Source organism: Pseudopipra pipra, chromosome 3, assembly GCF_036250125.1.
Source record: "Pseudopipra pipra isolate bDixPip1 chromosome 3, bDixPip1.hap1, whole genome shotgun sequence".
Lineage (NCBI taxonomy): Eukaryota > Metazoa > Chordata > Aves > Passeriformes > Pipridae > Pseudopipra > Pseudopipra pipra.
In genome coordinates this window covers 101,426,794-101,498,300 of record NC_087551.1, presented here as the reverse complement: position 1 = coordinate 101,498,300, position 71,507 = coordinate 101,426,794, and the positions used below count along the sequence as shown (strand labels likewise).

General features: G+C 45.9%; 2 protein-coding genes across 2 annotated transcripts; one reads left to right on the top strand and one right to left on the bottom strand.

Annotated features, from left to right (window-relative positions):
• Window positions 1-22,026: 22,026 nt before the first annotated feature.
• RRM2 (ribonucleotide reductase regulatory subunit M2) lies at window positions 22,027-28,092 on the bottom strand. Its single transcript, XM_064650512.1, has 10 exons — window positions 27,883-28,092; window positions 27,727-27,804; window positions 26,826-26,960; window positions 26,584-26,700; window positions 25,935-26,068; window positions 24,766-24,860; window positions 23,832-23,965; window positions 23,344-23,448; window positions 23,100-23,213; window positions 22,027-22,715 (listed from the first exon to the last, which is right to left on the bottom strand). Exons 1-10 carry the CDS (start codon window positions 28,009-28,011, stop codon window positions 22,563-22,565), a joined length of 1,194 nt encoding a protein of 397 aa, XP_064506582.1. The 5' UTR covers window positions 28,012-28,092; the 3' UTR covers window positions 22,027-22,562.
• A 22,084-nt stretch (window positions 28,093-50,176) lies between these two features.
• On the top strand, window positions 50,177-65,886 carry CYS1 (cystin 1). The gene is made up of 3 exons (XM_064650511.1): window positions 50,177-50,890; window positions 59,261-59,313; window positions 64,572-65,886. The coding sequence occupies exons 1-3, from the start codon at window positions 50,240-50,242 to the stop codon at window positions 64,675-64,677; spliced, it is 810 nt and encodes a 269-aa protein (XP_064506581.1). The 5' UTR covers window positions 50,177-50,239; the 3' UTR covers window positions 64,678-65,886.
• Window positions 65,887-71,507: the final 5,621 nt, after the last annotated feature.

Sequence of the window (71,507 nt, the reverse complement as noted above, 5' to 3'; positions counted from 1 at the left end):
AAAAAAAAAAAAGAAAAGGACAGAAAGAATACAATCAACAAACACAAAGTACTTCTCTGCAGGTCGATATATGGTAAAACAATCTGCAAAGAGTCCCTGACCTCAATTGAGTGACCTCTGAAATGATGCATGATCCTAAGATATGCTGTTTGACCAGGCACATTGTCGACAGCACAACCAACCCCCCCAAAAAAGCCATCACTAACAACCACAACCAGAATTGGATTTGAACTCAGAGACAAGGAACTAGACTTTATTGATCTTTTTATCTGGAATTCAATGGCACACTGGGGAGGCCAGGAACCTGAATTCATGGGCTGACTTTAAACTCTTCTCAGGTTATTTCCAGGCAGTGTCCCTTACAGAAAGCCAACCTACTACTTTTAATTTGGTCTCTGGCTCTGCAGCTTCCTTTAGAAAACTTCACATGAGTGATTAACTGGTAAATATAAAATTACATTTGAGTCATTACTGTTCCAATTATTGAAACAACCTGCGTTTTTTTAGAATTTTATTCTTTTACTCATGCTCATTAATGGGATTTAAATGTCAAGCAAAAACCATCTTTGTGCATGTGCATTCATCTTACTGTCCAAATTTATTCACCAAGCAAAGGTCAGGAATTTGCTGAATTACAAATGCAATTGTTTAGAGCAACTTAGTACAACTTAGTGAAAGCTGCACTCAATTTGTTCAGCCCAGCATCCTGGAAGTTCCCACGGAAAAATATTGTGCCAGATGTATTAAGTGCAAATTGCATTATAAATTCATTTATAATTAAAACTGCCTTTTCTGTGCCTCCTGCCAGACCCCACATTCTGCTGAACAGACACATCACTCTAGCCCTTGCTGTTTCTGTATCTGTTTTAATCGTTATAACAGTTAAGTCTCACCACACCCCTGGGAAATGCATGTGCTCAAGAAACTGAGGCAGGAGTTAAGCAGTGTTTCATAAAGCAGCCTGGGTTGGAAGGGACTTCAAAGATCACCCAGTTCCAACCCCCCTGCCATGAGCAGGTACACCTTTCCCTAGACCAGGTTGCTCAGAGCCCCATCCACCCCAGCCCTGAACACTTCCAGGGATGGGATATCCACTACTTCTTTGGGCAACCTGTTCCAGGGCCTCACCACCCTCACAGCAAAGGATTTCTTCCTTCCTAATATCTAAACTAACTCTGAAACAGTGGGAGCGGGAGCACAGGATCTGCCACCTCTCTGTCCACCGTGTCTCTCCCCCTCTCCAAGACTGAGCTAAGCATGCTGGCCTCAAAAGCAAGTGTGATCAACCTGGACTGTTGTACAAGAGACTCTGCTTATCTTGTTCCATTGATGATATAGGAGACACCAGGGATTTGGTCCCCTCCGCTAAATGCCTGGAGACACCGAAGAAGGAGCCACCAAAGACACCTAGCTCCTTGCACAGTCCTCATATCTTCATGTGCTTCTGCTGTCGTCCCCTCCTGCAGAAGACATCTGTACCTGCCTTAGTGACCTCCCCAGGACAGTCAGGCCCCAGTCACAGTTTCATCTCTGAACCCCCTCAGCATCTTGTCTGCCCTCCCTCACCTTGCTAGCAAGGGAACCACAGTCCCTCAGCAAACCCTGTACACTGCCCAGGCTGGACACCAGCACATAGGCCATGGAGCCCACAGCCCCTGCCCTTCTCTGCCCCCTCAGGGTTATGTAGCAAACAGCTTATTGTGGGCTGTGGTAACCCAAATCATGGCATCAGTGCACATCAAATACTCGATAAAACCTAAAGAGCATGTGCCAAGGGAGAGGAGCAGGGAAGTATGGTATGTGCTTTAAAGAACCGCACCACTGGGAAGACGTCTGATGCTAAGCTCACCTCCATAGTGATACAGGCAATTCCTACCACAGAAACTCAAGCACAGATCCAGGAGTCCACAAATCCAGTACTTCTCCCTGTGATGTGATACACAGCACCAGGTTGACTCCTCTATGCTGAGCAGCCCTCTGCTTATCTCCCCCTCTAGAGCAGTATTTATGGCACATGCTCCATGGGACAGTGCTGGTCCCAGCATCACTACCTCAGAGTAGCACTCTGGCTGCAACTCTGCCAGACCAGGATGCAAGTATAAGCTTTCCTTGTGGATTTCCAGTTTAAAGGAAGGTTATGGTACCCTTGGCTAAAACGGCAAGAGAAGTGCAACTTAATTGCCCAATATTACAACACAGCTCTTCTGAGAGGCTGCAGAAGGAAATTGGCACCATTCTGATGGAATATTCTAAGTGGTTAACAGCAATTTCATGCAGCCTCAGAGAAGACAGGCAGTTATCTAGATCTTTTGAAAGGTAAAAGTGACACACAAAGTGTTATTCTTTCCTTACATGAAGTATAACCATATATTTTCTGCCTATATAGTTTATATTTTTAGATGAGAAGAAAGTAAAACAAGAAAAAAAACTAACGTCAAGCTGAAAACAAATTGGATGCAATTCAAAAGGACAGTGGAAAAACACAGGATGAGAAGGAGATGGTAAAGCAGAAAGTTAACAGAAAAGGATCAGGGCATCACCATAGATCACAAGCCAACAGCGACTGCAAGCACTGTGCGCATCCATACCATGCAGAATGAACAAATATCCTACAACAGCTGGGATGCTTTGAGGTAAGTACCACCCAGGACTCAACAGCTCTAAGATCTCAACAGGAAACTGAAATGTAGCCTTGGACATGTGTTTCAGATGTGTACCCACTGAGGAGACACCCAGGAGACCAACAGGCATCACCAGTGACCATGAACATACAGCCTTAGAGGAAAGGTTGGACTAACTGGTGGTGAGACAGGTAAGGGAGCAGAAGTCGGGGAGAAACTTGATAATTCCCTTTAAAGACATAAAAAGTAGCTACCGAGCAGAGAAGATTAGTTGTGCTCTCTGGCAGGATAACCAAAACGTTTAAATCAGAAGGAGACTTAGGGTAGACAAGAGGAAGGATTTTTTAGCTGTAAGGATTGTGAAGATCTGGAGCAGGTTACAGGCGAGTAAGGTGTAAAGCCTTTGTTTGGTGCTTGTAAGTAAAGATGAGGTCATTCAGGTAGAGTCCACTCTGTCCTGGGACAAGAGATGGCCTCTGACTTCTGTAGGTAAACAAACCCATGCCTGTTTTGAACCACTCTCTGGAGTATCTAAAGACAGAGCAGCTCTCATCATGCTCCAAAACGTACTCAGGCTCACATGAGGATGAGATTTGCCCTGCTAACCGGAACTAAGAGGCACACAGTTGGGAAGAACATCCAAGGGACCTGGAAGAGATATTCCTTTTGCCTGTTGGGCTGCAGGTTGGTAAGGAGAGCCACTAGCTAACTGCTCACCAGCAGTGACCAAACCACCATGACCTCACTAGCACACTCACTTACTTATCAATTGGGAAGAAATTAAACCATCTGAAAAACAAACATGAGCAGAAAGAAGCCAATAGCACCAGAGGGGAAGCTCAGTTTGACTAAGTGCCTTCATGGCAGCACATGAAGCTTTTTGCTGCAGAGGTTCCCGAGGGTGAGCAGCAGGCAGTCTCCATGGGAGGCCACAGCTACTTGTGCTATGTTTGGTCCACAAACCCTTTTTCCTCACTGGACAAAAAAAAAAATTCTCAAATATATAACAGCTCCTGTCAATATTAATTCTCCCCCAAGTGGCTTGCTATTCACAGTAGGATAACTAAAGCAACACTCATTACTTTAATTAGTGAAGGAGACAAAAAAAAATACGACCAGAGCTTATGAAACAGTCACTGTTACTTTATTTGAAATGCCTACCACAGTCTATATCAAAAATACCTAACCTCTGCCCATAAAATTTGTAAGCACTCTTCTGTACATGGTGTCTACACAGCACAGTATTTTCTGTACTGAGGAGAGTTGCACCAAAGCAGAAAACACACTTCTAAAATTTGTCAGGACAGATATATCTAAAAAGACACTTTATAATTGGTACTATGAATCCCAATGCTACATTAAAGCAAGTGATACAGGTGCACTGCGTCCAAAGAGACCAAAATCCAGAAAGCCAACTAGTGTCTTCAGCACTTTACTGTAGTGGTAGTTTATGCCCAGACTACAATTCCAAATCAAGGCTTAGCACAGAGAAAATAGGGGTTTCTGGGCATTTTCTTTACAATCAGTCATTCCCTTGCCAGTAATGAAAATTGGCCACGTGTTTAACCTCTTTCCTGGATGAGTCTATCTCCAAAAAGGAAAGCAGGAGGCAGACGTGGTGGGTTGCACCCCTGGAGCATGTCTGCCTGCGCAAGGTTCTGCCACAGCAGTGAAAGATCCAATTACACTCGTCATTTTCTAATTAGGAAGTGACATGTGATTTATAAGCCTTAGACTTACAAGCTTTATTTGTAAGGAATGTAGGAGTGACATTTCCGAACAGCATTAGCGTAACTTTTTCTTCCCCTGTGCAGCCACCCGCTTTCTCAGTCATTTAAGCAAGTTGTTCAGACAAAGAGCAAAAGTCCTTTGTCTGTGTTTTAACCCAAACTAGTGGAGTCCTGTATGTGTTATTTTCATTCTTTCTTTCCTCTTTTTCTTTAATAAAGATATGGTTCCTTCCCTGCAGTCAGCAGTGACAACTGCGAGTGTACCTGTCTGAATTCCAGCATACCTAATCAGCCTCTGAGTTTCTCTTGAAAGAAAGTTCACAAAGTCTGGAAGAGGAGAATTCTGCACCCACCAGGCCAGCCATGTCAGAGACCTTGTCTGCATGAAGGGCTATGGCTGGCATGGACCCAGCATCCACCGTCAGCAGTGTGATCCTGCAGCCTACTCCTCAGACACATCCACCACTCACTGCAGGTCAGAGCCACATACAACATGTGAGGTCCCAGAGTGTTGAGGTGGTAAAGATGTACATTGTGGGAGCAAAAAACCTTCCAGAGAAGTTGTGTGGAAGGAGCTCACTCTCAGCACACAAAGCTTGATGGTTCTGAAAGGGAGGACTTTGCTCATGCCTCCTGCTCCTTCAGAAACCACATCACTTCAGTTACGCAGCTTACAGGCAAATATCTGACCACCTGGTATGTCCCCCAACCATACCTGCAACTAGAAAGGCACCTGCTCTCCTCAGATCTGGTAAAATGTTTAATTTAAGTCATCATCAACCATGGAAAGTCTAGGAAGGTCACAGCATCTTTAGAAATTCATGGTCCCGATACCCAACCAGGCTCTGTGGGATCCCAGCGCCATGGTCTCATCCCAGCTCAGAGGTCTGTGCGGTGCACTTTCAACACTGGTGGAGTGTACTCTGAAAGCAGCCCAGAGCATGCAGAACTAAAGTTATGGAATGATAACTGTCTGTTTGGGATATAGCTGTGGCCTGCCACTTCATATAGAGCTGTCACTGCAAAAGTAAATTTCCTTCACGCAGACAGGGCAGACGCTCCAGAAGAAGCATCTGCTCACTGGTACACACAAGCAAAAGAGTTTTAAGAAAGATAGTGAGAAAGAGTAATAGAAGCCACCAAAAACACAGGTGGAAACCTCACTACTGAGAACAGCATGGTCTCAAAAACAAGAAGACTGAAAGATTAATACTACCCTTGCCTGCCGGGTGGACTACAGGACAAAAGCCAGCATACAGTGTTTTAGACTTAGAGGCATGAGTCAAAGCATGACTTTTGATTGACAGTAGAAACATTTTTCCATCAGCAGTCACAAGTGGATACAGCCAGCCTAGGAATGAAAAGACATTCTAAAGAGACATTCTAGCTGCACCACACCATTATGTATAAAAACTCATTGTCTGAACAGACTAGCAAGAGCTTGGCCACCAGTTTCAGCTAGAAGGCAATCATTTCCTTTGTCACACTACCTCCATGTGAAGAGGTAAGAGTGATGTGTGAACACAAACTATGCTGTCCTTGATCATGTGTAAGCTGAGCAACCCCCCAGATCATCACAAAGTCTCAATGAATTTAACAAGCCCTGGAGCATTACACAGGGAAGTGAGCACCCAAAAGGAAAATACCCAACAATCTACCTACTGGAAGGAAAAGAAATCATTAAGAGGTAGCTGCTAAAATTGGAATTGCACTGCTAAAAACCATACTCCAACATAGCCATCTGTTGTGGTTTTACCCCAGCCACTAACTGCACACCTCACAGCTACTTGCTCACTCCCCCACCAGTGGGACAGGGAAGAGAACTGGAAGGGTAAAAGTAAGAAAACTCATGGGTTGAGATAAAGATAGTTTAATAGGTAAAGCAAAAGTTACACATGCAAGCAAAGCAAAACAAGGAATTCATTCACCACTTCCCATGGACAGGCAGGTGTACAGCCATCTCCAGGACAGCAGGGCTCCATCACACATTATGGTGACTTTGGAAGACAAATGCCTTCGCGCCAAACATCTCCCTCCTCTTTCTTAACCCACTTTATATGCTAAGCATGGGTGTAGAATATTCCTTTGGTCAGCCGGGGTCAGCTGTCCCGGCTGTGCCCCATCCCAGCTCTTTGTGCATCTCCAGCCTCCTCACTGGTGAGGCGGGGTGAGGAGCTGAAAAGGCCCTGATGTTGTGTAAGCACTGCAATTACAAGAACATTTCTATATTATCAATGTCATTTTCAGCACAAATCCAACACACTGCTCCATGTCAGCTACTGTGAAGAAAATGAACTCTATCCCAGCCAAAACCAGCACACTTAAAAAAAAGGCATTTGTTATTATTAAGGCTTTATCAGACCACTCACACTTGAAATAACTGCTATACCTTACACATTCAAAACCAGATTTTTTTTTCTGTCTACATCTTTCCATAATGACCAAAATATTAACATTTCCCCACCTTGGAATTTGACCTTATCTTGATGAAGATGACTCAAATAATCTGAATTAAATTACATCTGCAAGACAATTAAAAAATACTGCCCATGGACTGCAAGTGCTTAAATATCATTAAATAAAGATACAGCAGTAAATTACTCCATCCTTAGAACTTGCAGCTCCCAGGTTCCGATTCAGAATTCAGGTCTGCGTAATTTAAAAATTGCTGCTCTCTAAACTGAATAAAACATGACCTGTGTTTGTTTATATTCTGCATTTTTCATTCACTCTAGCTCTCTTCCATGCAAGTCCCCAGGAAAAACTCTAAAACATAGAGGAAGATCATGAGATATTTTTCTTCCAGGCTGATTTACCTTTCAATTCATCTCACTGTTAATCTCATTACTAAAGCATTCCAGAACAACTCAGTATTTTCAGTAATTATTCATTTTTGTTTAATTTTATCCATTACACCACCTAATACCAAGTGCTTCTGTTTATTTCAATAACCACAACAGATTTGACACAGCCCTCTAGTTTAGCTTTTCACAGAATCATCAAGGTTGAAGGAGACCTTGAAAGCCATCCTATCCAACCATCAACCCAACACCACTGTCATCGTCCCTAAACCATATCCACAAGTGCCACATCAAGATGCCTTTCAAACACTTCCAGAGATGGTGACTCCATCACCTCCCTGGGCAACTTATTCCAGTGCTTGACCACTCGTTCAGTGAAAAAATTTTTTCTAATATCTAATCTGAACATTCTCTGGTGCAACTTAAGTCCATTTCCTCTTGTACTGTCATTTGAGACAGGCAGAAGAGACCAATCCCCGCCTCATTACAGCCTCCTTTCAGGTAGTTGTGGAGAGCAACAAGGGAGCAACAAGCTCCCTGAGCTCCTTTTCTCCAGGCTAAACAGCCCCAGTTCCTTCAGCCACTCCTCATGAGACATGTTTGCTAGACCATTCACCAGCTTTGTTGCCCTTCTCTGAACACGCTCCAGCACCTCAATGTCCTTTCTGAAGTGAGGGGCCCAGAACTGGACACAGCACTCGAGGTGTGGCCTCACTAGGGCCAAGTACAGGGGGACAGGGGGACTTCCTTAGTCCTGCTGGCCATACTATTCTTAACACAGGCTTTTGTTTTCTCTCCCACTGTGGTATGCAGCAGACCAGCTCTGATACAGCAAGAGGGTCATCTGCTAGGGTGAGGATGGAGGAGGACAAGCAAAGAGACTCAGTGACAAGAGAACAAGGAAGAGTTCATGTAATGTGAAGTATGTTTCATGTCCTACCTGAGCATGTCTTTCCAAACGTAACACCACTAGTGGTATAATGAAGCACTAATTGAACACAGATGGAAAGTTCTAAATAAGACAGGGATTGGACAAAAAGACACATTCCTTAAATATTCCCCACATTTCCCAGCCAGAGGTGAGGAAAGAAGAGTCTCTTACACAGCATTAGCTGGAAGCTTTATTGGGAACATGGGAGAGTCTGGTCCAATTTCTTCAGCTGCCTAAGGGACTCAAGCTGGCACTTGATTTTGATTGTTTAAATTAATCCCAGGCTGCAGGGTCCTTAAGGGTTGGGCTCACTCTGTCATTTCCCAGGTGAGAATGGATGACCCCCATCAGGCTCTTAACTCACAGGGAGAACAGGCTTCCCTAACCCTGAAAGACTTCTTCTTCTAGGTAGCCAGCCCCAAAATTCATGTTGCATGCCTTAGGAAGCCAAAGAGCGGGGGATGAATGGAGGCACCAGCTCCTGAAGGCCACAGCACTCGCTGGAAGCAGCTGAGCAAAGCCAGGCTGCCTTTCAAGGATTCTGCAGCTTCAGTATCAGAAGCTCCTACTCTCCCCACACAAATCACTCACAAGCAGTAAGCTGGCCACCCTTGCCCTTAGGTATGCATGCACATTCAGAGGCTCTCCCCTGGCCCAGCAAACACCTGGTTACTGAACATAAGAAGGAAAAAGTTTGACAGGAAATTTCCTGGGGGATATCCCACAGTGAGAACTGGCAAGGGAACCAAGAGGGGGAAAACCTCACGTGGGGCCTAGCAGGGCCAGGTACAAGCTGCTCACTGCATTGCAATAGCACTGCAAGCCTAGAGGAAATCTAGCTGGTAAGAAGAATACCTTGGGATTTTAGGCTCAGGCTGAGGGACAGCTCCAGCTGCGGTTAGTCTCCGGCTGCTTTGTAGCAGGTGGATAAAACAGGGGTGGTGGAGAGTTATTTCTAGCCCCTTTTGCTGATTGCAAACAGCTTTTTCAGCAGAATGAACTAAATACAAGGGGTTTTGCCCTGTAACAGGGCATTCAAGAGTTGTCAAGCAGTTGTAGCAGAGCACAGCCAGGCCCAGATTGTTCCTTCAATCTGTGAGGGAAGCATGTTTATTTTGCAAGATGGGAGAGATGTGCTTGATTGGTTTTCTAACTCCCACCCTAAGGAAGGCTGTGCATCACCATTCTGTTTCTTCACAGGTGTAATCATCTGCTTCATCTCTTCATGTTGAAAAAAGTTGCTGCAAGGAGCAGCTTGGTAATAACTGCTGCATCTTACATTTTAGATCCTCAACACAGTCAGCAAACTGCTCCTCCCTCCACACATTAGGCTGCCCAGAACAGTGTTTCCCAAACAGCCCAGGTTTCACCTATAGTACTCCTTGGAAGATGCTGTCCCACAGCCCCAGGCAAGCCTGAGCATCTCTGCAAACACAGAGCTTGCTAATGAATGGCCCCCAGTTGTCTCGGGTCTAACTCTGGAGTGAGCTACAGCAGAAAGGAAGCCCAGTTTCGCAAGAGGATGCATCTCTGAGCAACAGATGGGATCAGATGGGCAGACTTTGTCCTCATCACTGGTCTTCCCATCATAAGGGAAAAAAACCTCCCAAGTTTCAGAGTTTTCCCTCCAAGGACCTCCGAAATTCATTAGCAGCCAAGGAATAGAGGGAATTCTCCATTTGAGGTCCTTTCAGAATGAGACAGTACAACATTGTTAATGCGGGAAATCACAGAAAACACATTTTTCTGTAAGCAGGAGGCCACTGTTTACTGCAGGAAGGTTTACATGAAAGTTCTATTCAAGGTCTTCACATAAAGGGTTAATAATCATCACATAAATGTTTACACGTGTTAGTAAACACATAAGCTAACATATAAATTGTTTATAATACCTACTTTTATGTGACTTTTATTACATGCTTCTCACATCCGCGACAAGCTTATGAAGAGCCATTCAACAATTTAATCTTTGATACAGATTAAGGATGACCTAAATTTTTTTCTGCATCTCATGTGCTCTCTCAGGACAAAGGTTTTATTCAGAGAGCTCTGGTTCCTATAGGTGGCCTCTGTGCCCAAAGGGGCTGCTGCACAGCTCGGGTATCCGCCTGCACGAATGCAGACACAGCTTGAGAATCTGCTCCATGTGAGCTCAGGACTGCCTGCACCCACCTGGGCAGAGATGCTCCAACATCCCTTTCTTTTCCTTTCAGCCACAGACAACAAATAAACAAAATCAAACCAACAAACAGAAAACCACAACAAAAATCAACACGAACACCACACTCTGTAACTCTTCATGTTTCAGGAAGATTCTGGCAAGGCATTTTGGGACTTGTAGTTTTCTGGGCTCTCACGCATGCTCAATGAAATACTATAATGTCATTGGTTGAAAGATCATGTGACACGATTTAAACACTATTTAAACTGGTGCCCTTTGTAATAAACTTAATTCTGCTCTCGCACTCCTCGGTGTGAGTAGTGGGGTTCGTGCAAAACAAGCACCTCAACACTCCTTTCTCTCTTCGTCTCAGCTGCCTTGATGCCTCAGCAAGCAGAACATCAGGGCAAAGTGGGAGGGAGCACGTGCAGAAAGAGACAGAGGGCAAAGAGATCACACAAAGAGGAAATAAAACACAAAACAGAAAGTGTAACAGACAAGATCAGCAGCAAAAGAGATCAGAGCAAACTCAGGAGACAGGCACTCATGAGCTTGACAGGTGAAGCGATGAGAGGAGCCAGTACTTGACTGTGAGTTTCCGTAGGTACTGTGATGCTCTCATTCCCATCCAAATGGCTGCCACACGAATGCCGTCTCTGTGCCTCTCTGTTTACATTTGCTGAGACAAGGATGCGGCAGCTCCCAGCCCAGGACAACAGGCAGCCTTTAAAAACCCAGCGATAACCTGGCGAGACCACGGAGGGCAGCTCTGACAGATGGGCAGGGCTGGATTTGGCTGCAGGGGCTCTCACTGTTCCTGCTGCCGCTCACAGCCCAGCACATTAGTGTAAGCTGCCCTCCGTGGGTTCACCACTTTAGCCATCACATAATCCTGAGGATTAAGCAGCAAACAGAGTGCCTGCTCAGCAAAGGTCTGAAAAAGGTTATGTGAGGTACAGAAGAGGGAACCAGGGGAGGACAGTGTGATACAGGGGACCAGCAGCTGGGCAGCAGTGAGAATCCCATTTACAAAGCCCATAAGCTTCAGATGCATCAGGGAGATGATGAGATTCCAGCTGTGTAAAGATGGAATTCATCTTACCAGATGTAAATGCCAAAACAAGAGTTAATCTCCAAGACTGCCTGTGCCATTCATGGAAAGAAACAAGCATTTGTAAGGCACCTTCCATCCATTTGGAAGCTGTTGTCTGACACTGACCAAGCGAGCTATCTCTTCCCCTTCATCAGCTCTAATAGGAACCTGACTTTAGCAGCCCAGATACAAATTTCTCTGTCATAAGCATGGAAACTTAGATGAAAGGAATCCCAGGATAACTCACACATGACACTTGCTTGTCATGCTACCGCATGCCTGCTTCATTCCAGCAGCTCTTTGCCCAAGATGAATAACTATCCTTTTGACAGTGATATTTAAAAATGTGTCTTCTGTACCATGTCAATCAGGTCTGAGGGCAGTAGCTTTATGAAGTAATTAACAACTGTTTGGTGAAATTATTCATTTAGTTTTAAGGGCAATGTTATTTGTCATATACTTGTCCTAATTAAGATCAACACCAAGGAAATGTGGCTGCTATGTGGGAAATTACTCTTCCTGCAGACAGTACCAGAAGCCTCTTGGAAAGTGAAGACTTAGCAACAAGTGCCTGATTTTTAGAAAAAGTCTAGCAGATAGCAGGGGGGGAGCTGGGGGAGGTGTTCTTATGGACTTCCAAGGAAGAACAATCCACCCTTTCAGGAATCTGTACCCAAAGCATCATGCAGAGAGGCTGTACACATGCTGAAAGCTCAGCTAACAACACATACAATCATGCTACAGCACTGACCCGCTGCTTTCACACCTCAAATCCCATTCCAAGGCATCAGCACCACAAGTAGAGCTAACAACAAAACCAGGCATTAGCAGGGTTCAGCTCTGTGGAGGGAGCCACAGCTCTGTAATGTAAGATGAGGCTAATAATATTTTTTGGACACATGGGTCTGGGTAACACAAATGACATGATGATGAGTCAGTTTAATTATAAACTTCCTGTTACAAATATCAAGGTTCCTCTGATGGCACTGACAATTGTTCTTCTGACTCATCCAGCTGTTCCTGTAACCTGGCAAAACAAAACCTTCTTTGACCTTTAAGGTATAAATAATTAAAGAAACCATTATTTTGAAAGAGTACCTGGCAATTCATAGTTGCTGGAACACCATAGTGACATGCAGAGAGAAATACAGCATTCTGTCTAGGGACAGAGCTTTTATCACAATCTCCACTCCCTGAAAGACAGCACAAAAACATCTATCCATCCCACATGTGGAAGAGGCACAATAACTTCCCGCCCATACATGCTTCCAGCAAGATTATCCTACATGGCCAGATAGATCATTGCTAGTCGAGGGTGAATCAGAAGTCCACATCCTCCAGGCCACTCTTACAAGGTCAGTAGTTCAGAAAGTCTTGCTCGTTTGACACACAGGCTTGAATTTTCCTGCAAGTTAGTTCTACCTTAAAGCACAGAGCTAGAGGCCCAGCAGGAAAAATGTAAGGGCACTACACCCCTTTCCATCTCAAAGCCTGACCCTTATGCATGAGAACAGGACCCTTGTCCTCAGGCCAAGGGGGAAAAGATATTAATGATAAACAGAGGAACAGGAGGACAGGTCAGCCCACAGCAAAACAATTCTGAGCCTCTCCTCTGCCTAAGCAGAGCTTCCAGCACAAAGAGAAAAACGGCCTCCTTACCAGAAGGCTCTGTAGGCTCCCCCAAAAAAAAAATCATATTTTTAACTTACATCTCAGGAGGTCTCGAACATGATTTGCTTCAGGATCAAGTGGACTCCCACAGCACACAGCAGAGCATCACCCCAAGCTCCTGGGACACATTAAGGCAGCAGTCAATTAATTAGGGTAGGGTTTGCAAGAGCCTCACAGCCTTCTCTCTCAGACAATACAGAGTGGAACCATTCACTTCAGCAAAGGCAGGATCAAGTTATTTGTGGTTCATGGTAGCCCACGTGTTCCTCTTGATGAGGTTTTTGTCTCCCTTTGGCACAAACAACTTGAAAAGCCTCTGAACCTAGTTCCCAAGTCCTACATAACTGTGGGACTTCCTTTCCAATCTCCCTTTGGCGAACTTTAAAATGTCACATGGGGCATTAACAGCCCCTCTAATATAAACGCTCCATTATGACTTCAGGATCTATTTTTTTCCATCATTCTGTCTTCTATTTTATTTAAGAACTTGATTTTGGGAGGCACAAAAGGCCTGATTTGCAAAGATGCTGTGATTGAATGGGGAGGGGAGGAACACAGATGTACAGCTCTTCTGAAAATCACATCTCACACTGTGAAACCAAAGACCGAAAAATTACCAGCGAGAATTCTATTTTTAGCTATCCCGTGTCACAATAGTCACCGTTCCCAAGCAAACTGTCTGGCAAATATTTAGAGCAAGACTCACAACCCCATGCTTTGTCAACAAAGCACAGTGATTACCTAGAGCGGCTGTAGGTGTAGTACCTGCAGCACTGCATCACTTCACCCCGTTACCATGGCACTTTTGGTTGGATTTTTCCTGTTTGCATGTATAGGAAGCGAGATAAATCGACTATGTTTTTAATATGTGATAAGCAGGGCACAACTGACCTCCAAATAAAACAGCTTAAAGGGCTCACCTAAGCCCAGGGAAACTGAATTTTCACACCAGGCATTGTGGCACCTCTGAAGCGCACGTGCCTGCTGCTGGAGAACTTTTCCTGGAGAGGTGTTGGTGCAAGTCACACTCAGAGGCAGATGCTGCTGTGCTCAGATGTGGTAAGGCTGCAGCAGGAGGAGCTGAGGTTGGGTACTCACTGCAGCCAGCTCCATCCCCTGCAGCCAGATTCCCAGCATCACTCTGTGCTGGCAGCTGTATGAACAGAGGTTTGGTCCTCAAAGCCACCCAGCTAAACACAGCACAGGGAACACCCTGCAGGTCAGAAGATGTAACCTCTCAGTTTATGGCACTGTCCATTTTAAATGAACTACCAGCACAGCAACACATGGTTTCCATGGTAAGTCAGATGCACCCACCTTCCACCTGAGTTAAGTATCACCAAGTGCTTTGTTCAGTGTATAGGGAGGGCGGGTGGGCACGCACCCATGTTTAGGCCTAATAAAACCCACCTTTAACCCCCAATTCTCAATTCACTGTGTGATTGCACCAATATAAATTATTCTTTGACTAAAACTACCCTGAACTGAGAACTAACCCCAAAGAGAGGATCTGTAGGACAAAATGAAGACCCCCTCTCTGCTCTCTTCTCATCACACCCCATTAAATCCACCTTTCTGCTTGGACTGTTTTTATCTGCTGAAGGGTGCAAGGAGAGCCATGACCAGAAAGGGCACACAGAGAGATGGGCGCAAGAGAGCACTAACAGAAGTCTGGCATTCACTAAAACACATCTACTAGAAAACGATTCCCATCCTCAGCTGTCGTGTTCCCTGGCAAATCAGCACATATGATGCACTTCCGTGTGGTCCCATGTCTGTGAGGTTGTAAGAAAAGCACCTATGCTGCAGAACAGGTTCTCTGGAGGAACACAGTAGCCTATACCACACTGAAGGAGCAAGTCTGCTACAAAATTTTCTGCAGAGCAGGATTTCCACATGTGCAAATCTTGCCCTGCACTCAGTAAACAAATGAATGTGGACCGTACTCATATTCACATAGGGAGGGAAAGCTCCTGTAGCCCAGCTCTCCCCCAGGTGTGACAGTCACTTGGCACTTCGTAAACAGCCAGTGTTTGGCAATGTCACCTGAACTGCTGGAGCAGCTGATGCTTTCTTTACTAAGGAGCCCCCCTGGTGACAGCCAGATGTACTGCTTGCAACACGGAACGTGATACAGCACAAATTGCTCCAAAAGAAGATTTTTGATTAACTGCTGTGGCAGGGGCCTAACTCAAAGAGCAATAACATTTGAGCCAGCAGAGCAACAGCGTGTGTACAGGTAAGAGGAGGGGGTGGCAGGTCATGGGAGCACCCATCTCCTGGAGATCTCCAGAACTAGACATGCCAACCCAGGGGACACAGCAGCACCCCACCAACCAGCCCCTGCCTGTGCACCTCAACACAACCACTGGGACCAGTCGCATGATGATCATTTTTGGAAAGCGTGTTCCAAAATGCCTTCTCTAAACAAAACTATTCCACCGTGGTGAACAACTTTCCTTAAGCTACACAAAATTCCCTCCCTTGGAGAGCCTGAAGAGCTATGCTTGAATGTATAGGCATATTTAAATGTGTCTCAATCTGGTTTTGCATGTGTTATTTGGGGATGAAAGTGGTGAAATCACATCTGTTTCTTGAATATCTACACAGCAATATTTAACATTTTATTTGTAACATTTTTACTTTAATTAATTTAAATGCAACCCAGCCATCCAACTATTTCATATATAATCCCAGGGATTTAGTAGCAGGAAATGCAGCATCACAGCTAAATAATGGAAAGGTGGCAATATTAAAAACTTATCATAAAATTAATGTACTTAGCATATTAAATAGCTTTTCAATTTGACAAGGGATGACTATTTTGTGTAAATGTGTATTAAAAATAATCCTGGTAGGTTGCCCAACATTTACCAGTCTTATCCACACACTGCAATGAAGCCATATCAGAACATCTTTTCCAAAGTCTGTATATCTGTATGCATTTATAGTATTATCAAGAGTAACTCCAATAGTTATATCAGTAGAATGAGATGCAATTTTCACAAGCAGTAAATGCAATAGCAAAGTTATTGCTAAGCCTTCAATAACCCTACAATGTGTTCTGCTTAAAGTTATTACCAAATCCAATATACAATTAATGTTTCAATTCCTTTTAGGAGTGAATTACATTTAGTCCTTCTTACAGCTGAGATTGCATTTGAGTGGCATCACAGAAATTTACAGCCAGAACAGACACTGAACTTGGCCCAGTTAACATTTTCCTATCATAAAATGATCCTTTCTAATACACTCCCCACCTCAAACCCCTTATGTTCACCCTACAACTGCTCATTGCTCCACAGCTTCCCTGCCGAGTCACTGCTGTCTGCTAAATGTTAACTTTTGAAGCAAGGAAATGTAAGGGGTTTTGGGTTTTCTTTTTGGAAGGTCACCCTGAAAATATATTCAAGAAGAGGTAAATTATTCAATTAAATACCAAGAAGAGAGAGAGGTATATGGAAATCCAGCTGTCAACATAGTCTCTGCTACTTAGAGATTACCAAGATTAAACTAAAGCAGGTGGCAACTCACAACTACTATTTTGTGTCCTGAACAAGAATAACACATTTCAATGTCTCCCAGAGCAGAGATCCAGGGGCAGGAAGATGGAGATCCATTCTGAAGCACTTAAATATACTTACTGCAAACTCCTGGACCAAACCAAAATCATTACGTAAAAGGAGGACAAAAGAAGTGCTGAAGTCACCACAAAAAATGCTGCTGAAGCCAAATGCTTCATCTTGATTTTAAATCACATCAGGATTTTGCTCGTTGAGTATTTTGATGATAAATGCTGACAAAATATTTTCATTTTAATGAGGTAACATCTTCCAAAGGGAAGCAGGAAAGGTTTGGCCAGCACTGGTCAGAAGGCAAACTTGCTGCAGCTCCTGGCAGTAGAGCCCACAAGGCTGCAGAAGGACGCTGGACAACACAAGGCTTGGTGTTTGCTGTTACCTGACCTGGATCTACAAGAACTTACAAATGCCTCTGAGCTAGAGCATTGGGGTAACACCTTGGGGAGCACCTAGGAGCTGGATTCTGACAGCTGACAGAGAGGACAAGCAAGGTAGGCAGCTCTCTACCTAAGAAGATAGGAAAAATGCCTGGCAATGTGACTTAAGGTGTCAGAGAAGACCAGCAAAATAAGAAATAAAATGCTGTGTAAGTGCTGTGTAAATGCTCATCTGTTAAAGATGCAGATGAGTGTGAAGTAGGAATTTGAAATAAATGCAATGGAGTCACTGCACTGTCCTCCCCTGATGCTGTAGCCCTTGCTGCATTTTTGGAGCCACGGATCTGGAGGTACTCTTTTTCCAGAAATACACCTAGGACATATTCAGACTGCAAGAACTGATTTCCCTAAATATTAGTCCATCTGCAAAAAAATACCTGCAAGCACCTTCCTCTGGGGCCAAACACCTCAGTCTTCATATGACTGATTTAGCAGACTGGCTTCGTTACCCCACGATTCCTTTGGATGCCATGAACAGTCCTAGTTACCTGACAATCCATTTGCTAGATTCTTGTCAAATGAAAATCTAGCAAAAAACTAAACTCGACTCTCTGCTAGGCCTGATCCAAGGGGGAGCCCACGCCATCCCAGATTATATTAGTAGCACTTCATAACAGAAATAGTAGCACCCCCTAATCCCAAATAGAACCAAAATACAGCTCAACTTTTTTTTTGGAAGCTCAATACTCTCAAGATTTGGACACCTAAGAACTGCAAACCCTTTCCTACTTTCAGCTACAATACTTAGAAAACACGAATTACTTACTAGTGACTAGTAGCAGAAACTGGCCTGGGATTCCCAGGATATTTTTTTCCCCAGTCTACATCTCAGAAGCACCTGTGTGTATCCAACGCTGGAGTCCTCACCCTTAGGCCAAGAGGAAAACCTCAACACAAGTGGTCAGCATCAGGCAAATGCTCCCATGTGCTGTATGGCTGAGGCATCTTTCAGCAATTCACTGTAATCTTCATCCAATGAACAAAGCAACATAACCTGTGGCACAAACTACGCCCTGTACAAAAAACAGGAAAAAGGCAGGAGTAATTTGGTTATTTGAAAGAACTGCAAAACCATTCCACTAAGGTATTTCTCTCTTTATATTTGAAAGTTATTTTAAAAAAAGACTAACAGCAGGGGGAAGAAAAGTTACACATTTTAAATTCCTATTTATGGATAGGCATCCATAGCAGGAAGGGCTCCAACACAACCCCTTCTTCTTGAGCGTGAAGCACTCACCTTCAAACCCTTTTCTCCAGATTTGAAAGCACAACGTGGTGTGGAGAAACCTAAAGTCAGGAGCCAAAGCCACAGGTCTGGTAGCCAGTCAAGGCACTGGGATTTGCTGTTCACTTGGCCCTACTTCTGGATCATGACAGGAACACGGGTTCCTCAGCTTATAACCAGCAGAGCACCAGTAACAACCAGATGTAGAATGAAAACTGGTATTCTTCACCCCACCCCATGTCCCACAGGTGTATCTAAGAGCAGATGACCAAACACCACCATTTATCTGCTGATCAGTGATGTCTAAGATTTCATCAGTGGGGTCTGCAATACTCCCTAAGGGATAGAGCTTTCCCTTGTTTCACTGCAGACTCAGGAAGCAGCAATATTATCATTATTTCAAAGATCAGTTGGGCATAACTTTAGATGCAAAACCAGTATCTGACACAAGGCTCTGACACATAACAGACTTTTTTCCTGTTAGCTTAATCTTTCACCATTCTTCCTGTAAAGACTGTTTTACCACAGAAACCAAAAGACTGTGCAGATCATAGGATCTCAGAAACAGTCCCAAGTGATGAATTCCTAACCAAAAACTAGCTATCCATCAGCAAACAGGACACAAGACTTAGCTTTCTGTAGCTCTCAAATCCTTCTTGATGAAAGCATTTACTTCTCATAATGCACTATGCACAAAGAGAGGCCAAAGCTTCAAGAGGTAATCGACAGCTTAAAATAAAACAAGATGTGGCAGGCTGGGAAAAGTAGGCTTGGAATGAGCACAACTCTGTTCACTTACTGCTTCTGCCAGGCAAAGTTTCCAATTATTGACTGGTGCAGAGGAAGTGGTTACCTTCAGAGATCACATCAGACTGTTAAAGTGTCTTCAGATTCACAGGCTGGCTGTGCCCTGCAGCAGGCATGAGCAGCTGCAACTGTTCTCTGACCTCTTCTGGGCACAAACTGCTGTAATCACCCCCAGGAAATTTGAGAAATCTGGGGATTTTCCATTTGTCATTACACTCTGATGTTGCAGTTGCTTCCTGAGGACAAGGCTGACATTAGGTTGCTTCTCTAACTCCTCTGCATTGTCTAGGATTTTCAGTGTTTGACATGTAACCCGAAGTGAAAATGTTATGGAAGCTTTCTTACCTGGATCCATGTAATTTTTTAACAAATTACAATAAAAAAAAATAGCATGACAAACTATGCTTGAGATTACTGTTCTCTCATTTTATCTGCTGCTATTAAAAGCCATTCAGTTTAACAGCAATAAAAAAAACACAGGGGATAGCTAGAGATCACTTCTGCATAAATTTACCACAGACATCAGAGCACTGCATCACCAAATACATCCAGTTTTACTTGCACTGCATCACCAAATACATCCAGTTTTACTTACCCCTCAGTACTTTTTCCTCTACCAGCCTAATCATTTCCCACTTATGGCAATTACTGTGGCAGAGCCCTACCAGGCAGGTGTTCCAACTCACACATGGATAAAAACATCTGCACTTTCATCACTTCAAATCTCTCCGGGTTCTCCAAACTCCATTCCAAAACATATTCCAAAGGGTCAGTTAAATCTTTATTGAAACTTATTTTGGGGAGTATTAATTTATTTTTTGGAAAGAAATAAAAGACTTATCTCCTTAATGCTTAAGAGGATCAAGTGTCAAAACAACTGGTATCTCAGTCAAATTGGAAAGTAATCCATTTTCAGTAAACACATATTTCATCAAGACTTGGACACAATCTGTTCAAGCAACAGCAAGACATTTAAATCCTTGTGGGAATGGAGAACTAAAATAGGTGGGACCAGATGCATAGCTTTTCTCCAGACTGTACATGAAAAACTGACTTGCATTATAGTGAGTACATGTACCAAAACTAAGTAGGCATTTAGACACCAGCAGCATGAGGATAAGATTAACAGCAGCCACAGCAAGTCTAGTTCTCTTGTTGAATCACTTCTATTTCCTGTCTAATCTGTCTCTAATGTGTCCACAACTGCAATATCTATTACCCTCTAAGAGCAATGCTTGGCTAAAAGGGACATTCCTCCTACCTCCCATTATAAACTATTACTTGGCCATCACACATCCATTCCAAGCATTCCTCCTATATTATGTTGAAAATACAGTTCCAGTTCCTACCTCCCAGAATTAGAAGATTAAAGCTTTCTGCCCTAATTGTTTCTATGTATTGATCCTTGGCATATACTAAGAATCAAATGGGAAGAGATTGCTATAACATAGGTAGACCCTACTCATAGGTCAGAAGTCTTACTCTTTTTCTACATCACCAAAGTATATAAATTATCAGATTTGAAAATAAATTGAATGCTGCTAAATCAGTTGTGTCCAGACTAAATTCAGTATTTTATTACTGCCTCATTTGTGCTCTAGGCAACATCCCCTTAACACCCTGAGTTCTGATGCTTTGTATCACCTAATTTGATCAAAGCTTTCACTGCTAAGGCAAGCCAAGAAAAAGCACAAAGCACAATTTGCTCAGAACAAAATGTTGATATTTAAGCGGAAACGAGCATTAAGTTTCAATGCTTCAAAATAATGTGACTGGCTATCCAATTTAGCACATCCCTATTCCAGTTCCTAATACATTATGCTCAGACCACTGCAATCACTGACCTGTTACCACCATTGCTGCTGCAAGGTTATTATTAGAGAATGCCCTTGTCTGTTAACAATCCTGTATCTTCTTTGAATTCCAGACTTTAGGGCTTGGGACTTTTTAATTATTTATGGGGAGTTTTTCTCCCTAGGATAGCCTTGGAAGCATGTGCATCCTGCTAGCTTCACAGACTTGGGAGAACAGTCGCACACCATCACCCTCGGTGCAATCAAAAGGAAAGAAGCAAAGACCAGCAAGGCAGTTCATTTTATACCAAGGCAGCACCTCTCCAAGAAGCATCACAACTACTGTGCTTTAAAAGAGTGAGCACTTGAGCAGCAAGAAAAGCTCCAGCATCCTTTCCTATGGAAGAAAATGCTTTGAGTTTTGTAAAGCTTTTTATTGACATCAACTATGCTTGAGTAAAGAAAGGCAAACTTGCAGAACAGTCCTTGCTGGATGTTAGATTAGATCATGGATAAACTACTGTACAGCAAGGCAGTAGCCAATTTTAGTCTATCCCACTGTCATTTAATCTCACTGCAGATCATTTACAGGAACTCTAATCTGAGATCATGGGGATCTCCTTCACAGACCACATACCTTACACCAGGTATATTAAGCATACTCACTCTTATTACTGTGTTTACTGTGGGAGTAACCAAGTTGTAGCAGTTTTCACTGTTATATATTAAAAATTGAATGATGCAGCTTAAATGCTGCCCCTGCCTGAATTAGCTGAATTTACCCTGAAACATCATGTTAAGTGCAGTCTATCTGAAAGTCAGAGCTAAGCACAACTTCACTTGACATCTAACAACCACATGACTAAGCAGCAATTTCCTGCAGAACTTGCATTTCCTCACCAAGTCTGCAATTCAAAGGAAATCAGCACACAGCTTTGCCCACTGAAGCACTGAAGCCAGTACAACACTCAATCCAACCACCTCTTTATTACATGAAATACTGTTCCCAGATATTAAAGAAGAAATCAAGTCCAGAAGCCAGCTGCATCTAATTTTTCAGTACCCAGAATATCCAACTTAGTTCTTTACCTTCCATACCAAGTGTTTTCCTGTTCTTCAATATATTTCAAGATAAATAGTTTGATTTACAGCACCAAGAAGGAAAGAAGCACAAGTCATGAAAAAAGATTTTTACTTGCATTTTACTATTGTTGAGTATTACAAGACAGTTGTTTATTTTACACATTAAAGTGCCAAGTTTATGTACAAACTATTAAAACAATAGTAAAAAAAAAGGTAAACTTAAAACCTGCTAAGAAAGCAGTGAGATCATGTAGTTGCCTCCAGAATTTTCTACAGACTATTTGACAAATTTACAACAGTTCCTTTGTTTATGATGAGTACAGCAGAAGCCAGGGGTCAGTGCCCACAACCTCCCATCTTGCAGAATGAAGTGCCTGTATCTTTCATGAAATGGAACAGCCTGTACTGTAAGATACATCTAAACATTCTACGCATCAACACCATTGGCAAAGTCTAAAAGGGATTTTACTGTTGGAGCTACACCAGCCTCCTAAAATATACCAATATCACCATACTTTACAAGAATGGGATTTTAGTACTGAAATCAAGTCACACTGTGACTCAATATATTGAATGATTCCCTGTAAACAGAGTGTTATGTTCATTAACACATATGGTCTCAGTTCATTTAAAATTCTGCATCCAGGGTGAAAGAGTTGTCTGTGGGCTTCGACATGACTCCCATCCTCTGATATTCACCTACTCGCTTCTCAAAGAAATTGGTCTTGCCTTCCAAAGATATGTTCTCCATGAAGTCAAAAGGATTCTCTGCTTTGTATATCTGAAACACACAAGCAATTCTATAGTCACTGCTGATGCTCACATCTTGAGCATTACAGACCAGCTGGAAGGAGTCTAATGGCAGCATCAACAAGCTCACTATGTAGTGAACAAAAATCTCAGCCCCAAGCCTTCTCTACCATATTTGTTCCTGTGTTTTAGCTGCAGCTGACAGAAGCACAGCTACTCATAACACTCTTTTTCCATAGCACCCTTTTGCTCTTCCTTCAGTGGGTCTACACATAGGACCTAGCAGCAGGACTGCTCAATGATTTCACAAGTTAAACTAATATTGCTGCAGCCAATTTGGATTTCTGAAGGAAATTAAACTTAATATTACCTTTTCCCCATGAAATATTCTGTGTATTATGGATTAGAGCATTACCTTGTTAAATCCCAGTTCCAACATCAGTCGGTCTGCCACAAACTCTATGTACTGTTTCATTAAAGTGCAGTTCATGCCAATCAGCTTCACAGGCAGTGCCTCCGTCAAGAATTCCTGCAGATAACAAGCATTTCACATACAGCACTGGCATGTACTCTGTGCTAGCCAAGTTAATTTTATGCCCAACAGCTTTCCAGCTTTGTTTAATTGCAATCAAGTTTCTAAACAAGGGGCAGACAATTACCTGCTCTATGAGAACAGCATTCATGATGATTTCCCTTACTCTCTCCTCTGATGGTTTGTGTATCAAGTGCTTGAACATGAGGCAGGCAAAATCACAGTGCAAACCCTGGAAGGAAGGAAGTTTCAGAAAATTATGTCAGGAACAGAGTAAGTGGCATCACCTTTGCCCTTGCCACATTTTTTAGTGTTGCCTACAGACAACTTTCTGCGTCACCAGAAGGCATCACACGAGCAAGTTCAGCCGGTATGAGCTGCACCTGCTCCAAACGGTCAGGTGCAACAACTGCAAGAGTTGGTAAGAACACCTAAACTACTTTAGAGGAAGTAAAATGTCAAGCTCATTCATTCCCTGCTGCAAGATTCACAATGACACGTTTGCACACTTTAGTGAGCCTTACTGCCTGTTTCTAAATATACTCCAATTGAGTATCATTCCTTTGAGCTACTGTGGCACATTACGATCTTAAACTGCTAGAATTTGACTCATACCTCATCTCTACTGATGAGTTCATTAGAAAAAGTGAGTCCAGGCATTAATCCTCTTTTCTTCAGCCAAAAAATTGATGCAAACGAGCCAGAAAAGAAGATTCCTTCCACAGCTGCAAAGGCGACTACACGTTCTCCTGTTAAGAGAAGATTGATAATATTTACTCACAGAAAACTTAGCAGGATTAATAAATACCCAGAAGTTGCAAATAGACCAATGAACTGCATCCTGCAAAGTGAATGAAGTTGTTTCTGCTTAAGTGAGCTATGGCCTGTCCTAAAAACTATTACAGTAAGGATTTCTAGTCATTAAACAAAACAAATATGAGTGGAAGTAAGAACTAAACAGAGTGGCTACTAAGTAGCTGAAGCCAAGGCTCCTTCCCCCCTGGGTTAACCATCAATATCACCCTTTTCCAGACAGCTCACTGAAAAAGCAGTCATTTTGGCAGCTGATTTAAGCCAGTGTCTGCTCATCTTTGATCAAGCAAGGAACCTCGGCCATGAAGAATGCTTTAATGCTAGTGAAATAATGATCTGTACCATCTCATCTCACCTTTCAAGTAAGACAGCAGCAATTAGCAAGGCTAAGGAGCTACAGCCTCCAACCAGACACGTCTGCTGGCTACAGACGGCCAGTGCAGCTCTAGATGTGACAGCAGTTTACAATTTGATCATATAGTCAGGCATATGATGATTGCCACATGACCTTATTAATCATGATGCCAGCAATTTTACAAAAATTCCTGTCAGTAGCTCATTTGAAGATGAAGTAGTTTCTTCATTTCCAGAATTTTATCATTATCTTATACTGAGGAGCATGGACTCTCCCTGTGACAACAATAATCCATCCCTATGAATTGTGAAGTCTGGAGAAATGGTGGTTCCTCCATCTTTAGGGAAGGAATTGCACTTTGCTTCCAATAGATGAACTCACCATATGTTGCTTTCTTGTCCCCAATCCAGCACATGGCCCAGTCAGCCTTCTTTTTAACACATGGTAATGTTTCAATAGCATTAAAAAGAAATTCCCTGAGAAAGATAAACTCATTAGGATGGACATAGGCACAACCAGTAGAATCAGCATTCACTGCCATGAACGATCTGATCACTCATTCTCTGCACCTTCATCCTTCTCCTTCCCCATCTTACTTGGCACAAATCTAGCTTTATTTGATCCAATTAACTACCTTTTCTTCACCTACCCATCACATCAACACCAGTTCATATGAATTCCCATGACCATATCAAGGGGAGAAGTGTTTTACAAAGTGTTGTACTTGAATGAAGCTTTCAAAAACTACAGATTAACCAGGCTCTGCTTTCCAGTGCCAAGGCACCAGGCCTCTCATGCAAGGAATTCTTGCTGGAATTTAGCATCTCAAGAGTAGAAATGACATGGCCAAATTTCCAAGTAGTAGCAACATATCTAAACTGCAAATAGCACTGCAATACCACATGACATTTCACTCGACAGGGTGTTGATTTGACAACACCAGAACAACTCAGCCTGGACTGCTCCAAACTGTTAGTTTTAAGACACAGTTTTTTAATTGAGTAACCTCATTATGAAAATTTTACAGTATCACTTTACTTTTAATCAAGACCAAAGGCCACTCTTCAGCAAATGCAACATGCCTTTCTTCCCCCAATCAAAATAGTGTGGTAAGAACAGCACATGCAATGTTTAAGTGCTTAGCTGTTCAATAAATGCACTGAGGTTTAGAAATAATATTTTAATAGAAGGGATAGCATTCTCAGAGAAACTTTCCTACATAGCTACCTACTAGGTGCAGGGGTCCTCCACATGAGCACTTACTGTAGTTTAACATACTCCCCTTCTTTGAATGTTCCACCTTTTACGTAGTTTCATTCTTACATTTCAGTATTGAGTGGTTTCAGTTTCGCTCTTAACCTAAGCATGTTCTTGCACTTGAGATTAAAAAGATATTCTGAAGTAAAACTGCTCTTAAGCAGCAGTGGTATTTTATATAAGTCTAGTTTACACCCTAAAATTAGCCTGAAAGTCAGAGAACGACTGATATGCAGCATTTAAATCTGAATATTTAGCAAGTTTTGAACTTTTCATCATCAAGCAATACAAACCTCTCTCTAGAATCCTTAATGTAGGTGTCAATGAGAAGACTGTACATTTCTGAATGTATATTTTCCATGGCAATCTGGAAGCCATAGAAACAACGAGCTTCTGTGACTTGTACTTCTTGACTGAACCGCTCCACCTAGAGGAAATAAATGAGTGTTTGCATAAGCATTTATAAGCTGCAGGTTTGAGGCACTAATGCTGTGTAGACCAGTTCTTGGTTAGCTCACAAAACCTTCAGATTAATTCCAGACATGTGGATCATTAACAGTATTATGCAGAGCAGTAACCCCTCACAGCTCCAAGTCATGAGGCATTCTTTGGTCCCAAGAGAAATGGAAAAATTTTTTTGTTTTACTTGTCCCTTACTAGGGAGAAGAGCACTGAGAGGGTGGAAGCAGAACAAGGGCTCTGAGCCAGGCAAGTGTTACTGTAAGGCAGCACTCAGGGCCCCATGGGGAGTCAACAAACTCGTGGATTACAAAACCAACACCAATTTGCTAATTAACATAGGACAGCACTATACGTAGTAATGCTGTAACACTCCCATGATCAGCAAACGACCTGGATCACCCACAGCAAGTGCTGAACATGGAATTATCTGGTTATCTTCCCAAAGTGGTATTCCTGTCAGGACTGTTTCTGTACACTCACCAAGTTCTCATTGACAATGCCATCACTGGCAGCAAAGAAGGCGAGGACGTGAGAAATGAAGTACTTCTCCTCAGGCTTCAGGGACTCCCAGTGCTGGATGTCTTTGGAAAGGTCCACCTAAGATATTGCAGGAGAGATAAGAAACGGTGCCTCAGGGGGGAGGCCGGACCCGAGTGCCGGGGCCGCCCCGCGCTCCGCCCCGGGGCTGCGGGCGGGAGCGGCCGTGTCCGCCCGCCCCTCACCTCCTCCGCCGTCCAGAAGGAGGCCTCGGCCTTCTTGTACATCTGCCAGATGTCGTGGTACTGGATGGGGAAGATGACGAACCGGCGGGGGTTCTCCCGCAGCAGCGGCTCCTCCTCCTCCGCGCCCCGCGGCACCTGGAGCGGCGGGAGAGCGGCTCGGGCGCGGCTCGGGGCTACTCCGGGCCGGGGCCTGGGGCGGAGCAGGACTTGGGAGGGAAACTGAGGGCGGCAGCCTCTGAGGAGACCCCCGTGAGGGAGAGGGAAAGGGCAGGGGAAGAGACCCCCGTGAGAGAGAAGGAAGGGGGGAGAAAAGACCCCCGTGAGGGAGAGGGAAAGAGGGGGGAAAGAGACCCCTGTGAGGGAGAGGGAAAGGAGGGGAAAGGGACCCCCGTGAGGGAGAGGGGAAGGAGAGGAAAGAGACCCCCGTGAGGGAGAGGGAAAGGGTAGGGGAAGAGACCCCCCTGAGAGAGAAGGAAAGGGGGGAAGAGACCCCCGTGAGGGAGAGGGAAAGAGGGGGGAAAGAGACCTCCGTGAGGGAGACGGAAAGGAGGGTAAAGGGACCCCCGTGAGGGAGAGGGGAAGGAGAGGAAAGAGACCCCCGTGAGGGAGAGGGAAAGGGAGGTGCAGCCCGGCGGGGACAGAACCTGAGATTAGCTCAATTGGCTAGATCGAGGTGCTGATAACACCGAGGTTGTGGGTTCGATCCCCGTATTTATTTAAAGAGCTAGACTTGATGATCCTTGTGTGTTCCTTCCAACTGAAAACATTCGGTGTAATTTCTGACGTCTCCGAGAAAGGAGAAACCACCGATTGGAAGTGAGAGCGGAGCAGAGGTTGCAGGAGCCCCCGGGCAAGGGGAGAAGGGCGGGCGCGGTGCCGTGCCCGGGCGTTCCACACTCACCGGTTTCCAGTCGCCCTCCTGGAAGATCTTGCGGGCCGTCTTGCTGGCCAGGACGCGGGCGCTGCTGAGCGCGGGGGGCTGCAGGGAGAGAGGGGCAGGGTGAGCGCGCTGCGGCGCTACCGGGCGGGGACAGCGGGAGGGCAGGCGGGTGCTCACCGTGTTCTCTTTGTCGCTCAGCGCCAGGTCCTTCATGGGCGACAGGCTCTTCACAGGAGACTGGCCCTTCTTGGGCGACAGCTGGTGCTGGTCGTGGCGGACGGCGAACGGGGCGCGGGCAGACAGCATGGCTGAGGATGAGGGTGAAGCAGCGGCAGCAGTGGCGGGACGAGCGGCAGGAAATAGAATTTCTCGCGCCGCCCCTTTATATTCCCTTCGAACTTGGCGCCAGAACGAAGAGATGGCCAATCACAGCCCTCGTAACGCCCACCACTGCCCGCCCCCGCACCTCCATTGGCTGACAGGCTGGGCAGGGCCCCGCCCTCCATTGTGCCGGCAGTGGCGGGAGGAAGTGACCCGCCCTCCGCTTTGGCGCCAGCGGCGCGCGGAAAAGGCGGGATAGAGCGCGAGGGGGCGGGGTTGGGGGTGGGGAGTCCTCGCGCTTGGGAAGAGAGGTCCGGGTGTGGGATCTGCCTCTCGCGCCTGTTTGGGAATGATTCGGGGGCGTTTGCAAAATCCAAAACTTGTTTCCGGATACGGGAACAGCCATAACCTGGTTTTGGGGTGCAGATCTTGGAAATACCACGTTGTTCCTGCCTCTGCCTTGCTCTCCCCGCCTCTGCCTTGCTCTCCCCTTCTCTCTAGTCCCTCCTACCTACCTATTCATACTCACTTTCAACACTGATCCCTGCGTTTGGATACATACAGATGCCACAGTCCTACATTTGGAGGTAGAAGTTGGCTTCCTGGAGAAACTGACTCCGTGTGCCACCTGGTTCCACGTTTTAAATAAATAGCACAGGGAAGGGAGAACACAGGTATGAAGAAGAGGGGAATATTCATAATCTTTAAAAAGTCAGCATTTATTTCATATTAATTAATTTGCCTTTTTTGAACAACATAGTTTTCCTTATCCAACTCCACAAACGATCTGTTTCTGTCAACTAAAACGTTTTCCCTGAAGCAATTTTAATGAAACCAGGAGCTCCATGAGACTTGGAGGCTCTTCTGTTATGTGGGGTGTACAGTGGCCTTGGATGAGTCCAAGTAGTCACTGTCATCTGATCATATGAGTTATTTGTCCCAGCTTTGCACTGTGCTTGGCTGGAGGAGAGTCAGGAGCAGGAGAGCAGCAGAACTGTATAATGGTACTGTGTTAAATTTACTGCTGTAATGAGTGGATTTGGAAGAAAAATGAGAAAAATCACTTTTGACACTGTAAATTCAAATTGATTATTTATTCATTTTAGCAGGTCAATGTCAAGGTCACAAATTTGGCTCTGAGCTCTCCTCAGCTGCAACTTATCAGAAATGGCCAACATTTCTGAGAGAGAGATTAGACTTATGACTTTTATTGGTCCTATTTAGGACCTTGGACTAGTGCAGGCCCCCACCCAGGAGATGTTCTGTGGGACCTTCTGTGCTAAATATACATCCCAATATACATATCTAAATACACATCTCCATCTCTGGAGAGTGAGAACCACAAAACCCCTTCCTAGTAGGCAGCCTGAACAGGCACAGACATGCTCCTACTCTGTCCCAGGAAGCAGGTGCCAGAGGCAGGAACACCAGGCAGCTCCCAAACAGCTCACCAGTGTCCATATAACATCCTCTTATCTCATGCCACCTCTACAACTGCTAGGAGAGTTGTCAGAGAGCTGCAGCAGCACCATCCCCACCCCAGCCAAACTCATTTACCCAATAAAGGACCCCAGAGCCACCACCCTGGGCTGTGGCCAAGGGCTGTCACATTGCAAGGGCTGTGCTATCTCTGTGGTTCAGCTGCTGTTCCCAGAAGCCCAGAGCAGGGGATCAAAGCCCTGCCCCGGGGACAATGGCTCTGCAAGGAGAGAAACACCAGGGAGAGCATGGAGAGGGTCTGTGAGGAAGCATTTTGCAACTCTGTGCTGCTGGCTTTTTGGAAATGAGCGTCCACACTGAATTTTCTTATTGCAGTAGTTTAATTCAATTGCATTTGTTCCTCCCTCATGTGCATCCTCCTCCACAATGCAACTGCCTTTTGGGACCAGCATTTTCAAGGCAACTTCTTTGCTGGGTTCAAGGCAGTAGGCTGCTGCCCTGCTTCGAGGTACTCAGCATCTCACCAGGGTTGTCAGCTAGCTTGTGCCCTCTCTTTGGTTGTGTGAAAGGATGTTCTGCTCTCATGACTTCTGGCCACTACTTCTGAATACTGTGTGTTTATTAAAAAAGCAACCCCAAACTTGAGTTAATTTCTCGCCTTCTTTGTTCACAGGAATTCAAACACTCAGGTGGAAGTAAGAGCAGCCTGGGGCACTTGGGTGAGGCAGGCGGGTGTGGGGGGTTGTGCAATCACACTGTTTACAGGTCTCTCTCCAGACTGCCTACCCTTGTGTCCCAGCACCCACCTCCACCCAGGCTCTGAAATGTCTCATCAGCTGCAGATGGAGCTCGGCAACATCCTCTGTCCCAGGTACTGCTGTTGTGGTACAACAACCTCAGTGCCAGCATGGCAAAGCCCCTTCCCACCAGGCACAGCTCACAGCCCCCAGATCTCATGTCCCCATCACACCTCTGCTTCATCCTGGTGGTATTGTCTTGGCTCTCAGCTGGCCAACCTGCTGGCCTTGGGTAATGGTCAGGGCAGTGTTGTCCTTGTTCAGAGGGCTGGTTTTCTTCCATTTTAATACAGATTGCCTACAGGACAGGTAGACAGTGCCTCCAGGTCACTGACTGCCTCCCACCACTGCAGCAACTGGTGTGATGAAAGTCAGTGAGGATAACTGACTCATCACTAGCTGAAGACTCAGTGTTTGCTGGTGCTTTTCCCCTGATTTTAAGAAGGTGATTTGTTTGTATGGCCTCATCCAGCCACATTCATCCATACCAAATCCTGAAATCCTCACCCACTGCTCAGTCTGACAGGGTTGATATTTGCATCATGCTGAAGGTTCCCTGCTTAGGCCTGAGTTCCATATGCAGCAAGAAGAAATCTAAATACTCTAAATATAAGCTGAGACAGGGTAGGTGAGCAGGAGGAGGCCATCAGCCAACATCTCCAAGATGGTAAGTGGTGGTCTCAACAACCTCCGCTTTCTCCAGCAGGTTTGGAGGTAGCCCTCAGCATTTCCTCGCATGCTCACCCAGCTGTGCTGAGGAGAAGGATGCTCTGCATCCCTCCAGAACTTAGACCAAAACTTCAACAATTTGAATGAAAAATTTGCCCCAATATTTTCCTTCCCACTTTAGAGGTGGTTGCCCGCCACTTATTGCAAGATTTATAACTGCGAAAACAGAGCTGCAGGGCTCTACCTGTTGAGCCAAAGTGCTTTAACAGGCTGTTTCACTGAGAAATCTAGAGCAGAACAAAACAAATATTTATTAGCATGATTCTAGCAGGATATCACATTTCCCGATGCAGCTCATTAATTTGCAGGTCTGAGAGCACCATCATTACTCACCTGCTTACCTGATGATCAGCCTCTCCAGAGATAACTTTTTGCTGGAAAGCAAAGCCCTCACATGGTTGGCATCCCCCCTGTCTTTAATTTTTTAAAACTGCATTTCTTGCCTTTCAAGGTCCTTACCCCGTATTTAAAACTCTCAGGACAAAATCTGCAGGTAATATATGACCACATATGGCATTATAATGGTGTAACTGGACATGTTTCTTTGCTGTTCATGAAACTGGGCACAATACTGCAGACACAGGCAGGCCCACAAATGCCAAGTGGATGATCCAGCATTAAAAGACTTTCAAGAACTGGAAAAATGAAGCTTTCCAATCAGCTGCACTTGCTGGTCATCAGCAGTCAGTAATACAGAAGAGCACCACTGATTTTGGTACCTTCCTCAGGATCTATGAGCATGTTGTGGAGCTGGAGTAGCAATTTCCAAAACTGCATTCATACCTGGGCTCAAGAGGGTTGTCACTCTTCCTTGCTGCTGGAACCACCTTCTTGTTTCCTGCAGCGGAAGAAGGCAATGGCTCCACCGCTTACTTGCCTCAAGCAGGTTTTGGTCTCAGTTCCTGTGCCCTGGTTCTGGAGGCTGTGGCTGATCTCCTGTCAGATATGGACAGTTCCAGCTCTAGCAGTCTGTCAGTCACCACAGAACAGTGAATTTTCCTGGGGGTTACATTCCTCAGCACTTACTCATCCAAAACTGCCTGTTCAAGGCTGCAGGCCCAGGTCCTTCATTTCTGGGCAGGTCCATTGTTTATGTGGAGCAGGGTTCTTACACAGCAGCATTTCTGGGGCATCTCCTCATTGCTACAGCAGACACACAGCAGACATGCAGCTGCCCTTTCCCTCTTGGTCCAGAAAACAACCTTGCCATCTTAGCAAAGCAGCCAGGGGACCCATGTACTTCTGAATGGTTCCAAAGAAAACCACCCTCAAAACATGAAAGACAATAACTGAAGAGACAAAGACAAGACTGCAAATCATTTTTCTTAACTTGGGCAGCAGTGGGCAGTTTGGTTATCACCCAGACCTTACTCATCTACAGGGAAGTCCTATGTATCCTCGATCCCTGCTCTGTCTACTCTCTTTTTTTCCCCAGCAGAGATTTTTTTTAACCTCTGGAAAATGCAAATTATCTTCAACTAAGTGGACACCTCCTACCACCAGACTTCCTGGTGTACCCTGGCATTCCTACCCCAGGAAATCACCTAGTCAAGATTGACATGAAAGGACTGAGAAAGGATCCTGCCTCCCACCTTTGGGATAGTACAACATTTTGGCCCCGTTCTGCTCCAGATGCCCATAACATCTACACTCATCCAGCAGGGCAAAGAAAACAGGGAGACTTATCATTGCACATTTTCTGGTGGCATCTGCCAGACACTTCTCTGCAGGTTCAGTATTTGTCGGGGTTCAATTACAATTAAGCCAAAGAAGGGACTGGGAAAAGCAGGCTGCTTCCATGCCCTGTCTTGTTGCTCTGCCAGGACAAGTTTCATTGTGGGATCTGGCAGTGACCCTGTGGTGATAGGACACAGTGCAAGGTACTGTTTACCTGGTCAGCCCCTGTGCACAAACAGGCAGCAGTAGAAAAGATCCCAAATACATTCAAGAAAGTGAAAGATGAGTTAGGAATACACCTACATATGAAAGAAGTAATTGGCCCTAGGAGCTGTAACCAGGGGGAAAAAGAGGTATAATGGAAATTAGAAAAACATAGAGGCAAGTGTCTGCAGCACTCAGGGGACCATGAAAACACAGAAAAGTGGTTTTGTGTTGAACATGTATTCAAAGGTGAATAAATTGATGCAGGTATGATATTAAATGGCTTAGAGGCCTGTATGGGAATGAAGGTGACAAAAAAAAAAAAAGATTGGCATCCATTATCCTTTTGGCAGTACAGTCAGGCTGATAAAAAAAAAATCTCTTGCTTTATAAGGGCATATTTGATTCACTGCTTTGTGACATTGAGAGGATTAAAACTGGTTAACTGATAGATTTTAGAAAGTCACTGTAGGGGCATATCATTACCAACTCAGTGTCCTGAGGTGTCTGCAAAGTTCTCACATGGTAGATGTGGTGGGTGGTAAATAATGAGTATAAAAGTGGCCACTTTTACATGGTGCAGACCATGGTGGAGCAGCTGTGCCCCTGCAGCCCATGGAGGACCATCGGGGTGCAGAGACCCACCTGCAGCCCATGGAGGAGCCCTTGCTGGAGCAGATGGATGCGTGAAGGAGGCTGTGAACCCATGAGAGGCCCAAGATGGAGCAGGGTCCTGCCGGAGACCTGCAGCCGTGGTGGAGAGGGAAGCTCACACTGGAGCAGGTTTTTCCCGGGTAGGATTTATGGCCCCACCCACGTCGGTACAGCTCATTCATGAAGGACTGCACCCCATGGAGGAGTGACCCACGGGACAGCAGTTTGGGAAGAACTACTGCCCAAGGTATGGACTCGCTCTGGAGAGGTCCATCAAGGACTGTCTCCCGTGGGAGACACCCCAGGGGAGCAGGGAAGGAAGGACTCCTCTCCCTGGCAAGCAGCAGAAACAACAACTGACCACAACCCCCATTCCCCGTCCCCCTACACCACTGAGGGGAAGAGGGAGAACATGGAAGGAAGGAGGGGTGGGAGGAAGGTGTTTTTAAGACTGTTTTTAAGACTGTCTCACTCTTTGGCTCTTATCCTGTTAGTAATAAATATAAGTACTCTCCCCACTTTGAGTCTTGTTTTGCCCGTGAAGGTAATCAGTCACTGACCTCTCCCAGCCCTTATCTCTACTCATGAATTCTTAGCTGTTTTTTCTCTCTTCTCTGTCCAGTTGCAGAGGGAGAGTGAGAGAGCGGCTTTAGTGGGTACCTGGTATCTGGCCAGGGTCTATCCACTACAGAGGGTCTCCTGAGTGATGATTCATAGCAGCTCCATCAACAGCCTCCTGGGCTAATCCATGGTCAAGGGAGCACACCAGGTCCTCTGTTCCATCAGCAGAGGGATCACGGCTGGAGGCATGACTGCTTCCCTCCTGCATTGTGTGGGAGAGCATCCATGGGGCAGCTGCAGGGGGGTCAGCTGAAGATCCAGACACCCAAAAGTAGGTGGGTGGGTGTGTAGGCACTGAGACATTCTAAAGCATCCTGCCTGACCTCGCTGATCCCCAAAGGCCTTTCACACCTTCTGGGCCACTCCTGCCAGCCACACATCTATGCCCCCTGAAGCCTCTCAAATGACACCAATATCCATATTTAGACAACTGAGTCAAGTCATCTGATATGAGGTGTCTGGATATCTAAATGCCTTGTCATTATCTCAAACCAGAGATAATGACTGTGCCCAGTCCTAACAACAAAGGGTGGAGAGGGCATTGAAGGAAGATGTGGGAGCAGTTCAGAAGACAGCTCCAGGGCAGACCAGAGGCTTACAAGCCTGCCCTGGGGTAAGAAGCTGGAGCAAGCTGTCCTATTCACTGCTACTGAGAGCTGGGGAGCAGCCAGGTAACCACCCTGACCAAGAAATGCTGTAATCAGCTGATGGGAAAAAAAGGAATAAGATCTTACAGCTCTGAGCAGTCATCAGAACATGGGCTTCAGAAGGAAAATATTTCTCACCAGTGGTAATTATGCACTGAACCAGCTTTCCTGGGCACACGGTAGATTCTTCAATTCCCAGTCATGATTTCAAGACTTCACGTGACAGTTTTATTCAGGCATATTATGTTTTGCTCAGCAGTTACTGGCAAATTTCACTGACCATAAAAGGATTACGATAGATTATTTTATTGGTCCTTTTGTCTGGCATCTATCAAGAAGCTCTTTCATTGCACAGCAAGCTCAAGGGCATGCCAGGAACTTGGTCCCCCCCAGCTATGCCTGTTGGCACACACAACTAAAGAAATGAGCAAAAAAATCTTCAAGATGAAGTTTTAACACTGAAAACATCAATAAATCAATCACTGATATTTTGTTACAGCAAAACACTCTGGTCTCATGTAACTTCAGCAGAAAAAAGTTATTAAAACAGGAGACAACCCCTACCAACAGAGCCCCACAGTACCTGCTCCACCACATATTGCCACATCTCCCTCTTCGGGGTTCAGTGACCTCTAGCATTTCAGTGAAGCTGAGACACAAGTAATTCCTTTAAAGGATATAGTATTTTCCATACTCCTTTCCTTCTAAAACCCTTAAACGAGATCCAGTCGTACTCCTTTCCCACACCAGTCCCTGGGGAAAAAGAGGGATTATTTTGTTTTATTAACAGATAAGTTTCTTCAGCCAAAATACTACTGGTGTTTCCTTCCTAGCAGAAACTGGGAAAGCTTCCACTTTGTAAGTATCCTAGATCAATCGCAGATGGATAGAGCAAGGCATTACATGACCACACTTTGCCTACACTGCATTGCAGAATTGCATCTCCTCTACCATTTTCTACAATAGTTGCCTTCCTTGTGGCTGTCCCCATCTCTTATCTTTTTCTGTTGTTTTTTAGTGTTAGTTTTAAGTTTTCTTTTCTCCAGTGCTGCCACATGAATTTCTCAGGACAAGAAAATTTGCATACTCTTTTCCCTGGGATCCTGCTTCCTCACCACCGTGGCCCTGAGGCTCATGTCTGAGGGGGTCCCACTGAATACCAGGCTTCGTCAGCCGCTTCCATTCTCATTTTCCACAATTGCCCCAAAGCCAGGCAGAGGATCCACGCTGTTTGGACTTTGTAAGCCAGTCCAATAAAGCCATAATCCTTCTTGGAAATCTCTGGGCACTGCTTGAAGGGAGAGCAAGACTTCACATGGATTAGCAGACCAGACACACTCAAGGTGGGGAGCAGGAGTAGAAGAGACCAGAGCTCCTTTCCTTCTTCCTTCTGGTCTTCCTGAAATTCAAGCACTCTGGTGCCTTTTTTTTTAGAAATATTATTAAAATGGCCCAAGCTCCTTCCAGTAGCCGCCCTGGCCATGAGCACACATTCCCCCTATCTTGTGCTGGCAATTATCTTTGCAAAGGAAATTCCAGAGATGGAGATAAGGATCGAGTTAAATTCACACCCTCCCACACTCAGGTTTTCATTCTCCATATCACCTCCTCCTCTTTCCCCAGCTGATGGGCCAAAGGTGTGCAAGCTGGAGCCTTGCTAACCAAGCCAGCCACACCACCTGCAAACAGGCACTACATGGCTGCTCCCTGGCAGCTCTTCTCTCTGCTCTGAAATGACAGAATACTAATATTTAGTAAAACATGGTAGTTTGAAGTTTCTCAGCTGGCTCCTTCACAGGCAACATAATTTTCAACTACTGACAGAGAAGAAAATATTTCAGACCACAGTAAGACACCAAACAGAAGTCTCTGCTGAGACAGCTCTGCCTTTTCCAGCTCCTGCAAGACCAGCCTGTGTTTTGTGTCTTCCTTCACAGAGCACCACTGCTAGAGTTTTGCTCTTCTGACCATGTTTTGATTCCTTTCCTGAAGTTCTTACCCTTATTTCCCTCAAACACATAATTTCCTGCAATACTGCAGACAGGTATATGCCAGGGCTCCTAGAACAGTGTCTGCCAGCAGGTTCTTGGGGAAGCTATGGGACAGGGTGATATGTGGGAGCAGCGCTGGGATCAGTAGCATTGTTCTCAAGCAATTCCTCATTATCACAACTGTTGCTATTGGGAGATAATAAGGGAAAGCAAGAAACTGGTAATAAGCTAAAATATCATGGGAACCAAAGCTCAGGCAGTTCCCTTGTGGGGCTGAGCCACCAGGGAGAAAGCCCTGCATCAGCAAGGCCAGAGCAGAGCATGAGGTCATACACCTTTCACAGCTCCTGGAGTTCAGACACAGGGTATGGGACCACTGAGGGTGAGGATCCCCTCCATCCCACCCTACCTGGGGCCTGCCGTGGTGCTGAGCCCCAGAACAAGCACTTGCCACCCACCCTGAGCCTGGTTATATGTTGTATTTTCAAAGCCATTCACTTGGTACAAGGGGAGAACAAGGCCCTACTCAGGCCGATGTGTCCCATCACACTGCTTCTACAAAATGTCTCTCAATACCACATAAATAATCTATAGCAATCACCTTAAAACAAGCTCATGCTGGTTTCATATGGAAGCACTAATAAAATGGGAAGATGTCAGGGATTGTGAGGAACATAGACTCACAACTACTTCATTTTTCAATTCAGTCTAACTGACTGCAGCCACAAATCATGCAAAGTTTTGTTAAATAGGGAAGAAGGCTGTATTGAGCTTGCCTGGCAAGCATGGGAGGAGTAACCACAGCTCAGAAGTTTATTACCTCTCTCAGGGGGGTTGAGCTGTCTCTGCTCACACTGACTGTGGAGAGAGGTGAACACCTATCATCTGCTCTGATGAGAGTGAACAGAAATAGAACAAAACCAGACATATTTAGCAGTTGGACATTTATACAAGTATGTGATGATGTAAAGAGTAACCACCATCCTGCTGTCAAACTGAAAAAAGCATTTGGGTGCCTGCCTTGACCCTGGTCCAGGCCTCAAGGGGCACAGTGCAGCCACCGACACCTCCCTCCTCATGTCTTACTCAACCTCCAGGGTCAGATGGGGCTTTTGATGCTAATTTAATGGGGTGAGCCCAAACTTCAGTGGGCGATGTGCTGTCCCCCTGCAAGCTATGCCTTTGAGGCTGAGGTGAGAGCCAGGAACAAAGCATTGCTAACTTCCAGAGGCAGTGAGGTGAGATGTGGGCATTTCTAGAAAATCCTTCAAAGCACCACCCTATGGCTGTTAACTACTCTGAACCAATTAAATTTAGAGCAGGGGCTAAAAGTAGCCCTGTCCATTGCTGAGGCAGAGGAGGCACATCCCTGCTGTGTCAGGTACACAGCAATGCTCTGCTTGCACACAGCCTGTGCATGCATAAAACAAAACCCACGCTGGCAGCAACAGGTGGGCGGCAAACCTCTGAGCTCCTTCTGAAGTGCCAGGCAATGGCATAGCCCATGGGCTGGGAATTCTGTACCCAGTGCAGAAGCAGCAGCTGGCCCCTCAGGGACCCTGGCACAGCTCTCCAGTTGTTAGGTCTGAGTAGCAACCTTGCAATCTGAAAGCCTGATCCTCCATCTCCTGCCACTCCCCAAGCTGCAGCCACGGCATCCTCAGGGGTTACAGGCACCACAGAGGGGGACAGCCTTCAAAACTGGGTGGGCACAGCCAAACCACCCAACAGAAGCAGTCAGCAGTGGTGTAGGCTCCCAGGGGACCAGGACCTGGCAGGGAGGACAGAGTCCTGCAAAAGGAAGTGCTGCTGAGCTGGACATCCCTCTCCATCCCTCTTTTGAGCTCCTGTATCTGATCCAAGCTCTGTGTCAGGTGCAGCGCTGGGCAACAGCCACCCTGGGTACCATCAGTGACATCCTGGTGGTAAACACAGGATTTCCCAGACATGCACCACTGTCACTGTCAGGTTTTCATCCTCCCTCAGTGCCTGATATTGACCAAAGCAGTAGCCCATTTCCACGTACATCTGTGTTTCAAACTGTGTTAAGTGTCAGAGATGAAAGCACTGGTGGCTGCTCCCCTGGGGTCTACTCCTGACTCCAAAAGCTTTAGATGTTCAGTGTCTGAGAGGTGCTCAGACACTGAGGTGACAGAAAACAGTGACTTCTGTCACCAAATTGGGCGAACATTTCCCTGCTCTGTGTTATCTCCTTTTCATAGGCTTCCAGAAGTGACATTTTATGAGCATATTTTCTCACTGTTTTGCTCAAGCCAGCTCAATTACTTATAGCATTGTACAACCAGTTAGGGTTGTACATTTAGCGTTGTAAGAAAAAAAAATACTCCTGACAGATTGAGTTTAACAAGAGAAAAAACGTGGTGAAGTTGGGGGTTTTGTTGGGTTTTTTGGACCTAAAGCCAAATTAGCTTCTAGGCAGTGAGCTAGAAAAAACAAGTTTCTAATCCAGAAAAGCTCTCTGGTCTCTCTTAAGCATTAAATGGCCAATTTATTCACCAGGGAGAGGGTGGAGAGTTTTTCACTCACAATCCTTTCAAGATTATTATTATTCTACTTTAAATGCCTTTAGAAGTCTACTTTTGGTTCTAATCCATATTAAACAAGATCTTGGGGAAAGCTTTGTCTGGTGAGCTAACAGAAGCTTCATTTCAAACTCAAGTAACGTCTTTATGGGAAACTCTTCTGGAAACAATATAAAAACAAACACGGGGGGAGGGAGGAAAGAGAAGAAGAAAACATATCCTCCTTCCCAAAACTGACCTCTGCTACAGTTACCCTCCCTGTTGTGAAGAGGCCTTCTTTGTGATCCCCCTTAGCTCACTCCATGTGCAAATCCCAAGCCTATGTGCATTTATTAGTAGACTCAGGTATTTAAGGGTTAAAAGACTTACTTATGATAAGATGAAAATTAAGTACATTGACGCTGCAAGAGAGTAACAACTTTCTTACAAATACCTGTACCCAACAGTCAAAATTAATAGGAATAAGCCATCATACAACTGTTTTAAAAGACCAGACTTTTCCTTTTGTTTTCCCATTTTTTAAATGAAAGTAGATGAAAAGCAATAGAAATCTTCAGTAAGATGCCTGTCAATGCCAGCTTGTGTTTGTAGCACAATGCAGGCTCCTATGATGTTGTTTCAGTATGATTAGTAGTGTTTAAAATAATGTCTGTGCAATAGCCATGTCTGAAACTCATATAGAAATCTGAATATTATCAAAAAAAGATTAAGAAAGCTAAGTAACAAATCAAAGGGCTGAGAATTTCTCATGTCTCAGCAGGTGATATAAATTTAGTTCTCCTTTATAAAAAGTTATTGAATTCAACTTTAAAAAAGGCTTTGTTCCCCTTATGTGTTCGGTGGCATTTTAAGGATCATCTGTAAAAGCAGCACACTCTAAATCATTGCATTATTCTTCTAGCTAATAAACTCAAGGTAACTTTTGTACAATATTAAAGCAGTTAGTGTTAATGGATTACAGGGTTTGTAAGCTATCCTGCTGCAGAGGCATCCAAAGCACTGCAGGAATGTAGTGGTGTTCCCCAGCATGGACTTTAGAGTTTCAGTCCAGGATTTCTCCATCTCAGTGGGTGGTAGATCATTCAGATTAAGCCCTTGTTTGATTTGGTCTTGCAATGGAGAGCTAGAAACACTGCAAAAAGCAGGCAGAGACAGTGGCTGAGTCTGTAAGTGTCTCTCCTTTCCTAAGTGTCCAGCTGCGTTAATGGGGCAGAGCACTCCGTGCCAGTCACACCACAGAGTAAACCAGGGATGGACACAAGTGCACAGGAGGATCTGGTGCTTGTCACATTCTGCCTGTACTTTGGACAGCATTTTCTAGCATTGTGTGCATCCCTCAGGCACCAGTGTTGGGGTGGGGACATTTCTCAGGTCACTGAGTGAACAGGACCTGCACAGCTCAAACTATGTACAGCAGGACCCACTCTGCTGGGTACTGGGTTCAGGTGTGAAGGTCACATACCTGAAAGAAAGAAAGATAAATTCAGTCACTGAGCAGGTCAACAGTGGAATGAAGAATAAAACCTGATCTTCTCACCCCAAGGCAGAGACCCACTTCTGTGGTTCCCACTGTATGTTTTCCATAGACCACAAGAGTCTCTGTGCTATTTCAATAGCTCTTCAAAAATCAACAAAACCTATTGCCACAACAAGCTGAGGCTCACACCTCTAAGATAAGCATTCTTTGGGGACCCCTCACCTCAAAAGGCAGCGTGAAGATCTGCTGCATCCAACCCAACAGCTTCTGAATTGCTGCCAACTGTTGAGCCAAGGCTCTTTCCAAGCACTGAATCAGCTAAAGGCAGCCTGTCATTAGACTGCCTAATGGGAAATGCGCCACCATCAGACAAAGGGAGTCCACGCACAAGGTTTTATAGCACACGATTTATTGTTTCCATCCTTATTCCACCAAGGTGTCAAGTGAGATCCTGAAGATGAAACGGCAGCAGTTATCATGCTAATAACTGTGCTCATTTTCAGCCCTGTGCCCTCCTCCCAGCAAAGAAACCACTGGGGAAAAAAATTGCAGCATGCTGCTTTGGCATTAGCACTCTGCAATTAAATCCTCACCTTTCCATCTCTTGCTCGGAGCACTGTGTTGCCAGAAATAGTGCAGCTATGCCTGGCTTCCCACTTTTCTCACATCTTTACTCTTCCAGCAGGCTAGGACCACTTGGTTCATGAGGGCCAGTGGTTCATAAACCCTTAGCTTGCTCTATGGGAAGCCATATCATAGCACAAAACCCACAGTTACACTGCTCTGTTATACGCAGGCTTTGAAAGCTTTGCAGTTAAATCCATTAACCATGTGCATTTAGAGGAGATGCAATTACTCTACCTGTAACTACACCTCAGTGAGCGACCAGGCAGAAACACTGTGGACATTCACCAACAATCACTGCTTTAGGCCTCTGTAAGGCAGAACGTGCTGTCTCCTCAGTAAGCTGGGCAGCACATTGCCAGCAAAGGAAAGCGAAGGCAGTCTCTTCCATGGCCTTTGTAACTGCAGTTTTAAAGAAAAAAAACCCACACAAAACTTTTAATTAAGTAAGTCTTTGCTTACTTCAAAACCAAACCCTACCCACATTATCAGGAGATTTAGCATTAAGTTCTCCGGGGATGAGGGAAGCGTCTGTACCAGCCAACAAAGCATCTCTGTGCTCTCTGCTTTGCCCTTTTTTACAGAGTGGAGGTAACCACATCCATCCCAACAGGGGCAGGGAAGCTTCATTAACTGATGGTTACACAACACTTTCACACGAAAGCCATGTGTTTACAGTTTCATTTTGTCATAATTAGTGTTACATACTACAGCAATGTCTCCAGGACTTTAATACCCAGTTTGTGTAAGGGGGATTTCACAAAGCTCAGCAAAAAAAAATTCCTTATTATTAAGCAATTGCCACATAAGTACACTCGGCTCTTACAGATGCCCTGACATGTCTCAGAATAAGCAGGTAGTAGGCAAAAGTTTGACTTGCTCATGATTCAGTGACATTAAATCAACTTGCTTTAAGTAACTGTCTCTTATACAGGAAACACTATTTATCCCACTGCTAAAAAAATTTAAAAACTAAAAAAATATCTTCTGCCTTCATTGGAAACAAGCCTGGTTCAGGTGGCTGGCTGAGCACAGGAGTGGAGGAAAGACTAATGAACTGATGTCCTCTGGGCTAAAAAACCCAGTATATTTTTCAGAACTGGTCAACAGAAATGCCAAAGCTGTGCTGTTCATTGTGAGACCTGAGTTGTAACTTCACTGCAATGTGTCACTGGCCCCCGGGCAAGACACTGCTCTCTCTTGAGCTCCAGGCACCTGAGCAGAGGTGTCAATGAGCTTCCATATGGTCACTTAATAAAGGTCATGAGAGGCTCTGGGCAGATACATCTTTTGATACTCCTGGACAAAACCATGTTTCCATTTGATCACTGTCAGATGCCATTTGAGTACTAATCCCTAGAAATACCTGAGGCACTTGATCTCCTTTTTCTGTGAACTTCTCCCCGTGTTTTGCAAACACAGACTTGACTGCAAGCGCTGCTGAAGTATTGCTGGCATTTCATGCCATCCTGGAGCTAGCTAAACAAGAGCCCTAGAGGAAGAAAAGGAAGGACTTTTGCAGAGATGATGTTCAGGTGGTACTGTATACAGATATTTATAACCAAGGACATAAGGGGTTATTTAAGACCATGACTGGAGGAACAGTAATAAAGAGTTCAGGCCTACAGAAAAGCAGAGTAATGGTAGAAGGAAAACACATGTGAAATTAAAGGCAATTAGTACATGTGATAGGTCCCATCATTTTGTTTGAAAATATTTTTTATGGAGAGCATCTCTGTCCCCATACGGTACCATCTCCCCAACTCTGCTTGGGTTTTCAACCTTCAGCCACACACAGGTGACAAATCCACTAAGTCTATCATTTACACACATCTATATCTACCTCCAACTTTCCATCAGTTCCAGAGAAGATTCAGAAGGTCCATCTGCACTGGTAAATAAAGCTAGATAGGGCTTGTCCATGACCAGAGGCCACCTGACACAGCCTGGCCACCTCTCTATAGCTCCAGTCTCTTCACACCACTCTCCAGGCTGAGAGCTGTGGATGTAAAGCTGACCTCCCCAGCACCAGTGGAGGCCAAGGAAAGGAAAGAGCTGCAGGGAGCATGGGTATGAGCTGAGCTGAGTGCTGATCTTTGTTGGTGCCTTCCAACTCAGATTGTTCTTTGATTCTGTGATTCCAGTCATAGGCTGGTGTCAGTACTCTACTCAGTCACAACATCCATGACTCTTCTCAGAGGAGCTCAGCAAGAGGACAAGAAGCAAAAGACATACACTGGAACAAGGGAACATGGTCAGGCACTGGAGCAAGTTTCCCAGAGCAGATGTGGAGTCTCCATCTTCAGAGATATTCAAAACTGGACAAGACACTGAACAGCCTGATCTGGCTGGACCTGCATTGAGCAGAGGGTTGGAGCAGAGACCCTTCCAGGTGGGGCATCTCTAGGACATCTCAAATGGTTCTGTTTCCCATATGGAGATTCAGCTGAGCCACAGTTTGCTGGAGTCTCTGCTCCTCCATTAGTTGGAAAAGCAAAAATCTTCCTTGTCAGCAGTACTGATTTGCCCATCATCTCCATTCCCAGTCAAGTTACTCCATGTTTCCAGATTTGCAGTCACTGAGTTTACAAGAGCCAAACCCTGGGATCTGTTACCACATTTCTGGGGAGTTCAAGGGAGAAATCCTGTCTCTCCTCCTTCTCCTTTGTAACTTTCCAGCAGCATGGAGGTGAAGGCAATGCCAGTCCCTGGGCTCCCATACCTCAGGCATGCCTTCTGGAAAAGCACAGTTTGACATTTTTAACTACATGCTGGAAGGTACATTGTACCTTAGCTACATGCTGAAGAGGTCAACTTTTTTTTAAAAGAAATGCTTTTAAAAACTTCCTTGCCACTAATCCCTTCAGATGTGAAATACCGAAAGTTGTACAAATTCTTTCAACTAGTAGAATGCAAAGGCTTCCTCTGGAGGAAAAAGCCATGATTTTGCACATTAAAGCCAGGGTAGATGAAAGGAATATCTCTTCACAAGCAATCTGATCCTGTTCACCTCACGCTTTGCAGATAAAACCCTGGGAAGTGCTGCCCTGCCTCTCCCTCAGGCCACCCAGCTCTGGTCCCCCCTTCACTCCATCCAGGAGATGGAGATGTTCTATCACAATGCAGCTTCAGAGATATTTGTTACAAACCCACCTGTCTCTGGAGCTGGTTAGGAGACACAGGTTTGCTAGCACCAGGATAGGTCATGCATAACATGAAGGCACTGGACAGGATCCCATTAGAGTCACTCAGCAAGTTATCCCATGGCCTGGGACATGGCTCCTTAGCTGAAATCCCACAGCCTGCTGAACACTGGGGATGTCAGCCTGTCCGAGGTCAGCCAGGCTTCAGAGACTTCAACCCTGCCCCCACTGAGGATGAGAAACAATTTTCACAAAACTGGAACAAGAACAAAGTTTCTGCTGGAAGGGGAAGTTCATGTCTTGCTGATTAGCTTCACACACCCACAGGATCTCTGCAGAGCTCTTCTGCTTCCGAACACCCTTGTGTTTACCCAACAGAGTTAGAAGCAACCATCTCTAAAGGCCACACACAAAATCCTACCATGAGTACCAGGACAAAGAGAGGAGATGGACACAACTGGGGAGCTGCAGCAGGAAGCCCAGCAGGGCTCTGCAGAAGGGCAGCCCACTGGGGATGGGGCAGGGGCATGGGGTCCACAGGGCATCTGTGTTTGGAGACACGGTGGGGCTGGGAGTCACAGTGGGAAAGGCCAGTAGAAGCCAGGATTGAAACAAGGAAGCTGGAACAAACTCATAGGGTCTAAGTGGGGCCAAGGGGGGCATTTATGCTACTGATTAGGCAAGTACACCATGCAGACAACTTGGTCATCTCCACTTTGGCCACTACATCCATACTGTGGTCACTGACTGGAATTTGCAGCTTGAGTTTTAAGTTACTGATGAGAACACAGCACTACCACGTGGACACCAGCTCATCTGCATGGTACTGTGCCTCATCTGCCAGAAAGCTTCCCTGCCCTGCTGCAGGTGACAATGGGATTTTGGCCTTTTTCCTCATTTGGACATAGTTTGAGCCTCACCCAGGGACTCAAAAGAAAGGGCTTGTCTTACCATCACACAAGCTGCTCATACAGGACATACCATCACACTCCAGCTGTGTGACAGCTGCCTCTCCTTGGTGCAGAAATGCTCAGGCAGGAGCCGGCTGCAGCTGCCGCAAGCGCTCCCATGGCATGAGCCCTCCATGCTCCCAGAGGAAAGACTGCAGAAAGACAGCATGGTGAGAGAAACAAAATGCAACTCTTTGCTGGGCTGGGTCTTTATTCTTGTGTTTTTGAACAAAGTAGAGCCCTTCCCTTAAAATGTGGGAAGCAGAGGGGAAAAAACTGTTTACTGGCAAAGCTTAGGTTGCAGTAAAATCCAAGATGTTGAGAGGACACTCCTGAAAAATATGCTTTCATATTTAAACATCTGTTCTCAGCAGTTTTTTTGCGAATTGGATGAGTTAAACCCCACCCCTGAGCTAAAACCCAGCTCTGTTTATTACACAGGGGCAACCTTCATCCCTCCTCTAGGTGTGGTTTCCCCACTTTGTCCTGGTCCCATCGTGCTGTAGGTCGGCTCTTCAGCAAGGGAACTGGTCTCCCCTGCTCTCAAGCACCCACCTTACCAGCTCATTTCAGCCGGGTAAAGGTATATTCAACACAAGGCAGCACCTTGAGCAGCAACAGAGATGAAGCAGGCTTGGGAACATTTACTCCTAACCATTACCTTCCTTATCAGCCTCTTGGAGTTTCCCTCTCTACATCTCACTGGCTTCTCTCTTGCAGTTATTTTTCTCTGGACAGTGTGTGGCAGCAGACAACGCTGGCTCTGTGCTCTCTTCTCAAGCCCAGCTTTTTCCATATGCTGTTTCACAGCATATCAGGTCAGACTCACAGGACATGAGGTCTCTGCATCAAAGCAAACATCTGAAGAACCGTAAACACTAGAAATAAATTTTCCAGGAGGTTTTGGGTCAGAACTGTAGAAAAACCCAAATGAAGATGATATCTGGGAAAAGGTTTGGAAAACCAAGTGACGGAGGCTGGCTCTGCGATGTTCTCATTGCCTTTGCTACACTCAAGTTAATGCTAGAAAGGCAGATTAATATATAAACCTGTTCACTGAAGGGTGACACCGGTCCAGCAGTTCACAGTGGGGAAGATGAAGGTTTTCCTGCTTGCTCCATGGAGACCAAATTTTATTATTTTCTTCTCAGAGTGTGGCAAAAGATGTCTAAGGTAGTTTGACATCTAAACAAACTTCTGATGGACATTCACTGGTCTGCTTCTAAAAAATCCACAGTGAGTATCTGAACCAAGATCTCCAGGCTCTCTCCAAATGTGCCAGGGTGTCCTCACAGTGCAAGGCAGGAATGCCCAGGTCCTGACAGTGGTCCCACAGCATCAGTGGTGCTGTGGAGGACAGTTAAGAAGATGCAACATCTCCCCATGCCACATCCCAGGGAAGTGGATACCTTGTGAGGGGACCTTAGGATGTCTGGGAAGCATGTGAGAAACCACCCTTTTAGTCAACAAGCAAGACAGAGAGATTCATTCTGACATTATGTATTTTAACTTTGAGTTTTAATCCTTTTTGTGATTAATACAGGTGACCACAAAAACCTCCATAGCTTTCCAGAACTATTACAGCAAGGGATATCTATCTCTGTTGAAGGCTTGCTGAAAATACACCAAGTATTAGGAAAGAAAACAAAACCTAAACACATGTGCTGTGATATTGTTACAAGACCAGTTCCTTCAGTGAACTAACTGCAAATAACCTAAAAAAATTTCTGGTGGGAACAAAAACCTGAAAAAACACAGCTCCCCGGGTTCTGTTTTGGTTATTGTGTCAGAGGGTGCCTGTTATTTTACCAGCAAGGAAACTCTTCATGTGTTTGGCTCTCTGGTGCTCCCATAATAACTACTGATAGGACTGCAGCTGCCCATCATGCCTTGCCGGGTGAACAGCGGTACAGCCCAGAACAACACCCCTCCCAAATGCTGGTGCTGGGACCCTCGTGGGGTGTTGCCCCTGCCCAGGGAACCTGTCTGTGGGGCACAGGGTGTGTTGGTGTCTGATTTCCATCCTCCCCACCCCCTCCTTGCACTAATGCTGCCGAGTGCAAAGGCTGTGCTGGGCTGGTCCTTGCACTGGCTAGAGCCGTGAAGATCTGTCCTGTGGCCAGGGGGCTGCTTCAGGGGTTGGAGCCAGAGAGCAAAACCTGAGGAAGCAAAAAGCTCAGGCTCTGCATCAGAGGGGAACAACAATTCTCTGGCTTCAACAGAGAAAAAGCCTGGACTATGAGGTCTCACTTTGAGGTTGAGAGGTGGGATAGGGTCTGTGAGACCATCCCAGTGACCATGGGCTGGGGACAAGGCACGGAACAAACAACTCCACTGGAACTGGCTGCAATTTTTCACATGCCCTATCCTTCTCAGATGAAAGACTGTCAGGAGAGAGAAGACTGACAGTGCTGCCTGTAGTCTGAGGCTAGGGTGAGATATGGGGTGAGGTAGAGTCAGTCTGGTTTATTCACATACTCAGGGAATGAGCAATCTTAAAATAAGATCTGAAAAAAAATTCACGTTTTGTCCTGGCAATTGCATGTGTCAACTCCACTTTGGCCTTTGCTCTTAAAAGTCCAGTCAAATACTTTAGCAGGGTAAATCGGTGCTAGTGGCTTTGATGAATAACGGTAATCTTAAAATAATTCCACGTTCCGCAAATAAATGTGATAATTTGGACAAGACTTGGGTGTCAATATGTACAAGTGTGTGCATATGCATGCATGCATTTGTATCTCCACAATTAAATCTTTTATTAGAAGGCATTGATTGCCAGGTTTAAAGAGTGCTGTCTAACAGAGGTAGGCATCCTTTCACACACAGCATACATCCTTTTCTTTCCCAGAGCAGAGGCTGAGGGTGCCAGCACAGCTGGAGTCAGGAGAGACCACCCACCATGTTAAGTCCAGCATCATCATCCAAAAGAGCTCCTGGGCTCACATAGGATTTGGGAGAAGCCAGGAGCCAGCGCTGCTGGCATTCTCAACACTGTGCTTTGGATGCAAAGGTTCCTGGCTCATTGCTGGCTTGGCTGTGTGCCATCCAAAACTGATCCACATGCTGTACTTGGCACTTGCACTACACACTTCCAACCCTTGCTCTTGAAGATCAGCCAAGATATTATCCACTGGCCCTGCTGGTTGAAAGACACCAGTCCATCATAAAGAGGAATTTGATAGCTGATTTTCATTAATTTTCCTGAGGAGTCTTGTACTTATCAGGCCTTTAGCTTTTGGAAAATCTCAGAGTCCTTCCATGCCACTGTAAACCATGGCAGCATTTAAGGTCACTGTTGCTCAAACACTTTCCTGGCTCCAGCAGTGATCTGCTTCACAACACAAGGCGTTTGGCTCATTTTGACAGCTGGTTTATGGAGCCAAGTAAATTCACTTCCAACTGAATCTGAGGGACTGTCCTGGAATGAACTGTTTCTGTGGGGGCAGCCAGGAAACTTTCCAGGAGGATCCCGTCCTTCAGAGACAGCCTGCAGGGATGGAGGAGGAGGAGAAATTTGTTCACTTCTTGTTGGGAAGTTTTTGTCTCTGATGCTTGCAGAGCCTGTCCCCTTGGGACATTTTGTTTGTGGATATTTAATTCCACATTCAGCTCCGCCATTTCCTCCTCAGCAAGCAGGCCTCATCACTTCTCCTTTCTCCAGGACCTGCCTCAGATCCAAAACAGCTTCTTTGTGACCACCCTGGCTCTGGACCCAGACATGTGAAACCACACCCCCAGACTCGCAGATGATCTACTCTTCCTACAGAACATCCTTCACAGAGTCACAGAATGATTTGGGTGGGAAGGGACCTTTAAAGGTCATCCAGTTCAAAGCCCCTGGCATAAGCTGGGACACCTTCCACTAGACCTGGTCTCTCAGAGCCCAGTCCAAACTGACCTTGAATGTTTCCAGGGATGGGGCATCTGTCACCTCTCTGGGCAACTTATGCCAGTGTTTCACCACCCTCATTGCAAAAAAATCTCTTCCTTATACCTAGTCTGAATTTCCCATCTTTTAGTGTAAAACCATACTCCTTGTCCTATCACTGCAGGTCCTGCTAAAAAGTCTGTCCTCGTCTTTCTTGTAAGCTACCATTCTTAAGAGATCGTCCTGGCAATGATCTGACCTCTTGTGTCCTTCCCTCCTCCAGCCCCTCTGTCATGAACTTTAGCTTGGTGATTTGGGAAGAACAAGCAGGATGAAAGGCTCGTAGATGCAACCATTGCAGTCAGTGCTAAGGAGGAGCAAGAAGAGTCACACTCTGCACCTCCTGCGTTTATCAGCCTCTGGTTTGGAAGGAGGAGAGCAGCAGCCCCGTGGGACCTGCTCTCCTTCCCACTCACCTTCGTGCTGCAAATAGGGGCTGGAAACCAAGCAGCCACTGTACCCCCCTACTCTCCTCCCCTGGCGGGAATGACAATCTTGCCTTTAATAGGTGCTGTTTAATTTGAGTGATACCTTCCAGAGTGTCCAGCAATTGTTCAAATATTTTACTGTTGAAAGCAAAGAAAGAAGCAGTCTAGGATGGTTGGGGGATCAACTCCACAGGCTCGACAGCCTGTCGAGAAGCGGAGTGACTCCGTCTGTGGGGATGGGCTAAGGAGGTGCCCATTCTTTGCATGGGAGATTTCCCGAAACTCTGCTCCTTTCACTTGTTAATCCCCGACCCAGGAACACCGCCAGAACCGCCACTCAGTGCCACAAACCCGAACCAAATGGCATCGCCCGGGCTGCGTTATTCTCCCAAGGTCTGCCAGACCCGGCTGAGAGAGTTGTGCCTGAATTCAGCCCAGGATTGCTGTTCTTGCTGCATGACCCCCGAAGATGACAACGTCCTCTCCCCAGCTCAGGGAGATGTATGTAAAGATCTGGAGCTAGGGAGGCCCGAGCTAATGGGCTGGAATGGAAAGTTTTGGACTGAAAAGGGGAGCGCGGCACCCTGCCCAAAAAAGCGTGATCAGAAACGGCCGCGCATCCCTCCCCTGCGCCGCCGGCTCCCTCCCCCGGCCTTGGGGCGCTCCGGGGTGGGATTCTCCCACCGAAGGTTCCCGGAGCGGCGGAGCGCCGCGCCCGCCCCGCCCGGGAGAGGCGGCGGCCCGGAGCGCTCCCGCCGGCACAGCCCCGGCCCCGGCGCGGCCCCGGCCATGGGCAGCGGCAGCAGCCGCCGGCGGGGCGCGGCGGGGCCCAAGGGCAGAGCGGCGGAAAACCGGGAGCTGCCGGAGACGGCGCCGGCAGAGAGCGAGGGGGTGGCGGCGCCCGCCCTCGCCTGCCCAGCCTCTGCCGCCGGCGGCATTCCCGAGCCCCGGGCCGCCGGGAGCTGCGGGGCGATGTGGGCAGGCGGCGGCGGGGCTCCGCTCCAGCAGGCGGTAAGTGCCCGCCCCGGCCCCGGCCCCGGTCGGGACCCCGGACCCTCCCGGCGGCGGCCCCGGGACCCCCCAGACCAGCCCGGGCGTCCCCGCCTGCCATAGCCCTCTCGCCGCGTCTTCCTCCGAACATAAACCGCACTAAATTCCTTTGATCTTCACTGCGAGCCCGGTTAAATGCTCTCTTCTCCTTTTCTCGAGGCCGGTTAAATGCTCTCTTCTCCTTTTCTCGTTGCTGCTCTGCTTGCGTTTTCTGTCTCTAAGGCGAGGGAAACACCGTCCCGAGAGGGGCCATCCCGTTCTCCAGTCTCCCGGTGCTACTGGAAGTTTCTTTTCCTGCCTATAGCTCGACTTTATAGTTCGGCTTCTGGGTCAGGCTTGTAAACAGAAGTTTAAAAATGTGAACATAAAACTGCCCTTTAATGTTTGCCAGTCCGCTGCAACTGCAGTCTGGTTCTTCCTAAAGGCGCATTTCAGTCTGTTTCTGTTTAACAGATTACGGATTTCCCACCGAGGGAGTTGAGATATATCTATTGTGGGTGCTTTCCAATCCAAAAATAGCAGCAGCATCTATATCATCTGGTGATGAGGCCAAAAATCACCAGCTTCTTTCATCTTAGTTTGGCTTTGCAAGTTGTGTGTTCTTTGTAAGGTAAACGCTGCTCTCCACAGATGCACAAATGTCTTCAGACTAAAATAATAAATTTAAAAATGGAAAGGAATATTTAGGACCCAGGAACTTTCTGCCTTGCATGTCTCAGTTTTGCTCTTTAGAAGTGTATCACTTCCATCACCAAACTGTTCATCCATGGAGAAAGGATAACTTTAATACAAAATAATTTTTCTATTAAGAAACTTGGCAAGGATCAGTATGAGAATCCTTTTTTTAGACAAGTTTTAAAGAAAAGCCTCAAAGAAAGTAAGGCTTGGAAACAGAAGAATAAATAGACATCTTGTATTGACATATTTTGTCTTTGCTCTTCTTTCTGCTCCAAACTCTCCTGCAGTATGAACAGGAGCTCAGTCCAGCACTGCTTTCTCCTCTGAGGGACTCTCATTTATGAACACTCCTCCTGACTTCTCCCATTTATCTTTACTTATGGGAATAGAGGCTGCTGATATCCATTTTCCCTCTGTTTCCACTTGTGAATATCATGGCTGGATCTTTAAAAATAATAATTACATAAGCTGTGAGTTTTCCTGTGCATAAAGTAGTATTATAGCTCTATTCTGATGTATATTCTAGGTAATTACATATCAGAAAGGCAATGGAGCTGCCCTCATCTTTCTTTACTAGTGTCAGTAGAGAGACAGTCCACTACAGCATTAGATACCAGTGAACCAATGACAAGGAGCAAACCAGAAAGGCTGAGGAATTTAGGATGTTGCCCTTGGGGAGTCACTGTGCCCCGCTCCCTGTTGCAGACCTCCTCCTCTGGCAGAAATGGTGGTGAGAAACCTGTAGCATCCCTTCAGCCACGCTGGGTTGTGGTCAGATCTGGTACAGCACAGAGATGTCTGTGAGGGTCCTCAAAACTCAGCCTGGAGCAGGCATGCGGGGCCTTGGTCATCCAGCAAGGCCAAGTGGATGCAGCACACAATTGTGCCACCTGTGAGGCAACAGTGATGCTGAGCATCCTGTGTGTCCCCTTGTCCAGCTGCTGCTGCTGCTGCCTCTTGTGTGGGAGGAAGTCCACACCTCTCGTTGCACCCAAATACATTGTCTTAAAGAGAGCAAAAAACTACCAGTGTTTTTCAGATATCTAAAAGACATATAAGAGAAGTCTCAGGTATTTTCAGGGCAAACTGGAAGCTTTTTTACTGGCAGCATTTTCTTTACGTGAACCTGAGATGACCATGGTACAGACAGCGATCATGGGCTTACCATTCTGACTCCTTAGAGCCTAAAATGTCAATAGCCTGAGAAAAGGAGGGAGGAAACTGTTTGCAGCACCAGATTTTGGTTGTTTACTGGGTGCAATTTAGTCTTTTAGGTTGTTGTACAAACTGCAGTCCTACCCTTCCCATGAGGCTGGTGGAGGAGGTTTCTGGAAAGGGATATCAGCTTTGTTGCATCACCAGTTCCTTGCTAGAAATTTTGAGGGCAATTTCTCTCAGTCTTGCCAGCTTCTCAAGCACTCATTTGTAGTTTCTCTCTAGTGGTGGGAACTCACTTGCTTTGCCCTGTGCAAAATGGAGGATGAGCAAAGAAATTTCAGAGCAAAAAGCATGAGGTGATTCAACAGAATTAATGAGGGAAAGGTGATGCACGAGGAAGAAGGGCAACAAGGAAGTATTACAGGAGAAAAGTCTGATGAGAAATAGCCCACGGAGCAGCAGATTTTGGGTAGCAGGAGTAGAGTAGAGGTTTGACACCAACCAGAAGTGAGCAGAATTGCAAGCAGGACTCAGCTCTCTGATGTCATGGTTGGGTTTCTCCTGGGCATGATGTGCATCAGTGTCCTGCTTCGCACCTGAGCCCTAGGACAGTTTGTCAGCAAGTTAGCAGCACCAGTGGGCAGTCAGGCCAGGTGGCAAGGGCTGGTAGAGAGGGATGCACCTGCATTTAGAGGCTTGAGCCAATAGTACTTGGGAGTGAGAAGCGCGAAAGAACATCACAGCAGCTGGCTGGGAACCAAATCCTGATGGGGAGCCTGAACCTGGCTTGGAGCAGACCCCAACACCTCTTATCAGCATCAAATGTCCATTTTCAGCTTTGCCCTCAATTCTAGATGGTTATACATGTTTTTTCCTTGGCTCTTTGCTCAAGACAGAAAAATGTAGTTGTGGTTTTACAGGAAAGCAGCACCTCAGCACAGGGCAGAGTGGCAGCTCTTAGTGGAAGCCAGGGCAGAGGCTGTAGCCTCAGGCATTTCCCCGTTGGTTTCCTGAAATAGAAGAATCACACAGACATGTTAGGATCTTGCTCTTAACAGCTTTTTCCATGGCACCATCACTCCTCCTGATTGGAGACAGGATGTGATTTCAGTAAGTGAATCACTCAAGCTGCAGCATGGGAATAACACAGGTAGAGGGTGCATTCACCAACTTCTAGAGGGACTATCATACACTTTTAAAACACCCAAGTCTTCAAAGCTTTGCCTGACTTTTTCAGCCAAATAAATGTTTTTCTGCAGTTTGGTGTGGCACAGCGTCATCTTGTGGCTGGCTGGTCCCAGCTGCAAAGACATGAGGGTCCTGTAGGGACATTTAATGTCATGCCCCATTAGTTTCTTAAGGGAACTTAGGTTTATTTTTCTAGTCTTGTTAAAATGTGCTTCCCTCGAACAGAAATCTGATCTTTCCAATTTAGCATTGTTAGCAGCTTATTTCAGCATTTTCTTCCTGGTTGTATTAATAGTCAAGACATTCTGCTACAGTTGCGTAAGGAGTGGGAGGCCTTCAGAACAGGTCTTTTCCAACTGAACATCTGGGACTCTTTGAAATTCCTGAAGTCAGATTATTTCAGATTCTGCAGTCAATGTCCAGGTGTGGATCTGGCAGTTCCCAAGCTGAAGGTCTCTCTGTCACACACATTATATTCTTTGTCTTGTTAAAAGCACCTGAAACTTCACGAGAGCCCAGAAGCAGCGAGCTGTGCTGTCCCCTCAGCCAGCGTCACCCTCCCAGCACAGCTGTGTTGCAGCTGGACTTGGAAAACTGCTGAATAGTTATTTTCCACAACTCCCCTCCTTCCCTTGGCAGAGCATGGCTTGCTTTTGCCCTGAAGCAATTCTTGATTTAAAAACTAAGCTCAGGACATGCGCAGAATAGCTGGGAGCTGGTGTTTTAGTTGGCAGGAGAGGAGAAGCGTGGGAACTCCCTGCATCCCTGCCCACTTCCCGTTCACCGCCTGCTCCTAATTTCTTTGCTGGCCAGAGGATGTTGCTGCAGACTGGAGCAAGGCTGGGAGTGCTTTGCCTGGGGTGTAGCTGGGGCCACACATCCCGTTTGGTTCCTACTGACACCTTAGGTAAGCTCTTTTTTTTTTGCCAGCAGTAACTGCCTGCGGGTTCATGAGGGGCTGATTTCAGCAGTGAGGACTGGCTCAGCTCCCACATCATGTGCTGGTGTCGCTGGAGGGTGCTGCCCTGCTGCTGTATCAGCTCAGCCGTCCGTGCTCTGCTGCTCATGCACTTGTGATGCTCTCCAGCTGACATCGCCTCCGTCCCTGCCGAGACAGAGGGTTTGCATTTCAGCTCAGACCAGTCCCCTGGGCATTAGTGAAGCGGGATTTGGGAGGAGCAGAGGCAGGGAAGGAGGCACTGGCTTGCATCCTGCAGAAAAGCCATGCTATGAAACCACAGCCCAGTGGATCAGCACTGGCAAGGACAACACTGCTCCCACGTAGATGTTTTAGGTGGCTCAGTCATTCTCCAGGCTGCCCTGGCTGTGATAGGACTACTCAGGGTCTGTATCTCTACTGCATCTCAGGGCTGTATCTGTACTGATAAACTATACCACAGCACTGGACCATGATGGTCTGCCCCACTGAGCTGGCACGGTTTTGTTCAGGATCAACTTGCAGTCTCCCAAATAATGCTTAGGGAGGGACCACTCAGGGGCCATCTCTAAGAACGCTTGAATTTGACCTCCCAGTTTTGGAGACGGTGTGATTTCAATACTCAAGACTGTAGTTGACTGTTTCGATGCAGCTCAGGAGCAGCTCAGAGCCTCAAAGGTGCACAGCTTCAGATCGCCCTGCAGGTCCCAGGAGAGGGTGTACTCACCCAGCTCTCCCACAGCTACTGGATGCCAGGACCATGAGGAACTTGCATTGGGTTGGGGGGAGTGGGAAGCTGCATCCCAGGAGTGCTGGTTCATGCACTCAGCACAGAGAAATAGCTCTTCCTTCCAGTTCTCTGCTATGCCTTGCTCCCAGGAGCTGCTGCCCTAACACAAAGGACAGCTGAACTGCATGTGCAATGACCGTCAAACCACTCCACCTCACATCTCATTACATTGAATTTAACCTGGGTACATGCTGGGTGAGCTTAATATACAAGCCTTTCAACTTGGAAGAGGGGGTGATGTGGGGCTCTGTGGCACAACAGACCCCAGCACAAGATGCTTACACTGAGGACAGGGTGGAAAACAAGGAGACACGCTGTGGTCTGTATGAGTAATAAAAAGATGACTGCAAGCTGCAGAAAGGAGAAGCTGACTTCATTTATCTCTTAATAGAGCACAGGCCAACCAGGCCAGCAATTGCTTATTTAGCTGTAGGATAGGAACCCATAATATTAAAGTGTCGTGATGTATGCATCATCCTAACCCACATAAAGGGCTTCTACCAATTATGTGCTGAACTTGCAACACACACATTACAGCAATCCTGAACAGGCTGGGTGGGGTCAGTTTTTATTGTGTCTCACAGCCTGTGACAGCCAGTGCTCCGAATCCTGCCTGCTGCCCAGCACATGGTGTCACCTGGGCATTGAGGAACCATGTGTACTTTGCCTGGAGGAGTTAGGAGCAGCTCCCAAAGCACAGAGGCTCTGATGGCAGGCAAAAGGCAAAGGCTAGAGGTGCCTTTTGTTTTCCTCACCACCATTTTTGGCTCATGCGCCAGATTAAATGTCAGTAGAGATCTACCTGCACCAATGCCAAATTCTCTTGGGAAATAAGTATTGTTGCTGACATATCCCTTGGAGAAGGTGGGAGCAGGTTTTGCACAGAGAAGCAGATTTTACTAACCAGAGCTGCTCTGTCCTGATGACTAATTAATTCTGTCTTCCACCCACACAACACGTACAACTCGTAACATGGAGGAGTCAGCCACAAGGGAATAAAAAACAGACAACCTACTGTACAATTCAAACCCCTCCCGAAAATGATCCAAACCCATCCTTTGCCCAGAAGAGTTGGCAGCTGGGTTCTCACTGTGGGAAGAACAGCATCAAAGCACTCCTGAAGAACTGTATTTCCCTTGGTTCTGAGGATGAATAATGTTATTTGCCTGGTGGAAGGAAACCAGGACAGCAGCAGTAGCCCAGTGGATGATGCTGCATTGTGGGATGCAATCCCAAGAGAAGTCAGCCCTTGGAGCTCAGCATGGTGTTCTCCTGGCACTGCTTCTTGCTCTTGTTGCTTGTGGGAGATTGCCAAGAAATGATGCTAAATAACCAGGCGGGAACTGTCTTCCCTCACCATCAGCTTTCTCACATACCCTTGTCTCTGCTTGGACCCAGGAGCTGTTTCTAGACTAGTTCAGGCTCTTCCAGAGAAAATAAAGTGTTGCCAAAGAGCAGGGACTCTTCTGAAAGTACGTGGATTCCCTTTTGGCAGGTATCAAACTAAAGTTCTACTTAAGACTGATAATATCTTTTGTCGTTTTAAGCGAGCAGCTAGGATGTAAAATATCGTGGATGACAGATATCTTTCCCAGCTCCAGAAATGGAAGCTGCTAAGGGCTCACCTGGAAGAGGTGTTGATCCATGCCCTGAGGGAGATGTCCTTACTGTAGCCCTCCTCACTGGCTCAAGCATGGGAGCCAAAGGTGACCACAGCAGCACAAAGCCCATGCAAGAAGCAGAGCAGTTTTCTGCCAAGCACCTCTCTATCTGCCTAGCAGTGTCTGAGACCATGGTGTTTAAACCTCAACTCCTGTCCATCCCCATGAGGAGCAGATGAGGAAGGAGTGTAGTGAAAACATCTCCTTTCAAATAAAAATCAGGTGCCATGAAGTAATTGCAGACACCCAGTTGGACATTTCTACCCAGAGGATGGCACATACAAGCCTGATCAATACCAACTGATTTAAATCAGCTCAAAACTGCATAAAACCATCAATGCTGTACCAGTGCTGCCTGTAGAGGGGTGTCTCCCCTACACAGCTCCCACCCTTACCAGCAGCTGTCCCATGCATTGCTGGACCTTGAGAAAGTGCAAGTTTGAGCTATTCAAGATTAGATCTTACTGAGGAATCGCTTGGTCCCATCCAGCCTTTCAGAAACACCATGCAGCAGAGGCATAGGTGATGGCTCTGAATTGCAAGCTTTTCCACACCTCTCCCTGGTTCCTTTGCTTCCACTTCTGGTACAGAAAGAAATATTCTTGCACAATATTTCTCCTTTTCCACACTGATGAAACAACTTTTTGTTTCTATTTTCTGGAAGCCAAATCCTCACTTTGGTTTGGTGTGCTACATATTATTGTTGTCATGAGATTCAGGATAGCTTGTACAAAGGAGGCCTACCAGCTTTAGGATTGCAGCTCAGAAAAAATAGTGGTGAGCCAAGATAGATCTAGTTTTATGCAAAGCCACGTCCCTGTCCCACTCCTTTTTCCCGTGAGAGTACAGTGAAAAAGTAAAAAAAGATGAAAGTTATATTCTTCTCAGTAGCATCTGGCTGCAAGGGGTTCCTTTTATTACCAGATGCCCCATTGAAAGCCTGTGGATTCCAGCACAGGGAATATGGCTGTTTCACTACAGATGGATCATTTCAGGGAAGCATCTCTGTCAGGTAAAAAGAGTTGGGTCCGTGTTGCAGTAACTTCTTTCCTTAGCAGGTATTTTCATAGTGCAACCTGTCAATCAGTGGGGCAGTGCTCATTCATGAAAAAACTGGGAGGTTTAACAAGTCAGCCAAGGATTTCACTTCTGTAGCCTGCAGCCACCCAGCTGCCCTGAATGCTGGAACAGAGCAGGCAGAACAGGGCTAGTGAAGGGGAGTTTCTTGTACCTGTATTGTCTCCACAGAGGTTGTTTGGGGGTTTAAATCAGGGCAGACATAGCCCACTAAAGACAGAGATAGGTTTCATAGAAAGACATAGTGGTTTGGGTTGGAAGGTTCCTTGAAAGATTATCCAGTTCCAACACCCCTGCCATGGGCAGGAACATCTTCAACTAGACCAGGTTGCTCAAAGCCCCATCCAACCTGACCTTCAACATTTTCAGGTATGGGGTATCCACAACTCTGCTGGGCAACCACTTTCAGTGCCTCAACACTCCAACAGTAAAGAGTTTCTTCCTAAGTTCTTATCTAAACCTGCCCTCTTTCGGTTTAAAACTATTGCCCCTTGTCCTGCCACCACAGGTCCTGGTAAAAAGCCTCTCTCCATCTTTCTTAGAGGTCCCTTTTAAGTACAGAAAGGTTGCAATAAGGTCTCTGCAGACCCTTGTGTTCTCCAGGCTGAACAACACCAACTCTCTCAGCCTGTCTTCATAGGAAAGGCGCTCCAGCCCTCTGATCATTATGGTGGCCCTACTTTGGGCTCACTCCAATGGGTCCATGTCTTTCCTGTAATAGGGGTCCCAGAGCTGGATGCAGCTCCAGGTGGGGTCTCTCATGAGCAGAAAAGAGGGGCAGAATCACCTTCCTTGACTTTAAAGTGTTGTAACTGAAATACATGTCTTTTCTTGTTTCACAGGCTTTGTCAACCAGAAGCTCATCAGGGCCAGAGAACAACAATGCTGACCATCAGTGAGTATCCCCTGCTTTCATGGTATCTTCTGCTTTCATTTTATCTTCAGGGGGTGAAGGGACCATAAAGGGGAAAGCTGTTTCTGTATCCCTCACACTGTGCAAAAGAGGGGTGAGATTGCTGTGAAATGGTTTATAGCCTTAAATATTCTGCTGTTTTGCCAATTTAAAAAAATCTAGTAGCTGTGCTGCCTGAAAAAATCCAGGCTTCATCTTAATTACAATGTAGAGATTCATTCCTGGTCATGAGCAATGCAGAATTTAAGATGTCCCCATGTCAGAGAGGCACCTTGGAAGAGCTGGTGAAAAGCTATGGAGGATTGCTCTAATGAGTAGCTCAGACCCTGGTTCACCCACCAGTCACCTGTGGGCTCTGCAGTGTGTGGAAAAGGAGAAAACAATCTCTCTGTTCCCCAGGAATCATAAGAGAAAGCCTATGAAATGCTCCCATGCTACTCCAGTTAGAGACATGAATGTCCCTTAGGGACAAGGAATGGTGGGGACCTTCTGCACTGGGTGCCAAAAAAAGGAAACTCGAAATCTTCCACAAGCAAAAGCTATAATGCAAAAGCTACCAAGCAGAGTGTGCCTCCAGGTCTGCCTGCACCAAGAGCAACGGGGACAGTTTAACACATGTGTTAAAGAAACCCAGATGAAATGAAGAGGATTGAAAAAAACATCTTAAAAAGTCACCTCCTTACACTAAAGAGCAATTCTTTTCAACATTGAGCTCTGGCTGTCATCCAGCCCTTCTGCTCCTGCAGCACTCAAGAGCAGACTAATCTGCAGATCCTGGCCATCAGGCTGTGTGACCTACTAATGCTGAGCAGTGCCAGTGCATGTGTCAGGAGAGCCCAGGCACCAGCCACTGTCCTCCCTCCCTCTTCTTCTCCCCCTCCCAGCTGGCAGGGAGCTCACCTGGCAAGGCTGCTGGTTTCAGGAGTACTCAGAAAACGCTGCCCTTGGCTTTTCTGACAGCAAGGCTTGTACAGGTGCTCTCATGGGGATTTTAACCACTCCTGGGCTTTCCAGCATCCTCAATGGGCTTTGGGCTATGATGGCAACTGAGCAGTCTCCTCTGGGGGTGCACAGCCAGCCCTGCCACAGCCCCACACCAAGCTCTCCAGCCTGCTGGCCCCTCACACCCTGCCAAGGCTTTCCTTTTCCTTCCCTCTGACACACAAAGGGAAGACTCAAGACAGCAGAAACTGGTTTCTAATCTGGGATGACAGAGCAGGAGCTTATTTTCATTTAAATAACATTTACTGTACACCCATTGCAGAGCCCCATAGAACAGCTTATGTGTGAAGTGCCTGTACTGCTCAACATAAGCGGGGCTGCAATTCCTGCTGGGAAGAACTATGCAAACATTTTTTGGGAAATGGCCCAGCACCCAGCAGAACTGCATTTTGAAGAAATCAAATCAAATCAAATCAAACCCCAGAAACAGAGGTTAATGTGTGTAGGTATCTTCTCATCCTTCACATTTCTGTGGCTGGAATCACTCTAGATAAACACTCATGTTACAGACAGCAAAAGTCATTCTTGTCTTGATAGAGTTGCTGACTGAAGAAATTCCCATAAAGCCAATTAAAGGAAAAATAAATGTCAAGCAAGGAGAAAAAAAACTAGGTACAGAGACTTAATAGTGTGTTTCAGGAGAGCAGTCACGTGAGGCAGATGTAGGTGTGCACCTCCTGTACTGCCTATGTGACACCACAGAAGCATCTAAACCAGCCCCTGATAAATACCTTGGATGCACATGGGAACACAGTTGGATATCTTCCTGATTGGGCTGTGTTACTTCTTATCCCCCACTCCCCTCCCTGCTAGAGAGCAGTTTTGGGAACTGCTCTCTAGCATCTGGCAGTCCACGGGTGGATGACACAGCCCAGGAACGCTGTAATGGTTTTACAATTGCTGCCAAGGCTCGTGTCACTGGCAGCGCTACCGGGGCGTTGTTTTGACCCATTTTTCAGCTGCAAGGTCTTGCAGAAGGCATTTTAATTATTAACCCTGGACTTTCCCATCCTCAGCAAAATCATACAAAACACTGGCCTAGATTCACCCCAACCTAGTTTTCAGCCACTTAGCTCACATTTCTGCCTTGGAGCTTGTCACCTTAGCCACCCGTCAGGGACATTGTCACTGGAGCCCACAGACAGCTCTGCCCCACACCAGGCAGCTGACTGACACAAGGGATGTGGCACTGCCAGCTATACCCACTGCTGGGATCTTGCTCAAAGGTGGTTTTGCTCACTTTTGCTCTTTGAATTTCCTTCTCCACATTGCATAGTTCACTGTCTTTCCATTTAATAGAAAACCCACAAATAATTCCTGCTTCCCCTAAGAATCTTTAAACACCAAGAGGCCTGTAGCTGAAATGGAATGCATTTCTTGATTTCCTCTTTCCTAAATTGCTTTGCTCTAGCTTCTTAAATCACTTTTATTGCTGCTTTCTAAACTCCCTCCAAGCTGTTAATAACTTTTTAGCAGTGAGACACCCAGAAGCCTGCCCAGTAATCCTGATGTCGCTGCATTAGCCTTTTTTTTATTTGCTGCACTACTGTGCTGCAAATTCCCCTCTTGTATGCTTTTCAGTTAGCTCTTTCTCTCTCAGCTTTGCCCCTTCCTGGGTTTCTCTCCTTCCCCAGAACATCTGCAGACTGAAAATTTTTCCCCTTAACGTGCTGACCTGTTATTTTCCGAATCAGAAGGTCTAACAGCCCTCAGCTGGACTACATGTGTTTGAAGCCCTGACCTGCAGCCCTGACACATGGTGATGAGAGCAGCGAGGTGCCTCCTCTGCTGCTGGAGCAGCTGGAGGGGCATGGGAGCAGCCTTGTAGTCCACCAGCTTTTGTCCTATGCACATCCTGAGCTTGGGATGTCCCTGACACAGCCTCTCACTAAATTCCAGGATCAGTAGAAAAAGCTGCACCAACGTGCCTTTGAGATCGAGGTTTAGGTTGGAATAGCCTCAGGAGCTCTCTAATCCAATCTCGTAGCTCTAGCTCCAAGGTGGATCAGCTGTGAAGTCAAAGGAGAATACTCCAGCCTTTGTCCCATCAGGTCTTGAAAGCCTCCAAGGACAGAGCCTGTGCTATCACAACCTGTTTCTCTGGTTGCTGTCCTCAGGGTGCAGAAATTTCTCCTTTTATCCAGATTAAAGCTCTCATTTTTTAATTTATTTCAGTTTTCCCATATTAAATGATACAGAACTTTGCCACAAATATAAAAGGAATATGAACAGCAACTTGCTTTTTTGTTGCTCTTGAAAGAAACCCAGCCCTCTCTTTTCCCCTCAATTTTGGGGTATGCATGGTAAGTGGAGTTTACTTTTGTATTTTTAAAAGCACATCTATGTCTCAACAAGTTCCAGTTTTACCTGGATATTTTATCCATGCAAACCAAAGCATTGAGAATAATTAACAGTGGGAAATTATGTAACTGCTAAGAGAAACAATGGCTCTTCTGTGGGCCTGCAAGCAGGTTGCCAAGAGCTCTGCCTCTTATTCATCACATAAAATTAGTTTGAGGATTGTCACAGTGCAGCGTTTAAATCAGTAAATTGTGGTTTTAAGTCAGATTTCTGCACTTCCTTTTCCCATTCATGTTTTGTAACTGCTGCTGTATGGTTCGAGCTCTTGGACTTGTAGGTTTCTTCTCAGGTCTTATTTACTGCACTGGAAATCAGGTTGCCTGGAGCCCCTCAGAAGGAAAATTAATAAAAGGAATAAGCAGAAGAGTCCAGTTGCTAAATCCTACTTGCTGACAGTAAAACTACTCATGAAGGGCATGGTGCAGTGTAAATAAGTGTAAAACACCTACACGACCCAGTGGCCACACCAGCTGGTCATCAGGTGACTCCAGGGAAAACATCAAACTATTTCTGACACACAGGGGGCATGGCATAAGCACAGCTCGGTGAGAGAGCTGGGCTAGGCTGGAACCTCTCTGACCAAGGCAGATGAGAGCAGGGGAAGGAGCAGGACAGCAGCAGGAGGCTGGCTGCTGCCTGTTGGAGGAACACTGAGGATGCTCCCTGGCCCAAGGAGAGCAGTATGAAAGCACCTCCTCTATAGGACAAAGGGTTATTTTTTTCAATTCTGATTCTACATTTACTTACCTGCTTTGAGGCAGCTTCTGTGATTTCATCTGATAAACAGGTCCTCATCTTTTTTCACTAAGGATGCTAATGACAAAATTCACTCCAGCTGCAAGACCCAGACTGGGATAGATTCCATCCTTAGAAAAATAGTAATTCAACAGATGCTACATGATGAGTCTAGGACAGATCTGGAGCCATGCTACTGCCTCTTTGGCAACCAACTAACTGACAGAAAAACTCATTTATTTCTTGCTTGTTCTCCACCAGTAGATGGTCACAAAGTCTTGGTTGACCTGGCATGGCAGAGCACTTTACAATTTGGATTTACCAGCTCAAGTCCCCACTTAGCTCTGCACCACACTATGACCTCCATTTCATTGAGCCATGTGCTCCAACTTCCAGAGATGACAAGCCTGACAGCCTGCCTTGCTTCTCCTCGAACCTCCCAGTTCCCTACTGGGCCAAGGAGGAGCACTCAGTCGGCAGCTCCTGGCTCCTCTCTTGAGTCCCGGAAGGCAAGATCAAGTACACTTAATTGGTAGCATTGAGGTACAGTGGTCTAAGCTTGCAGAAGCCTTTTCACTGTTCTCCCTCATGCAGGTAGGGACAGATTTCTCTTGTACCCAGCATAAACCACCTCTGAAAACACCAATAAACCCCATACCAGTTCCCTTTGAATCATACATCAGTTCCCACTCATGGGAGAGTTGTGCTGATGTAAAAATAAATAAAAGCCGTAACAGCAATTTGAGGGAGCTGCATTCATGTTTTGGTTGAAACTCAAATCCCTTAAAATACAAACAAAAAAAATATCTCTTTCTTCATAAAACATTAAAACTAGTAACTAGCATAAAGGTTACACAGTCCTTTAGCTGAGCCTAACTGGAAGATTCTGGACGTTTGATCTGGAGCACTGTAAGGGCTGTACTGTAATGAACTCACAGACTGAGATAGGTGCCAAGTGATAGCAAATGTCAGCAGGCAATGTGCCCATGGGGTATGGAACTAGACGTGACAGAGTAGCTGTGTCTCAGCAAGCCACATGCAGCTCGATCTTTCCATTCACAAAAAAAAATTAAGGGCCTTCTCATGTCTTCAGAGCCTGATTCTCTCTCACAACACCAATAACTCATTCCCTTTTGTGACAGGAGCCCAGAAAGCAACAGCAAGAAGCCATCAGGACAGTCCACAATATCATACGATTACTCGGAGGAGGAGCTCATGGCAAGCATCGAGCGGGAGTACTGCCGCTGAGTCCAGTCCCATGCCACAAGAACTTCAGGCATAATCCTGGAAGCCCAGCTGGAGCAAAACTGCTACTGACAAAACCCTTCACACAGAGAAATGGCATGGGAGAGGTGGGTGGTGAAGGGTGGTGGAGTGTAAGAGGCAGCATAGCTGCTTAGGAAGCACGGAGAGCGTGGACCAACTCTAAGTGAGACCGTGAAGATCCTCATCAACTGCTGATTCCTGATTGGTGCCACTGGAAGAGGGACCAATTCATCTTGAGTACCAATATTTAGAAGCTCATTTCTAGATGTTATTTACAAATGGACATGTACTAGAATTGAAGTGTCATACTAGAAGTTTTGAAACATGATACTTTGAAAGAAGACCTTGCTTTGACTTAGTAGAAGAAAAATGCAGCCATATCATTTGATCCAGAAGTTACTTAGGGGTATGTTGCATGAAATTCATGTCTCTGCCATGTAATATGGGCCAAATGTACTCCTTGTGCTGTGCAAGCCTCAGGTCCAGGTCTGAATTTGGCACTGTCTCTTTCAATGTGGTCCCCAGTATGGGGGATAAGAAGAAAAGGGGACTGAGCCCACCATCCAGTACATAGGCAGTGTAATCCCAGAGTTCAAATCCCACCACAGAGGCAAATGAGGCTCCTGGGAGCTATCAGAGAACATAGGATTTGTATGATCCCTTTGGGGCAGAGTCCCAGCATAGGTGTCCTATTTGGGGCTCCTTGATGTGGATCCTCCAGTGAAAGCAGGATGCGTATCCCCATTCCAATCATTCATCTCAAGAGGGACTTGCACACTCTTGTAGAAAGCAGCTGTCAGCAATCTGGCCTTCCCATGTATTTTGTGTCCTTGGTAGGTAACCTAGAAGAAAAACCATTACATTTTACTGTTAGCTGACTGCAAAGTAAAACAGAAAGTCGTCTCTCCAAAGAAAACAGTACATTTTCACTGTTCCCAGACAGGGAAGCCTGGCATTTTGGAGCTTCTGCTTTTATTTTACGTGCATCTTAACAACTGGTTGTTATCAGAAGTAGAAAAATACCTTATTTCTACCTTCAGTTGAAGCATAAAAGGCATCAGATAGAATCTTCACCATGTGTAAATGCAAGAGGAAACAGCGTGACACCTTTTAGGATGCTAAGATGCTGTATTTTAAGTATTTTGTGATTCCTGGTACCTATGAAACAGAAATAAATGCTTTTGTACTCTATATAGCTCTCAGTGAAGGCATCAAATGTTCTGAAAAAGGCTCTCTAGGTTACATGGCTAATATGGTACCTGCAGAGACTAAGCAGAACACATTCTTCGAGGATGGCAGGAAGGATGCTGTGAGGGAGGCACTAGATGACACCCCTGGCATGCATCCTCATATCCCAGTTGTCTTTCCTGCAGCAGCCATGAGCAAGGCTGGGCATGGTGCTCTGCCTGGCAGCAGAGGTGGGCAGCAGGAAGGGAACCAAGGTCCTCCAAAGCTATGCAGGCTCAGAGGCAAGAGCTTGCAGCATGTCATCCGGGGGACTTCGGTAGGATGAGGGATAATTATTTTAAACTGAAAGAGGGTAGATTTAAGTTGGACAAAAGGAAGAAATTGTTCACTGTGAGGGTGGTCAGGCACTGGAACAGGCTGTGGATGCCCCCTCCCCGGAAGTGTTCAAGGCCAGGTTGGATGGGGCTCTAAGCAACCTGCTCCAGTGGAAGGTGTCCCTGCCCATGGCAGGGGCATGGGACTAGATGATCCTGAAAGGTCCCTTCCAACCCAGGCCATTCTATGATTCTCCATGGCTCAGAAATAGCTGGAATAGAGAGCATTGCTTACCCCATGCATTGCTTGGGGTAAATTGGGTGGCCCTCTGCAGCAAGGGCTTTCCAAAACTCCTGAAAAAAAAAAAAAACAATTTTGAATGCTAGCACTTTATTTTTTTGATAGGAACAGTCATTTTTAGACCTATTAATGCCACTAAGCTGTGGCTGGAACAGAGTTTCTCTGCAAGTGTGTCAAAAGTCATGACCAGATCTCCCAGAACTTATGTTATTTCTCAGCAGCTCTCAAAGACCTACTGGGATGAGCAAAATCTGCCTGCGGAGAGCAGAAAAAACATGGGAAGCTGTCTGACCCCAGCACCATAGGGCATGACAGTACTCTATACTCTTTTCTAATCACTGTAGTGGTTTAGAATTTCCTTCAACTTGGATCTCATTCTTTCAACTAAGACCTTCCTTCTGCCAAGGTCCCCAGAGTCTCTGGCACATGTGGGGAGATGCTTTGAGGAACTCAGTCACAGCAAACCAGAAGGAAAGCCACGCTGCTGTCAGACCATGCTGTAAAGAGCAAGCAGGGACCAGGGCTCTGCCTTCACCCTGGGTCGCTCTGCCTGTGCCCTGCCTCCCCTCACAGAGTTTCTCTCTGAGGCTGTATTTGATGACTGGCCCAGGTAGCAACTCTACAACCCATTTCAGGCTCTCCTAAAGGAAAGCCTAAGTATTAACAATTACAGAAACTGACTAATCAAAAAAGTAACCTTAACTGAATGTATTGTTAGGTTGCGAGAAGTCTCTCTTGACTGAACAAAGTGAATGAGTAAACTTTACAAAATTAGCTTCTGAAATAGCCAAGAGAGAAGCATGTTTCTGCACCTGGAACAGAGGTGCAGTGGGTTTCACAGGTAAACTTTACAGCATCACCAACAGAAAAGGAGGAGCTGCGGGAACACAGGAAGGTCCAGAAAGGAGTGATGCAGCTGGGACAGTCACTGCACCAGGGAAAAGAGGGGAGAAAGAAGTTTGGGGATGCAAGGAGGGGCCTCAAACTGTGCCATGGTCTTGCAGGCTTTCTCTGTGCCATGAAACGATGTGTGTTCAGCACTGTGCTCTGACCACAGAGACGACCAGGACAGAGCAGCTCACAAACTGAAACATATCTGTCTTATTTTCATGGCATGCAGAACAGGATGGTGGTACCCAGCCAGCTTCCCAGCCTGCCCAAGAATCAATGGGACTGTGTTCCTCTCTCTGTGTCAAACCTTTACCCAGTAGCACACCAAAACAAGGTGTTGGCAATGGGACTGGTACCTAGGAAGGCACAATTGCAGTTTAATTGCCTGGTGTCAGTGTAACTCTATTTTGATCCATCCTTTGCTCAAGGAAAATAGGACACTAGATAATTTGCAGGTAAATAATCACATTAAAGCAGTAGTTCAGCCCAAGACTAATTTCAAGAGAAACTTCTTGAATTAATGGCTTTTTAAAAATAAGGACAATTGCACTGTGGAGATCACATCTCAGGAAGTGAATGCTGACATCCCACCAGCTGAATTATCGGAAAGTTCATTTTCTTTTCGTAGTATTTCTCTATAACCATCATCAAGTCACAACTGCTTGAAGGACAAAAAATTATTCAGCTTGCCAGTACTTCCTGCTCCTAAAACAGTTTGCTGGAATTAAGCAGGTTCTGGAGAGCTTCTCATTCATCATTTTAGAAACTACCCTCCTGTTTAATACATGCAGCATAGGACAGGGTAGCTGACCATGGCTTTTCAGCTAACATTATTAATCTCCATTAATAAAACAGCAAAAGGCCAGTGTTTTAAACAAATCACTACATTATTCATCTAACAAAGACAAATGCTACAATGCTGCATTTTGCACTAGTCCAAAAGGAGTAAGAAAGCCTTTGCTGGCCAGTTGGCTGTCTCTACATACCTCCTATTACCACAGTTGCTGAGGGGACTGAAGAGGGTAATTTTTTCAGCTAATCATGAAAAATTACTCTTTAGTGCATGAGAAGATATTGCCACTTCTGAGCTTCTTCACTTCCACAAGTTCAGTTTTCTTACCTGGCCATGCAACAAGATGCCAGCGGAAAGGTTCTGGTGGTGAAAACATAGAACCATATTTTCTAAATTACTCAACCCAAGATCTTAAAAAACAAAACCAACAAACCTGAAACTACAGAACCAGTTTACACACTTACTCAGACTCTCAATTTCCCTCAAATCTGTTTTTCATGTGCAAACAAACACTTTGAATCCTTTTCTCCCTTTCTTCCTAGATGCCTTTTCTTTGTGACAGCACTGCAACGCATATTGCCTTTCTTTGCAGAGCTCTGCCTTTCCAGTAGCCCACTAAATGGGCAGAACTGTTTCCCAGAGAGCACCAAGAAAACAGATCAGTGGTGGAGCAGTTTTAGGAAGCAAGTTATCTTTTACCTGTTCTGTAGTCACTCAGAAATCTCTTACGAGCTTCAAGAATTGATTTGGGAGCTGTAAGTAGACATGAGTGGGGAGTGTATCTGCCACCATCCCATTGCCAGGACCTCCAAGAGCAGAGCAACTAATAGTTCCCTTGTCCAGCATCCTGCTGTCATCTACTCACCTTCATAATAGAGGAAAAAGGAGGGTGGCACCCTCACCATCCCAAGGAATGCTCTTCCCCAACCCCTTTTCTCTGAGGGTCAAATTCCAACACGCTTTCAGCCAAATTATTCACACACACAACCCTCGGAGTCGAAACAGAGCCTCTGCCCCAGCAAGGTGCAGACCTGGAGCTGTGGCACAGGAGCGTTGTGCAGTTCCCCACCACACTTGGCAGGGAGGTGGAACACCAGCTGCCTGGCACAGACCACATCCACAGCAGAGTTCCCTCTCACCCCACTCTGGACACAGGACATGGCAATTATTTGCACAGGGTGAAAGTGAGTTTATCTGGACAATAATAACAAACAGAAAGGAAGTCACTCTGAACTCAAGAGACACTACAAAGGAGACAATTAAATCTAAGGTATTTTTCCTATCTAGGAAAAACTCTCTCAGGAAAGGGTATGCTCCAAACTCCTCAAGTTTTCTGCACGTCTAAGATGTGCCAATGTGTGCCTGCATGTATCAGAACATAAAAGTCACGAATTTTCTTCTCCTACACAGAAGGACTGAAGCAGAAAATGAGGAAGGCTGCATTTGACAGAGGATGGAAACAATCTGGAAAGAAAATGGCTCAGTGCTAACATACTCACTGCAGGGAAGTGTACCCCAGGACTGCCTGGACAGTGAAGAGACATGTCTGAGGCTTTGCAGCTTCCCCCTGGACTGTCCTGCCATTTCCTCAGCCTGCAGGTTGCTGTGCTTTGAGTCATGACTTACTCTTCCTGCATGCATGGAAGTAGTTTACCTTCTCACAGCCAAAGCCTGCCTGCCTTGAGCTGCCTTGCCAGACACAAACGGAAGGCAAACAGGCAGATGGGCTCACAGATGAAACTTCAAAACCAGAAGATTTAACTTAGCAGATGTACTCAAGCCAGATGCAACCCTGAGGCAGGTCTCAGCTCATGAGATGACAGATGAAGGGCCACCTTCATCAGCCACCGGATGCCGAGTACAGCTTTCTCAGCTGGAAAGGCAGAGGTAGCCAGAGCTGTGGCCACAGCCAGAGGAGCACACCAAGTGTGCAACCACCTGACAGCATGGACCACCTCTGCCAACTCTGCTCTCCAGCTTCAGAAGGGATTCACTCTTCCAGTATCCAAACTGCAAGTGGATCAGTGCTCATCAATTTGCAAGACCAGGGAACCTACCGCTGAGCTGAAGGTTTGGCTGTACAACGACACAGTGTGTGACCACAAGCAATGCCAGTCTGACTGCAAAACATAGCATTAAGCCAACAGATAGGTTTGGGCACAAATGCATTTTCCTTCAGAAAATGATTCCTTTTCATGGGTTTAGAATGGCTACAGGACAGAAGTCCTCAACAATGCCTGTGTCAGCACAGGGGTAGCTGGGAAGGCTTCCTTGTGTGCAGACCGTTTCCCTCACAGGATGAAGCTGTTTGAGACTCCAGCACCATTAAGATGTGTATGGAGTGCACCTCTTGGCTGCACGAAACAGCTCAGACCACAACTTGGTGCTAAGGAAAAGCAGAAAGATGAGCAAAGAACTGTGAAATCCATCACCATGTTTCATATAAACAAAGCCAGGGAGACAATATAAAAATTGGCAACCAAAAAAAAAATACAAATATTGTTTAGGATATGATTTGATGCTCAGAAAAATCTTCCTTGAAAAATAATAGTAGGGACAGGTAGGACAACTTCCTCTGGGAAACAAAGCTCTACACTAGACCTGTAGAGCCCACAGGCTGAAGAATGTGGGCCATTCTGCCCGAGCATTGATCCTGCAGCAAAGACTTCCCTTCCAGTTGTTCTCTTGGGGGGGAATCAGAACCATCCGTAAGATTTTCTTTTCACCTTCCTCACACTTGCAAGAATGATGTGCACTTTTGCAGACAAAGCCTTGAGTCACCGCTCGGAAGTTGTTCTCCGAGGGCTGTGACTACAGGACTGAGCCACTTTGCAGTGAAGGGCCGTGAGAGAAAGCTGAAATCATTACACCCTCTCCTTTCCTGCTGGAAATAAACATCTCTGCAGTTCAGGAACTGGTCAGAGGAAAAGAAGCAGCAGAGAAGCATAAAAATGTAGATAGTTGCTGCTGCTGTCACCATCGCTGGACATCTCCTTCCCGAATGAGACCTCGAGGTGACACCCAGCCTGCCAGAGCCCCTTCCTTACCATAGTGCAGGTATGAGGGAACAGGAAGAACTGGGGCTAATGTAACTTTTGAGTTACATTCTCATCTTTTACTTCCAGCATTCACTTCACGCACAGCTTGCAACACCAACAGAGCAGCACCTAGCCCATCCCTTCTGCTGACAGCTGCTGGAGGCCATGCTGGAACAGAAGTACAGACTGTTGTTCCCAGAGTCTTCCAATTGCCTAGACATAAAACCTAATCCAGATGGATTTTCATAGTTCTGGAATGGACATCTATGAAACCTGAAAATTCATAA

Excerpts from the sequence above, each read along its gene's own strand:
- CYS1 (XM_064650511.1), top strand. The coding sequence starts at position 50,240 with ATGGCATCGCCCGGGCTGCGTTATTCTCCCAAGGTCTGCCAGACCCGG. Across the intron at positions 50,891-59,260 it reads GGGCTCCGCTCCAGCAGGCG|GCTTTGTCAACCAGAAGCTC; the intron begins GTAAGTGCCCGC and ends CTTGTTTCACAG. Across the intron at positions 59,314-64,571 it reads AACAACAATGCTGACCATCA|GAGCCCAGAAAGCAACAGCA; the intron begins GTGAGTATCCCC and ends CTTTTGTGACAG.
- RRM2 (XM_064650512.1), bottom strand. The coding sequence starts at position 28,011 with ATGCTGTCTGCCCGCGCCCCGTTCGCCGTCCGCCACGACCAGCACCAG. Across the intron at positions 23,966-24,765 it reads GGACAAGAAAGCAACATATG|GAGAACGTGTAGTCGCCTTT; the intron begins GTGAGTTCATCT and ends TTCTCTTAACAG. Across the intron at positions 23,214-23,343 it reads ATGCTGTTCTCATAGAGCAG|GAATTCTTGACGGAGGCACT; the intron begins GTAATTGTCTGC and ends TGTTATCTGCAG.